Below are 70,983 nucleotides of genomic sequence, written 5' to 3' on the forward strand. Positions count from 1 at the left end.
CTTAAAGAAGGAGCAGAGCCTCCATTCGGCCCAGTTTCTGGTATGTTCCGTGAAGAACTCATCGTGCTTAGGAAATACATACAGGACAACCTTCGAAAAAGATTCATTCGGGCCAGCTCCTCACCTCCCGGTGCATCTGTCCTATTCGTCAAGAAAGCCGATGGAACATTTCACCTCTGCGTTGACTATCGGGGCCTCAACGAACTCACCATCAAGAATCGTTATCCTTTGCCGCTCATTCGGGAAACTCTCGACCTCCTCTCCAAAGCCAAATGGTACACCTAACTCGACCGTCATCAGGGATATAACCAAGTCCGAAAGGCCAAAGGATCAGAGTGAAAGACAGCCTTCCGCACACATTACGGTCATTTCAAATATAAGGTAATGCCCTTCGGCCTCACCAACTCACCGCCTACCTTCCAACACTTCATCAACGACTGCGTCAGGGAATACCTTGATATATTCTGTACAGCCTACCTCGATGACATTCTCATTTACAGTGACACCCTCGAGGAACATCAGGAACACGTTGAAAAAGTCCTCGAAGCCCTACAAAGGAATAGAGTACTACTGAAACCAGAGAAATGCGAATTCCACACCCAAAGCACCATATACCCCCGCTTGATTATCGAACCCAAGGGCATCAGGATGGACCCCAAGGAAGTTGATGCAGTTCAAAACTGTACGCCCCCCAAAACAATCAAAGACGTACAAGCATTCCTAGGGTTCGCAAACTTTTAATTCCAATTCATATATGGGTTCTCAAACTCTCCTCCCCCCTAACGATGCTGACATGTAAGGATATATCGTTTGAATGGACACCCGAAGCCCATGCCACCTTCAACGCCCTAAAAGACGCGTTTATGACCGCGCCCATTTTGGCCCACTTCGACCTTGAGATAGAAATCGCCGTCGAAACCGACACCTCCGACTATGTCTCCGCCGGTATCCTCTCACAATATGATGGTAATAACCTTCTCCGATCCGTCGCATAATTCTCGAAGAAGCACTCCCCCGCCGAATGCAATTATGAGATCTACGATAAGGAACTATTGGCAATTATACGATCATTCAAGGAATGGCGACCGGAACTGGTAGGGGCTGCACACCCAATCACCATCATATCCGATCATAAGAACCTCGAATACCCCATGAGCACCAAATAAGTCAAACGGAGACAGTCCTGCTGGGGAGAATACCTCTCACGGTTCAATTTCATCATCAAATACTGACCAGGGAAACAGGGAGGGAAACCGGATGCACTGACAAGGAGATCAGGAGGTCTCACTGGAGAAGGGGATGAAAGACAATTCCACCAAAATGAAAGAATATTAAAAAAGCAAAACTTGGAAGCAAAGCTAAGTTTGTTGACGGGCTCTTTATCAAATTAAGCCACTGAAAAGAATCCGTCACTGAATACACTATTTGATGAAGGATATGATGCTGACCCATTTCCCCAAAAAATACTGTACATACGGAACAAAGGTGAACGCCAATCAAAGAACATATCACTCGCCAAATGCACCGAGGTGGAGGGCCGATTACTCTGCCGAGGCAATATATATGTATCCGACTACGACGCTCTTAAACTCCAGAGCCTTAAACTTTACTACGACGCCCCCTCTGCCGGACACCCTGGATGCGAAAAAATGTTTGAACTTATCAGTCGGGACTACTACTGGCCCCTCATACTTGCCAACGGAGCAAACCTAACACCCATGGGAAACCCTGTGTACTTCGACCCTTACCGATATTTGAACAACCATGACAAGAAGTATCAGTGGACTTGGTGACTGCCCTGCCCAAGAGTGGAGGATATGATGCGATAATGGTAATCATGGACCAATTGATAAAGATGCGACACTTACTGCCTTGCAAGACCACTGTCAACTCCGAGGACGTTCCCCAACTATATTTGCAGAACGTATGGAAACTCCATGGACTACCCACACACATCACCTCCAATCGCGGCAAAAGATTCACAGCCCAATTCTGGAAAGCTCTCTGTAAGCACCTCGGCATCGAAGCCAGAATGTCCACTGCCTTCTATTTTCAAATCGATGGCCAAACCGAGAGACTAAACGCTGAAATGGAATAGTACCTACGTGTCTATGTCTCCTTCTAACAGAATGATTGAGTCAAACGGCTTCTTATGACAGAATTCGCCGCTAGCAATTAAGTTTGTGCATCCACAAAAGCCACACCATGCTTCGCAAACTGTGGCTGCCACCCTCGATTCAGAATGACAATTGAGCTACTCGACTGGATGCCAACCAGTTTTAACGCTAAAGATTTCGCCAGGGAAATGAGGGAACTCCACGAATACCTCCGCTCCAACATCTGCACCGTACAGGACTAGCAAGAACAAGCCGTTAATGCCATACGGACACTGGCTCCATGCTATGATATCGGCGACATGGTTTTCGTCTCAGCAATGAACATCCGAACCACCCGTAACTCCCGAAAACTAGATTGGAAGAAGCTTGGCCCTTTCCCCGTCAAGGAATTAATATCGCTCTATGTTTATTGAATCGACTCGCCTCGGAGTGTGAAGATGCATCCCGTCTTTCATGTATCGCTATTAGATTCCACTGCAAATGACCCCATTGGCGGGCAAGTACAACCACCGCCCCCACCCATCGTTATCTACCAGGAGGAAGAGTACGCAGTTGAGGAAGTTCTGGACACACGGGAAACCAAGAATACTGGCCTGCAATACTTTGTTAAATGGACAGGATACACCGACCTTACATCGGAACCTGACGCATACCATAATGACACTGCTGCAGTAGATAGCTTCCATACACGTTACCCCAACAAACCTGGGCCGTCGAGAGGCAAGGCTGAGGTTAAGGCTCGCAGGAGCTCGCGCTTGAAGGTGAGGGCTAATTTCATATATCGATTGGTTAACGCATTGGGCTATGAGGAGTTGGATTAGTCAGAAAAGTTCCATTGATTTCTATCGGGTTCTAGCAGTCGCGAGAATATGAGTCACAGTGGATTTGTCATCGTTGGGGTTTCTTTGGGTATATTAGGAGGCCTCGCCTCCACTTCTTGTTCTCTTTTCCTTTCTTTCTCTTTTACGCAACGTCTTCTGTATCTACACTGTTCTTTACTATATAAGAAATACTATATATTCCCTCTTAATGGAGACCATCGCGCTGTCGCTCCTCCACTTCTATTAACGTTCACCCATACGAAAGTCCCCTATACTTTACTAATGCCTAAGTCACTAGTTTCTACTATACCAATACATACACTGTGGAATACTCGTTACTCGCCCTCTTGAGGCATCATGACTGAGAGACTAAAATTGATCACCCATGATGCAAGCAAAGAATTTTAGTGATATATTAGATACAGAGATTGGACTGTTGCTAGGTGGAAAAGTCTGGTATACAGTGATGAGTACAGTGTTGAGAAATATGAAAATCTATATATCTCTTTGACTTTCAAAACTGCAAAGGAAAAATGACTTCCCGAATGTGTTACAAGTGGCAGAAAGTCAGGAAGAATATCAAAAATTATATGGGCATGCTTTGACAGGGGTTTGAAAGAATTTCAAGTTTAGGGAGTTATATTGAGGGAATGGGGGAGTCTGAGGACAAATGCAGAAGTGTATGCCAGTGTTAGAATACTTGAGCTCTATATCTTGGATTTTTTGGTAGAGCCATATAAGAAGGGTATTAGGCCGATCTTCATGTATAATAATGCTAGGCTACATACCTCCAGTTTTATTACTCAATGATTGGAGAAGCATGGAGTTGATGTTCTTGAGGAGTGGCCTGCCTATTCATCTCATTTAAACTCGATTAAGCATGTTTGGGTACACTTCAAGAAGCTCTACTATCGACACTACGCTCATTTGGTATATGATACTATATCACCCCAAGTAATTAAGTCCCTAATGGAGGAAGCTCTACTTCATTGCTGGGAACTATTACCTGATAATTTATTTGGTACGCTGTTTGAAAGTATGCCTAGGAGAATTGAGGCTGTTATAAAGGCAAGGGGTTGGTACACAACATATTAAATGTCAAATTATCTTTATTTACCTACTATTCAACAACTATACAAAAATTCAGCTCTCCAAAGGATCAATTCTGGTTGCTGTGCTGCTACCCGTGATGGTTCGGGTGGGTCGAAACTCATTGAGACACCGCCCCGTACGATGATATATTACATCGCGCTGTGCCTACACACGCGTCATAAATGTATAAAGCACACTTTGGGCTATGGCTAGCGCCCTCCCGGGGGAAGGGATCTGGAAAAGCACTGCGCAGGGATACAGACGATGGCCCCTCCGTCTCCAAGCTGCTCAACGCAAGATCAGAAGGGGTCCGTCCAGAACCGCGTAAAACATTTCTGCAAAGTACCGAACGGACAGATACTGATTTGTTGAACCACGCAGAAGAGGGGTTCGGGGTGTAGGGTGTGGGCCATTCGATGGGATTTATTTCGCGCCTAAAGCGTGAGATTCTAGTACCTCCCAATCCCGCCGATACCTCTTCAGATCCAAATATCAGAAACCATCCCTACGAAATCCCTTCGTGGCAGAGACAATCCTATCCCACCTAGGTGCAGTCAAGAATTAAAAACACCGAAAATCAAGCGACGAGTGCTATGATATCACATCTTGGCAACATCAGCTACCCTCCTATCAACGGGTTAACTGCCTAGTCATCTCCGCTTCTAGTTCCTTCTTTTGTTCATGTTTCATGGGAGCCAGTGTGATCGTGATCTTGTCTTGCTGAAAGATCTCAAACTCAGTCTCGAGGCAACCTGTCTTGTGCCCATCACTATTCGACACAGACGATGCTTTTACCGGCCTCCAGAAGCAATTTAGAAATACTGCTTCGATACCACCAAACTCTGTCCAATAGTCGAAATTCTGATATCTAGCAGTGATTCGAACCATCTCATTCTCCCAAAAGCAGATTGAGAACCTGGTAGCGTGTTTGGGACTTCGACACCTAAACACCAAAGCCATTTCCCAGCTCCAAATTTCATGAAGTGAACCGATCCAGCTCACACGACTCTCCGGGCCGGGAGTAGAGAAAATGCTCGAAGGTAAGTGTCTTGTCCTCTAGGCCTTTAGAATAAACTACCGCGGCTGCCTCAAATCTGAGACCTTTGACATCCGATCACGTCCGACTTTCCCAACCGATAGGATTAAAAACAAATACTCAACGAAAAGCCCGTCTTGTGGAGCTATATATATTGCCGGAGTTTTCATCATCGTGGTTTCCTTTACTGTTGTTGACCCGTTCTTCACTACATCTCCGGGGGGTGTATAATCCGGGTGACCGAGAGATCTGAGCTTCAATGAAAGCCGAGAACCCATAACTATAACACGGAACGATCATGCAGGTGGTGATATCTGAACTTAATATCTCGGCCCTCTAATAATCTTCCGATTAATGTGTTCAGTTCTTGACTAATATTAGTGGTTGGAACATCCAGGACACGATAACTGAGCTCGAGTTCTTTTGACTACTCCTAGCTTCATAGCGTTTCCGAACACGACCAATATTGCATGGTGTAGAAAAAGGTGGATTTGGTGCTTTTTTGTATGGCATGTAATAGCAGTTGTGCTTGGAAGCGTCATGAATATGAGTGGTAGAGCGGTGCATATTTGCCTAATAGAAAACAAGAGTGTGAGTGCACACACAGCAATGACACGCAGCAAGCTCAGATGAGGCCTAGAGAATATCAAAGGAGAATCCGTCTTTTATCTACTTTCCCATCGAGTCTGCCTCGTGAGGACGACGCAAGGCCGAATCGGACATGGCCTGAGACAAGCATACATACCCGCTCTTCGAGACGTGCTCACGGGCTGCAAAAACGGAGATAAGCTCCATACATTTGAGGAAAAAGTCGGCTAGATTTAAATAGACTCCAGATCGTTTAATGCTTGGCAAGCACCAAACTCATTCTCAAAGGTAAATTTATCGAAACTCAAGAGGTTTCCATGATTCCCAATGTCTTCGTCCAATTGATTCTCCGGGAAAGGGTTATTTCGGGAAATCACAATCCAAATTTGGACTCGAAGCTGACGGCAATATGGATAGCTATTCATTCTTAGTCTACACCCTCGATGCTATTTATTCAAGCATCTTTCAGCATCCTACAGGATTTGCTTTAGACGGGGTGTTCATACACGTTGCAGAAAGAGTCGCAACTTCATGGGGGACAGCCATTGAGCTGCTTCACTTTCCTAAGACTTCAGTGTCAGGAATCATTGACATCCGGACGAACCTGGGATTCTGGCGTCACCTGCATGGGGCGCTCTAACTACGCGGGGAGAGCTTGTTCAATCATCCGCCGAGTAGTAGATTAATCAAACGGGGTTGCTCCCTGCCGCATGTGTATAGCTGATCGACAAGAAACTTGCACATAGAGAAGAACTCTCCGCTTCAACGTCTATTGACGCACCGAACACCCAGCAACCGGGGATTCAGGATACGAAGATGCAGAGTAATGTGTGTATAGAGTTCTACCTCTCCCCAATGGTATAGCTGGTATCTGGGCCACGTTCGGAGGTGTCGATATGTCCGAGTTCAGCACAGATAGAGTAAGGACCTGTCTTTCCCGTCGATTCACCTGCGCCGAGCTCTCTGGGTATCCCGCATATGCACTGGACTTCACTGATGAATAATATCCTCACTGACACAATCCCTAGCAGACGCCTCACATCACCTCACATTCCTGTTGCAAGTCCAGTTGCGATTGCGATACCTATTGGGGTTCTCCATGCAGCGATCCCGGGTCCAGGCTCCTCTGACTCGCTCGTGCAGACATGACTTAGTGAAGACTTCCTCTACTCGTTAGTAGATAGCGCTCGCTACGAGTCTGCTACTGAGCGGAAGCCCCGCGTAGAAATTCCCGCGTATAAAGACCCACTCTGCCAGCGCTAATCCCTCGAAGGGCACCCCCCAGAATACTGTCACTCACAAAACTCATACTACCTCTTTTTTGATATTCTTCCAATTCCAAGAGATGGGGTCTCAAGTTTCATGTGTGGAGGATCTCACTCCCCACCTCACCACCTTCAATCTTCTCATATCACTACCATTACTGGTACGTGCCCTCCTCTCCACATTCCCTCCACGCAAGCACTGACTTCCCCCTCCCCCCTCTTCTCACAGGGGACGTGATATCTCGTCACTGAAGCCATCTATAACCGCTTCCTCAACCCAAACAAGCAGTACCCCGGACCACTTCTAGCTGCTCTCACCAAGGTAACCCCCTCTCCCTTACATATCCATCTTGCTCAAAACCCACCAATCTCTCTAGCACTACATCGACATCCCCTGGCTCACCGGCCGCTACCCCACGCACATACACGCCCTACACCAGCGCTACGGCCCCGTAGTCCGCATCAGCCCCGACGAGCTCTCCTACGCCTCTGCATCCTCCTGGAAAGATATATACGGCACCAGCAGCACACGCAAGCCCTTCCTGAAGTCTGCATTCTACGATGACGGAACCGCCCCCTCCATCGTGTCCGCCCGCGACCCTGCTACCCACCGCCGCATCCACCGTCTTCTCTCCCCCGGCTTCACGGCCCGCAGCATAGGAGAGCAGGAGCCACTCGTGCAGGGCCATGTCGACCTCTTTTTGTCACAGGTGGGTAGGTACGCGACGGGATCGGAGGGCGGGAATATGGTGGGCTGGTACACGTGGGTTGCGTTTAATATTATTGGGGGCCTCGCATTTGGGGAGCCGTTTGGGAGCCTAGATGATGGTGAGTATACTTGATCCTAGGGGTGACAGAGACGTGGGTTAATTGTGCGATGTAGGGAAGCCGCATTTTGGGTTGAGAACGTGTTTGGCGCGCTGGCCGCGACGGCGTGGATCTGGACGTTTAAGAAGAATAGGTTGCTGCAGCACCTGATCCCGTACCTGCTTCCAAAGAGCGTCAAGGAGGCGAGAGTAAAGCACCTCGGCTACTGCATGGACAAGATCTCGCAGTAACTTCCTGCAGCCATGTCTGTTTATACTGCGCTTTCTAATGCATCATCCATCCACCGAGACGCCTCCGGGGTAAGACAGCTAGAAAGGATCTCTTATCTGTCCTTGTTGCTCAGCACACCTCCGGCGACTCATTCACAACGGAAGAGATACGCGGGAACGCCGGAAACATCATGTACCCCCCTCCTCCTGCCTCCCCAAGCCAAAGGCACCGTACTAACCGCGCACCCCATCTACAGCGTTGCAGGCTCCGAAACAACTGCCAGCTTCCTCTGCGGTGTCACCTGGTACCTCGGGCGCGGCCCAGCCGCGTACAAGAAGCTCACCGACGAGATCCGCAGCGCCTTCTCCAGCTACGAGGACATTAATGGTCGCGCAACGGAGCACCTGGTTTACTTGAAGGCCGTGATCGAGGAGGGGCTGCGCCTGTACCCGCCCGTGGGATTGGGAGCGCCGCGTGTCAGCCCTGGTGAGACGGTAGATGAGTGTTGGGTGTCTAAGGGGGTAAGTATCCGCTCCTCTGGAAGTTACGTAGGGAGCTAATACACGGGGATCGATAGACAGTGGTCATGTCGTCCTTTTACGCCGCCGGGCGCTCAGAGGATAACTTTCATAGACCCGACGACTTTTTGCCGGAGCGGTGGATCGATCCGGAGTGTACGGATAAGAACAATGGCAGTCAACCTTTCCTGCTGGGATCGAGGGTATGTATTGGAAGAGCGTGAGTGTCCCCCTGCCCCCCCCCCCCCCCCCGGGCCCAAATCACCCAGATTTGAGTGAAATCGGGTATCGCTGACAGATGCATGATGGACTGGTTAGGCTGGTGCTGCTGGAGATACGACTCATCATGGCCAAGATGCTGTGGGCGTACAATATGGAGCTAGTCGATCCAGCCCAGGAGTGGTTGAGTGAGAATGGCTTTGCCGTGGTGTGGGAGAAGCCCGCCTTATATGTTCGGTACACGAGAAGGCAGGGAGTGGGTAGCTGAATGGGGGCAGGTTCAGTGGGAACAGTAGGGATGTCTGTCACATATATATATTGATAGGGTGCGGGAACAACACCGATTACAGTCGGCTCCCCATCATATCACCAAAACATCACCATCCTCCAGAACCACTACAGTAGGCTAACAACCTTGGCCACTCCACAAAATGTCACCTTCTCAGTAGCGAAAACAGAACTGATGCACTGACGAACACCAAGAGACAAATCCCCAATCTGCTCCACCCCAATCTTCCTAGATGGACAGGAGTTTCAACCCGGGCATCAAGTCAGATGGGTTGGCTTCTGGCTCTCCCCCTCATTCAACCCCAACATTCACATCCTAATGAGGCTAGGTTTGGCAAGGTCAGCCTTCGGACTTATGCAACGCTTCTCCTCAGCAGGCAAATGCCTCTCCTCCCGCAACTACCAGAAGGCGGCCACACTAGCAATAAGACTCATGCTCACCTATGGCACAAACGTCCTCACCTCCACCTCCGCCCTCAAACCCATGACAACCTTCTGGAACTCAACCCCGGTGGGCCACAGGATGCTTCAGAGCCATCAACTGCAAAGTCTTGTGGGCAGAGGCTGACCCACCCCCCCTTGACCTCTACCTCCACTACCTCAAATGCAAATACACGATACGAATCCTTCACGCATCCCTTCCCAGAAACCCTGTGACGGGTAGGACGAGCCCCTCCTTCCCAACCATCTCCAACCACAGAACTTATTCACATACACAACTCCTCAAAGGTCTTCCCAACCCCCCCAAAAAATGGAACTCGACTGCCATAAAAGTCGTCGCCCACCTACCCATCGAACTCCTCGCATCCCTTCTCTCCCCATGATAGCAGGAGGCATCGCCCCGATACGAATGAACCACCACGCAAAAATGCAACTCCTCACCAACTGGCGGCACTACTACCCACCTCCTGAGTACTACCCCCAGCCACCCATCACCACCCCACTACCCTTCAACGACCTCCACAAATTCATCGCAACGCGCATCCACCAGTTCAGGTCAGGAAAGAGCTACCTTCGAGCCCAAAAAACCTGTATGGCTGCGCACCTCCCCTCAAAATGCGAACGCTGCAATGCAATAGAAGAAACACCAGAACATGCCATCCTCCACTGCCCGGCACTCGCCCCAAACAGACACGGCCTGTTCCAGATCATCACATCACTAAATGACATCTGGAATGGCCAGAACCTCACTATAGCTTTAGGCACCTTCATAGCAACCACAAAAGTCGGATTCCCCAGAAGCGCCCCCCCCTCACCCCTCGCCACAAGCTCAACGACCATGTCGACCCTCACATCGATTCCCACCACATCCTCCTCATACTCGTTAACGGGCCCGATCCCCGCAATCTACGACTCATAAGAAAGACCCACATTGGGCACACGGGCTCAGCCCACAAACTTTTCCTTTGTCCTGCGCTGCATTGCTTTACTTTCCTTGTATATTTTTCAATGCGTTTTGTTTTGTTTTCTTTATGGGGACGTATTCAAGAAAGCCCGGGGTTAGGTCTCTTTACGCCATAGTTTATACTGCATGCGACCATTCTGTACCTAGAAACTAGAAATGAAATGACTTCACACACACACACACGCGGGAACAACACCGGTGTTCGCCGTGCAGCCAAGGTCTCCTCTAACGAGATAATGAGATAACGGGATAATTGTGGCAGTCACAAACCGTTGCAACCAAACGGGTCATGATTCCGGGTTGCAACCAAACGGACCCCTGTCATTTTACTCTTTGTATTTTATATAGGCCCTTTTCAAGCACATATTAAAAGGACGAGAGCTTTCAGGATCAAAATAGCACCCCGCTCATAATAAAGTCATACTCTCAATAAAGACCAAAAAACAGAAACAAACGTAAATCTAAACACAACGTTTGAACCGAACGCCGACCGAGCCATGGGGGTGCCAGCGAGCAACGCCAAATCAAAAGACAGTTTATGTGCCCAAACAAAAAAGGAAACGCCAATTACCGAAGCAATGTATCTACCGATAGCCGAGGACCCATAGGAAAGATACTGGCCATTACCTATGCACTCGTACAAGCTTATTTTTCTGGCAGTTGGAGCTGAGTTAGCTCTGATAAAAAAAAAGTGGAGCTTAATCTGCTTACTTGCATAACAGTAATTGCCGCCACCTCGGATACAATGTTCAACCTACATCATATTTTTGAGCATAGAGTTTTGCTTATCAGACGTGTGCCCATAGAGTACACTTCCTAGGATAACGCCTTCGGTGACTTTCATCTCTAAGTGGAGAGCTTCATCGAGTATGTTGATTTTTTCTTCGAGTTTGTTGATAGAAGCACGATTGTCTGCAACGAGGTACATACCAACAACAATAGTTGCAGCAGCACTCATTAGGCCTCCGAAGTGTGTGCGAACAAGAGCTAGGAAAGCAGACTAGTTAATCACCGTGTCGTAGTCACAGTGAAGACAGCAGGAAGTACGTACTGAAGCTCATCTTGAATCTTAATGTGTGAACCGGTTCCTCCGTTATGTGTAGAACTGCTATTGCTTAAGGATGATTCTGCTGGTTAACCTATTCAGTCAGCCTTCGATAAACTGCCCAGCTATAGAGAAACCACGGTATTGAATAGACTTACTACCTCTGTAGATGCGCTGTTGAGAACTAGAACGCTTTCTTGCTGTTCGAGATCACTGAATAAAAGACTACATATCCCTTCGTTCGTGCCCGCGATTCACATAGAATAGCCGAGTTGACACTCAAAATCCTAACTGCTACAAGGGATAGATACCCTCTAGGAGTAGAAAGATCTGTTGGAAAGGAGGTCACAAACTGTGACTTCGAGCCTAAAGAGGTTCGCGGAGTGTGGGTTAGGTGTGCTCGAGATAAAAGTCGCTGGAACAAACACCCCCAATAGCGTTTATGTCAAAACGAACGAAGGGATAAGTCTGAAGCGACCACTAGACCGTGTGCTAAAACAGTTTCACCAAAACTTTCCTGACTTGGCCATGAACTAACCCTGATGTCCACTCCAAAATTACCCTAACCCACCCCAGACCTCAATGTTTACTTTAACCAGTTTAAAACTGTCTGTTAGCAACTCAGTTCGAGACTTCCGGGTTCGTCACGGGCCCTTCCAAAAGATACTTCTTCTTTTGCCTAGTTAGCACAAGTCTGGACAGGTACTTGCTAACATTAAGCCATCGCCAAGCAATGTTCCCGGCACACGTGCTTTAAGGTAACGCGCCGAGGATGCGACACATCGTATATTTATTACCCGGCCTTAGATAAGAGGTCGCTTAAATAGAAAAGGGCTTGGGTCTTTTTCTCCATCTCCGTTACAACAACTCTGTTCAACGAACTCCACCGTCAGCTCCATCGTTTCTACAGCCACAAACACACCAAGCAATCAGCGACAACAGTAATCTCGGTCTCGAAGTGTTTGTTTTAAAGTGAGTTCTTACGGTTGCTTGCACGCAGTAGCAAAACCTTTGAAAGAACTAAGAGACTAACTTAATGACAGCGAGAACCACCAGCATTCAAAGATTTAAGTTCAATGGCTTTCCAACGTAATACACAGTCTCCGTCAAGAAATATCTTAGCTAAGCATGGATCCAGGTATTGCCATTTGGGCTGCAACCAACTCCGCCATCGTCACTCCTGGCACAGTCCTCCTCATGGGTTTAGTCACCATATGGGATAGTCACCGTGGACGAAATCATCAAGTCACCACTATCGAAGCTAATCTCGGCACAATGATTGGTGTAGTCGACAAGAAGGTTGATGTACTCGACAAGAAGGTTGATGTACTCGACAAGAAGGTTGATGTACTCGACACGGAAATCAAGCATACTCAAGCAATCGCCTTAGGAAGTGCATACGTAAGCTTCACTGGAAACCAAGGCATGAAGAACAAATGGGCGAGGGATATCGAGAAGTGTGTTATTTCCGACTATAAGGACTGCAGCGCAGTAAAGGGTATCACGAAGGTTGCGTCTGGAAAGTAAGGAGTTCTTTCTATAACAGTTAAAGGTAGGGTTCGGTATGGGGACAATCGGTCTTGGCTTGGGAGGAGTACGTTATTGCACCGGTCCTTCAAGTTACTGGCTTCTTTCGCTGACATATCTCTAGATGATGCTTAAGGTTTTTTACTACGATGCGTAAGTAAAGGCTGAAGTTCTTGTAACTATTGATATAGCTGTTGATAGAGCAGTTGCCAAAGCCATAATCCGGATGGAGAATGGCGATTTGAAGGACGTGGACGCTGGGAAAGCAGTCGCAGCGAAGAGTGCAGGAAAAGCGTGATGGAAATAAAAGTTTGTTCTTGTTCAGGTTTACATAGGAATGAGCTCGCCCCTCGTTTTTTTGTATACCATTTGTATAAATCGGGTATTAGAGGCTTTTAGTCGTACCCTGTTCTCATCCTCATTTTTGCAACGCTGCGCCGAGAATGCGCCGAGCCTGCAACCTGTAATGCAGTCAATGATTCTAGTACATATTTAGTTAGTTGCAGAAGAAAAGAATATCAAAATGACAGTTGTTCCATGGCCCGTTGATCCCATACCATCGTGAAGAATGAGTTCCTCTGCCCTCAAGATCATCAAACAAATAGGTGAGAAAACCCGAGAAAATTTTAAAAAAAGTCCCGGAGACATGTAGTCTTTCTTTATCTCAATGAGCAGTTTGTTTTCTATCATACCCGTATGTCAAGAATTGACTACTTCACCCTAAGCGATGATGATTTCCGCCACTTCACAAGGTTCAGCTCTGGGGATTTGGTACAGGTATGACTGTCATATCTAAAGGGCGAAATTGAGATTAAATTTGATTTTCAGATTGCGGCACTGCTTGAAATTCCGGCCTGTTTCCAGACTCCTTCAGGTGTACCTTTCACCAGAGAGGAAGGCCTCTTTCTACTTTGCGCCCGTCCGGCCTGGGCAACCCGCTTGGGAACCTTAGAGTTCATGTTCGGATATCACTATACCTCGATCTCGCAGTACACAAATTTGATTCTTGATACCAATTGGGATTTTCTGCTACGGGATTTCGAGTCAGGACACTTGGGACCAGATCGCCTAGCTGAGTTTGCTCGCAAAGTCCACAGCAAGGGCGCACCGTTGGATAAATGCTGGGGATTTATTGATTGCACTATTCGTCAAATATGTAGTCCGTCCAGGTGGCAAAGAGACTGCTATAACGGGTATAAACATATGCATGCGTTGAAATACTCGGCAGTTAAATGCCCAGATGGGTTGATATACCAGCTACATGGTCCTTGAGAAGATCGTAGAAACGATAATGCTCTTTTACACGACAGTGGTGTACTCGAGCGTTGCCATAGGTATGCAGATGGTCACTATATGTATGGCGATCCTGCATACCGATTGTCATCAGTCCTTTTATGCCCGTACTCACACCTGGCTGCTGAATTGTACAGAGAGCAGAGAATATTCAATGAATGTATGTCATCATGTAGGGAGGCCGTGGAGTGGGGATTTGCAGGCGTATTAAATTATGGACGTCTTTGGACTTTAAACTTACACAAAGATTATTTAGTTCCCCAATTGAGTCACAATATCGAGTAGCAGTTTTGCTAACCAATATGTACATATGTCTGTACGGGTCTGGTACTACTAAGTATTTTAACTGTTCGCCTCCCACTTTAAAATACTATTTAAAAAGAAATCTACATAATCGTATATAAGAAAGGTATCACGGGGGTGGTGTTGCTTCAACCTGTACAATAGAATCCACAGCAAGATAATCAATTGCAGAAACATGTCTTGTACAGCGGTGGGTAATAAGTGATCAGACAGAACGCCACCAAAATACGCATTTGCAGGCAACATTGTGGCTAGGCCGTCCGATAACTTAATACCCACCGCTATACGTTGGAAAAGACTTCTAATATCAGCAGAAATATCAACGAGTTCCTTCAAATAACTCTCTATCCGTTCTATCCTTGTTCTATTCAATTCGTGGATACTACCCATTCATCGGACGTCCATCGATTGGTTATCACGCCTGAAGGACACTCTGGATATTCCGGATGTCCGCTGGATGGGTATCCCATTCATTGGACTTTTGTTTAGTTGTGGAACCGATACCACCGGACCCGATGGAATAAACACTGAGATGGCGGAATAAAGGCCCCAGAGAGAACATGTCTGATAGGAGCTGATTAGCATCAAAAAGAGGTAATTGGTACCGGAAGGAATTAACAAAGGAGATCGAGAAGACGGCTTGGATTAAGAAACGATATGGGTATAAAGTACTACCAGAGCTTAAGTATAAATTCTTTCCTTATTCCCTCTGCCGGTCAAGAACTCGGCTTCAAGACTACGCGAGCATATAGTGGTGCTGACGCTTTGCCAGATAGACAATTTGTTAACCGCTGTCACTGTTCTTGTTTTGTTCTGTGGGCACGTTATAGTAAAATCTCCGATAAATGGGTAGCGCCGGCGAATGGGACAGAACATCCTCTGTTCCGTCATTTTCCCCTTCTCAATTAAGTTACTGACAGCTTGATTCATACGGTTTCATTGTTCTTCTTCTGCCCCGGTCTGAGCACGAGAGAGTTGTGTATAAAGGGGGGAAAGATGAGTAGCGGGTAGCTGAGTCTGTTGTCCAATACTATGAGAGTCGCTACCAATACCATCTGTGCCCGCAGTAAGAAAATGTACGCTCAAATTACCGGAGCTTGAAGAGTCTGCCATAAACTCCACCTCTCCATTCTCTTGGCGCCGGATTTTTGAGGGCCGCAGCGAGGAAGAGTGCATCCTCCGCTTTTGTGGACTGACAGATCTTGGTTCTTCGGTATCAATAACATTTGCAGGATCGAGTGATTCAACATCAATCAAGCCTTTACTAGCTGCTCGGCGTAATAGCGCTGCACTTTGTTGTTGCTCGTCTTCCTCTCTTTTCTTCTCCAGCGACCTGTTCTCTTTATCACTGGTAACCTTCTCCAAATCATGGGCGATACACCCCAACCCTGATGCTAAACCATCTGCTAACTATAAGATTTTACCGAGTTAGGACATGACGGTTGAATTCAGCGCGAAGAGTAGATCGTTATGATATAGCATACCTATTCGGCCGTAAAGGGAAAGCGGCGCGGCTTTGTTCTAGGCTTTTTCTTCGCACGCTCGCCAAATAGTTTTTCCACCTCAGCATCGCTCAACTGCTCCTTGAACTAAATCAAGTAACGCAAGTCCTTTCCCACCACTCCCCACTTCACTAAAACAACGGACTGGTAATATCCATCTTTCTGCAATAGCTACAGCACCTCTTGCCAGGCAGCGCTCTTCTACTTATTAGGAACAGCGTAAGATTTATGCTTCTATACCTCCCTTACCATCGCCTTCAACTGTCCCAAAGATGAACCCGCTGATTCTAACAAGTCTACAGGCCCTTCACCAAACCGTTCCGCATATATCTCGTCGTTTGGCTCGGCAAAATGTCGGAAGGTCATGAAACCAATTGATGGAATCTGAGAGCGAGTGGGTCTTGATTGAGCTGGAGGTACTGGAGATGAAGGAAGATCTGGAAGCCTTTGACTGCTAGCTGGAGATGAAAAACTAGCTGTAGATGAGACTGGATGGAATATGCGATGATTTGCCTGGGCCCGGGCCCAAGCCCCTTCTGACAGAGGGATAAAGGATACAGGTCTCCCAGACAACATCTGCTGCTGAAGGTTACTCTGCGCTCTTGAGAAGTTTTGTTCCATCATCTATACTTGTAATTAGAAAGGATCGTATACTTGTTGTTAAGAATGGAAAAGGTTGTGAACTTAGGATTTCCCCCGCTCCACACCCCTCACATACCGGATCCGCCCTGATCCTGCATATACATTGTCGTCCTTTTTTGCCTTATATGTCCTAGAACCCGCTTTGCCTGGACGAAAAATGATTTTTGCGCAACCGACTAAAAGCCTCTATTCTTAAGAATAACAGAATCGGAGTTTACTCAGAACGATCGATTCAACGGGAATAGATTCAATAAAAGGAGTTTCATTCAGAGTATTCACTCATTTAGAGCGCGGCCGGCAGCCACGAGTGTAGCGAGTGAATCTTAACTAACGAGCGTGGGCGAGTGGAGGAAAAGGAGTGACTGTAGGGGTCGCGGTGGAATAGCGTTTGGGAAGCACGGTCAAATTGCTGTACTTTATACGATACACCGATTAATTATGGTAAGGAGGGGGTATGATTCCCCCCCCTCCTGGCTGTCCATCAGTCCATCTGTCTGGATAGAGCCCCGCCCGCAAAAACAGAAGTACCTTTTTTGCTGTGTTTGCCACATGGACACTCGCCACTGTTTATAATCCCAAGTCCACCGGTCCGTACCGAGCACCCTTGTGGTTGGACAGGCGGGAGGTCGCAGTGGTGACCAGGTTGGCTGGGTGCGGGAGGGGGCAGATATTTCGAAGTTCACGCTCTGATTACTATTAGTCTACTGACGTAGTTCAATGGGGCCGGCGGTAGGGGGTAAGGTTTTTACACCTTGAGTAGACAAATGTCCCAATTATGACGCTTCATTTCCTCCAGAGAAGTAATACCGATACTTGCAGCGATATCCGCACTGCATGAAGTTGAAGTGGTGAAATGCATGCGCTGCAACCCTCGATAGAAGCGTGATGGTTTAGTGTGCAGTGATCGATAATGAGCCTCGAGGTATTACAGCTCTAGTCTGCTCGGCGGCGGCTGGTCGCGGGGATTTCGGTGTCCTGCGCAGACCCCCGGGGTTGGATAGGGGCTGGTCGGCGTGCGTGGCAGTGTCCACCGTTTCGCATGCATGATTAGTGCATTGCTGGTAGTAAAGATATGGGTTAAGAGAGCTTACGGTACCCTCCATACCTTAATACTAGATCGATATACATATACAGCTAGTACACGTAGTCAGACTTCAAGTAGAGCTTGTTTGGGTTGGTTTAGTGTGATCGATGAGCAGAAGGAAAGGCTTGACCTGACTCGTGATAGCCCCTGCAAGACTTGTCTCGACTTGTAAAAGCTCGAGTAGCTCGAGCTGAGCTCGCCTTTTCAGTGGCCCCAGATAGGAGTTCCAGAAGTCATTATAGCTCTCTCTATTCAAACTTATGTTGTCAAGATTAGGGTTCACTGCTTCGAGAGTTTATAAATAAAATGGCGGAAGGATAATATTGGCATATCTATTATGGATTTCAGGCAGGGATATTCAGAGATAACACCGAAAAGGCTCTAGCTTTTCGAGTCGAGCACCAGGAAAAGCTCGAACCAACACGACTCGTGAGGGTAGCTGCTCGTGGCTGCTCGAGCTTTGGGCTCAAGTTGAGGACTTGAGTTAATTCGTCTCGTTGACAACACTAGGTTGGTCCAAGGGATGTGGTCGCGGTCACACTGGAATATAGGTCGCTGAAGAATCACCGCGGAAGTGGAGGAATGTAGGTGAGAGTTAAGATCTGATGCCTTCTTTGAACGAGGCTTGTTACGAGTGATGGGAACACTGCCGGGGTGGGTTTTCTATCGTAGAAATCTCCAAATCTATATTGGAGTAGAGTGAAATTCGCCTTCTTCTTCTATTCTCAATAAATGTGTATTTCTCCACTTGCACCTTCCAGTAGGGCGTAGCTGCTGCGGCTGGATGCGACGCCACGGCAGATACGCCCTCAGGGCAGAGCAGGGACATTGAATATCACTCGCTTCCCGGCTACGAATGTACTTGAAATCTTTCGTTCGTTGTTGCCCCTGGTATATATTCTTGGGCGACCAACCCGGAGCCTCCCAACCAAGCCGGCGCAACGCTGCTAGCGTAGGGTGTATTAATAAGAAGCGAGTGATGTTTCATGACTACGCACCCACAGTCGCTACAGTGTGCTGACAGGGGATTCTCGGGCTGGTATTCAAGAAGATTCGAAAAAGGCACAGGCACCGCTGATAGTGGAAAACTGCTTTCAGTGATGATACAGGATTTGGACGTTTACGGGATGGATGACGGGGTGTATAAAGTGACTAGGATTACCAGGCTTGGCCGGGTTCGTGCCCGGCGGGGTGGGCTTGTGATTAGAATGGTCGAAATGCTCTCCTCCCCGAGCTCAAATGATAGACGAATGAATGTATTGCTGATACTACTGATTGAGACGTCGCACGGCGTTTATCTCCGGTCCACATCTTATATAATACGGGGGCTGAGATTGATCATCGAATCTCACTCGCTTCCCGGTTTCGAAATTTGTCAGATTAACTACGCTTTCGGTCGTTAGAGGGTTTCGTACATGTTAGGGAAATTAATTTAAACTTCCCAATCAGGCCCATTTTGCGCTGCCAGCGCACGTGGAGAGTATCAATGACCCGAGTGATATTCCATGATTAAGCACGCAAGGTCGTGTCCAAAGAGTCGCAGAAGCCTGTAACGGAGCCAAAGCTGCTCTAGATGGTGGTACGACACTTGACGGAAGGGTTTTGTGAGCTCCCAAGTGGGATATAACGTTGCCAGACCTGAAATGTTAAGCCGTCTTCTCATTGAGAAAGAGTTTAACCAGAAGACGAACTTGTACAGCGGTGGGTAATAAGTCATCAGACGGAACGCCACCAAAATACGCGTTTGCAGGCAAAATTGTGGCTAGGTCGTCCGATGACTTATTACCCACCGCTGTACTAGTCAGGGGGTCGAAGCTCATTCCATCGCGTTATAATATGATCTTCAACGAATTAAATTTATTGGTAATACAACTACTCAAGGCACGCGGTCCCCACATATATCTCCTACCCGTACCCTGCTAAAGTGGTGAGCGGGAATTAATCATCAGGCATCACTCAATTATCAGTGGTGTTACTTCACCCCATTGATTTGATGTTCGAAGTCTTTAACTACATGTGCTCCTACATATAGCTTGTCTGCGGCAAACTCATCGCGGAGAGATAATATATCACTCGATTCTATCGACAATCATTAGCTCTGGGAGCAATAGATGGTTTCACCAAGAATTATCGTCCTATCTTCTAAATGCAAAACAGTATTGACCAAAGACTTGGCACCTCGGTGGGTATACCCAGGTGCAACGGAGCAATCTCGATCGACCCAATCCGACCTGTTAATGTGAATTGAGGGACTAAACAAACTCCATTTAATATCAACCCATAGTTTCCTGCTTATTCTGTAGAAGTGGTAGGCGGCCGGGCGCCGAAGACTATGTGGGGGTCTGTGGGTTTAATCGGGGAGAGTGGTTGCCGGGGATCGTGGAGGGGCGGTCGGCGGTCTCCCTGGCCGGGTCCCGGTGCCGGCGGTGGATCGGTTGGTTGGTTTTCGGTGGTTTAGCAGTGTCTTTCTAGGTGGGTCGCCTTCGGTGCCGGGCGATGGTAAGTGTTCCGATCTATTATTCAGGATTTGCTGACATTTAGGTCTAGATTGCTATACTGGCGCGACTGGCAGCCTCACAGCTAGGCCTCCCTTTCTATAATTCTCAGATCGACCGGCGCTCTCCTGGGTGGGCTTCACTTTATGTCTCTTGGAATATCTGAATTTCCATTATTCACTCGACCGGCATCTTCGGGAGTCGGCTTCACGTTCTCCTCAGACCCTCTTAATCTATCAACTTGGCCGGTGCCCTTCTAGGGCTGTCTCCCCTTCCTACGAAATCTTTCTTAAAATATCAGCTCGACCGCAGGTGCTCTTTTAGAGTAGACCTCCCTTTCCTGATCTCGGGTGGCTGAATATATCTGATCGACCAGTACCTTAATAAGGTAGGCGCTCTTTTCGCCACTAATCCTTAAAAGATGTGCTCGACCGCGGCCGGCACCCTAAAATGCAGGCTTCAATTTCTACTCTCATATCTACTCTTCCTGCTCAACCGGCTCCCTTCTGGGAAGACTTTCCTTCTATTCCCCAATTACTACTTAATTATCTTTACCAAAAAAATATTAAGATAGGTTTTGTGTTCACTCTCATGTCTCAATATCCGTTCGGCCAGCATCTTGGCAGATAGGTTTCATTTATCCTCAGCTCGACCGTCGCATTAATCAGGTAGGTTTTAGTTCTTCCTGGAACTCTATACATGAAAAGGCTTGGGCTTTGTTTTGGCTTGGTATTGCCTAGCGCCTATACTCGCCCGGCACCCTAGGTAGTAAGTATTAGTTCCAGGGTAATCTATTGTAACGGAGCCATTTCAACTGTTTGGTATATGACTACACACAGGGCCTGGTTACATTGTGAGAGTTATTGTTAGAAGTGTAGAAATAGGGCATTGCGACATCGGTTATGTATGGAATTACTCATATATAAGGGATGACTCATAGAAGGAACAGGGGATTCAGACAAGGTTTAATGTCAGGGATTATGTAATTGGGAGATCACGTGGTATCAGAATATCTGTATATATAATATCTGTATATATAGAGCACTCAAACATCCATATAGTTGCTGGAACTTTAGCGGCGTAGTAGTATCTTCTTCGCACTACAAAATACATCCTCCCTGAAGGTCATGTGCTCAAATCACGCTCAAGTCATTTCCTCCCACACTCCAAACTTCAGGTTATGAGCCCGGGTTTTACCAAATAAAACCCGCACAACATTCACCACGTCGGTTAACTCAATTACACTTCATACAATATCATGTCTGACGTTGGTGAATCATCCAAAGCTGTGGAGGTTATATCCTCAAACAAATCGAGCTCCAGTAACATTCGCATCAAGTTTGATGGACTCCCAAAATTAAAGGGACAATCCAACTACCAAACTTGAGCATCTACCTGGAGGATTACATTCGATCCAGCAGACTGGTGGGAAGCGTTGAGCATCGAAAACCCCACAGAAGATGACACAGACCTCATCAAGATCAAACTCAAAAGAGCCTGAAAACAAATGCATAGTCTTCTCATCGGAGCTGTAGCCGAAGACAAACAACCAACAGTCGTCTCCACCGAAAATGCTTACCACGCATGGAAGGCGCTCAAAAACCTCTACGATCACGTATCACCAAATACGACGATCACCCTCCTCAGTCGTGCTCTAGACACAAAGATGCAAGATAACGGTAACCCAACCGAACATCTTGAGACATTCAATACGAACTGGAAAACTCTCAAGACCAGGTGTCAGAGCGGGGACCACAAATTCGCTCAGGCCCTACTACCCCTCACCAATTCCGACGAAGCGATGGCAGCATTCCTACTAACCTCACTGCTGAAGTCGATGGGCAACTTCATCGATAACATCCATATCAAACAGGATGTTACCTACGAAGATGTACGCCAACGGCTACAAAACATACAAGAGGAAACCCCTCTCACCGGCAACAACAGGGTACTTCACACCAGAAATACCCCCACACCAAACGGCAAGGAATGCACCTGGTGCAAGAAACGGAACCAACCGTATGTAACGGGGACAGTCTTTCCACGTATCGCTAGAATCCGATAGAAAGATTTGGCCGTGCAAGATAGAAATCAGGTTTAGATTATTCCCAAAGATTTATCGCTAATAACTCAATAATCTTTAAGGGCTCTACATCAGCAAACAATGGGATTCCTCAGGGCGCAAAGCCTACGGCTTGGGTGTCAAGAACGCCAGGTGTCGCCAGGGTAGGGTGCTCTTGCCAGGCGTCGCCAGGGTAGAGCTCCCGCGCCAGGCATCACCAGAGCATAATGCTCGTGCCAGACGATACATTCCCTCGCCCGACGCCTCCTGAACACTATTTTCCCTCTCTGGCAGCACCAGGGCACATAATCATGTATATACTCCACCAGAGACTCGCTCCAAGCAGAGCACTCGCTTCATGCAGAGCACTTGCCACAAGCAGAGCCCTCTGCCAGAGCACTCGCTGCTAGCAGAGCACTCGACCAAGCAGAGCACTCGCTCCAAACAGAGCACTCGCTCCAAGCAGTACCGAATAGTTCTCCTAATGAGCTTTTTTTTTACGCTCGCTAATGCTGCTGTCTACAGAGTGATCCTAGCGATATCACCTACATCTCCAGAGCACCCAGCAATGCTCTCTCCGCGATCTTCTCTAGGCGCATTGCGCACCCTCACGCGTCAGGAACGTCCAGGCAATGTGGTGCATGTCCTAAGAGCACCCGGCAATGCTCTCCCCGCCATGACATGCCTGGGGTATGCCTCCTGCGTCTGGATAACGATCAACGAATGAGTCTCTGCCCAGTGACTGGCAACGAATCACGGACGTGTCGGGGGTCGCCAGGAGACAGCGCCAGCGCCCTGACAGCACTCATCAGGGCTATCTGCGCCAGGAGGGCATTCTCACCGAGCTGCTCGCCAGACACCGCCGGAGCATATCGCTTAACCCAAGACAGTCTTCATCAACATGGTTTTCCAGGCGCTGCTGAGCCCACGTCTGGAGAGCATTGACCAATGCTCGTAGAGCTACCAAAACATCTTTGATAATACTATTCAAGGTGGGACATCCCCTACTTAGACCCATATGGATCGATACGCTTTCTTCAAAGGCAAGGTAGGCATCGCCAGTCTCTCAAACAATATCTCACGTGGGTATTCGTCACGCCGCTGAACGGTCAGTCGCGGAATACTGATACGAGCACTGTCGTGTATACTGGGGATGGCTACCAAACCTTTGATGAACGTGTATGTATCTGTTGATTCGTGAAAGGCATAAGCCTTGAGGTTGAGGCCATGGTACGGCTCGTCTGAAAAGCTCAATGTCCATGCCTAAGTGGCAACATGGACTGGAAAAAGATGCAGGATGACCTTACTGGTCGGAAGACCAATGCCTGCCTACCGCGTCCTCCTGGGGCGAGCTTGCAGGATAGCCAGACTCAGATACTGAGCGGCCGAAACTTACCTCCCTCTTCCAATCCGCATGCTTAGCAGAACGACACCTATTTGAATTAGATGGTCCTATTGGGTCTAACATTCCACTCGTAGAGCACTCGCCACTGCCCTCAGAGCATTCACTGAATAGCACCCGGTATTTCTCTCATATCACTGGATAGCACTCGGTAATCCTCTCACGTCACTAGTTAGCACTCGGTAATCCTCTCATATCACTGCATAGCACTCGGGAATGCTTTACAGCATTCAACTAAATTCATTCCACGTACGCAAATCTATCCTAGTATTTACCAGCCAATTGCCAGAATCCACCTCGAACAAATGGGCCATTCCTAATATACTCCGAATATTCACCACCCACATCCTCTTCCTCCTCCTCCTACAGACTTTCAGCAGCCCACGTGAGCTATCAGGGATACCACGATCCTTCGCCTCAAGCAGCTCAACTACACATAGTCTATGTGCGCGCCCTGTGCTATCCCGTACCTTGAACAAAGCCTCGTCCTGGTAAGCGTCCCCGAAACACTCCCCACTGCTCTGAGGAACCTACCGATACCCATGCCCAATCGTTTCTTATTTTCCCCTTCCTAAAAGATAATGTTCCTGTACACCTGATGTTGTGAACCTCGTATACGTCAGGTCTTTGGAATATTGGTATCGGAACCTGCAAGCATGTGAAAACCTCTACCCGACGCTCCAAAATGCTCTCAGAGCTTCCGGCAAAGCTCTGAGAGCATCCCGCATCCTCGGCATACTCCTTTATCAGGCGATACAGCGTGATATGGCTCAATTGAAGTCCATCTGCCACGTTGAAAAGTCTTTCCGATTTCGAGGAGGGATTGCAAAGACGCTTCAGGGGCAGTCCGCTTTCTACTATTGAGCGTTCATTCGGCGTTTTCCTGCGGTCCTCGATTTTGAAAATGTCGAGCAACTCCTTGAGGTTATCCCGATGGCTCCAGAGGATGTCGTCAGTGCTCTCAGGACCTCCGACGATATCTTTCAGATTTAGAATTCGGATCTCTAACGCCAATCGCCTCCCTCCATAGTCCAGTATCTGCGTCGCAGCATCAATTTTGTTAGACGCTCTGTAAGCTTCTTTTACCTGCCGTACATGGCCAAGTTCGCTGACGTCCGTGAAGTATTGAGGAATGCTCCCAAATCGCTCAACGTGCTCCCGGTAGTGCATTAAGACGTGCAATTTGATGAAGTTGAAGTGCGATCTTTCCCGGAACTCCCGGATCTCCTTCAAGCCTCGTTGGGTGCTCTGGGAGCGTTGCTTGGGTGCTCTGGGAGCTAGTTACTGCTTTCGTTCGATCTCTCGCATCTTTTAACGTCTTCTTGTACGCCCTGAATTCTAAAAAGATATCCTTGTGTTTATGGAAATCCTCGATCTAGTTCTCCATATAGTTCAGTGTGTGCATTGTATGACTCCCATATTGCACCATTAAGTGGATGTCTATTAGGCTTCGAACACATTTCAATGCTTTTGCGAAGTCGCTCCTGGCAGCCACTCCCGGGTTTCTCAGAGCAGCCGCGAGTGCTCCCAGAACGACCCGCCCCAGATTGCGCATCTCTTTCCCTTGCCATTGGGTGGTAGAACGATATGCTTTGTTTGGTACTTCCAGCCCAGGGTAAGGCGCAATCAAAGCCCAAGCGCTCTCAAACTCCTTCAATCGGTTATGCTTCTTCAAGAAGCCCTTAATCCACTCCATCATGTGCTTCAACATCCCCAGGTAGATATTGTGCAATATGTCCGGTTTATTGAGATCGTACGGATTAACCCTCGGCGTACCCCAGAAAGCATTGAAGAGTGTTTTGACTGATCTCGCCACAAGGTATTCTACCGGTTCCAGGTTGCCCAGATTCTCGCTAAATAGCTGTACTCTCTCCCTGTAGTCCTCGTGACTGCGCATAGAGCTTCAACGAGTGCTCCCAAGATTGTGAAACTCCACCTCGCATCTTGGGCAAGCACTATGGCTAATGTTTTGCAAGTTTGAATGCTCGGGTTGGTCAGCGATCCAGCCCGAGAGCACCGGAAAGCATAGTCGTTCGTAGCCATCGGCGCATTTGATTAACTCGCCCTCCTGAGAGCACTCGTGAATGCTTTGAAAGATCTCCCCAAGAGCGGGGTGCAGCGCCATTTGACTCTGACGTCGTAAAACGGAGTTAGCGAGTGTTGTATTCTTCCCGAGCTTCGGTGGCACAGGTAGAAGCCCTAGGAGAATGAATGAATGCCCTGTGGGCTTGTTGCGCACCGACGACTTGATGTTCCCGATGGTAAGATAGATTGGCCAGGCTTTCTTGTCCCCGCTAAAGTTTGTCAGATGTGTGCCATCCGACCCGCAGATAATTGGTACGACAGTGGACCCCTCCGGTAACGTATTCTATCGAGAAAGCATTAGCGACATCTCCTGGAGTACTCGGAGTTCAAGTTGAGAGGGCGAGGCCTGCAGACCTGTATCTCCCACCACCAATCTCCTGTATGTATTTCCCCGTACATTCGCTCACCGAATTCATTATGCTCCACCACCGGCGAGTACACCAATGACTCCCGGAAGGCACGTTGCCCCAAAAGATATCGGACGACTACCATTGGATCCCGGTAGTAGTAAGAGATCTTTTCCCCCCCAATATCCACCTCCGAATGATCCCAGCTCGACTTTCCCAATATGTCGTTCATTTCCTACAGCCTCTTGATAAAACCTCGCCCAGTGCTGTAGGAGCACTCGTCACTGCTTGGCGGAGCATGTAGAAAGAAGCTGTCGATGTTTCCCTGTGAGGCTTTGGACAGTACGAAATACCTTGCCATTCTGAACTCGTATGCTGACCTGAATTGGTGCCATGGGTATCGGAGAAGGCTCTGTGAGCATTCGTCGTAGTCCTCCGAGCGGTAAAGTGGTTCCCCAGCACCCTCATAAACTGTTCTAGATGCCTTATGCCGATTTAAATCACCGTCTGCCTCTTCCATCACGAAATATGATTCAGATTCTAGGTCCGAATTGTTACCGGAGTCTTGGTCAAAACTATCCGACTCCGAAGCGTAATGCGTGTCTGAATAGCAGTCGGGAATGCTCTCTGGGCTTTCATCAGTATCGTCGGGAGTCTCCGCAGGTTGATCGTGCTCCAGGAGCGAATATTGGTTTCCCAACCATTCATCTGCTTCCAGAGGATGGATCGTTCGAAGATGTCTGTCAAAGTTGGCGGAGGAGCTGTACTTCTTGCTGCAAAAAGGGTAAGACGATTTCATTGAATTCGAGAATTTGCAGTCTGCCAAGGCTGAGGAGGCTCTTTCCTGCAGGTTGTCCAGAGTGCTCTACAAGCGATTTGTCACCCCATGTGGAGTGCTCGCTACAGCGCGCTCGCCAAATGATTGTGAGCCTTGCGCTCATACCTCCACCATAGCGAGGCAGATTTTGACGTCATACATCTCCAACTGAATAATGCAAACACAAACCCCAACACAAATACAACAGGCAGAAACAACAATCACCACAATCAGGGCGCCAGTGATGCTACGTTCTACCCTCTGAGCACTCGCACACTCTCTGTGAGCACTCGCAGATGCTATTCAGATCGAGAGATTATTCTCAGCGCCAAATTTAACACCAATATCGACTACGATCTCAAAGGATAGATTGTCTCCGACTCAGCTTCCTAGCGCACAGAGCACCGATACCAACAAGAAAACAAACACCAACCCAACACCGGAATGCTGCCGACACCACTATCGATGCTACCATCAGAGCATCCTCGAGTACGCCTAGAGCATTCATCTACGTCATTTCAAATTGAATCGAATCACCATAGCACTTTCGAGTGCGCTTAGAGCATTCACCTACGTCATGTATGGGAGCAAATATTCAGCACGGTAGGAGCACCCGAGGGTGCTCTTACAGCACCCTCGAGTGCTCCTATAGCAATTTCGAGTGCTCGTATAGCATATGGTGGTGCTCTAGAAAGGACGATGATGAGCCTGGTAAAGCTGATTGTACTCGGTATAAGGACACCCTTCTCCTCCTTCCAGTTCGTGAGATATTCCTAACCATCTTGAATTTCAAGTCCAGCACTACCTGTCACTTCAAGCGCTCTGCTATCTAAGCTTTCAAGATTACCTCTTGAAAGCGCATTCAAGTCTCGTTTCAAGTTCAAGCTTTCAAGTTTCGTTTCAAGTTCAAGCTTTCAAGCTACACACTTTGCAATCATATATAAGATGGTATATCTTCCTTAACCAGATTGCTTTCTGAACCATATTCATCACACATTCACAATAGACTCCAAACTCCTCTCAGAGCACCCTCAAGCGCTCACAGAATATCGAAAAACCTCACAAAAGTCGAAAGGGCGCCATCGAGATCAAGATTCAGACGAATCCAGTACTGATAATAGTGGCAGTAGTAGCAGCAGTAGCCGTAGTAGCTAGAAATGCTCCAGCCGAAAACACAAGAAGCATAGATCTTCCCGTTCCTCATGTCGAAAGTCGCGGAAAACTCTAAAGGCTATCCCGGAAGAGATAGCAGAGACATCCTCGGAGCACTCGCCAGTGCTTTCAAGTCCCCCGCAGCTCACACCACCTCCCCCGCAGCTCCCACCACCGTCCTCACAGCGCCCGGCAGTGCCTTCAATACAGCATCAAGCACCTCATCCGCAGCGCCCACCACCTCCCCCTCAGCACTCGCAAGCGCCTCCTAGCGTTGCCCCCCTCAGCCAGAGCCCTAAAAACGCTGAAGGACTCTTCCCAAAGCAGTGGATATCATTGCAATCTGATTCTGACTCCAACGGCGAAGGCTCAGCAGCAGGCCCAGCAACACACTCAGCAAAGCGCCAAGCAGCATGCCCAGCAGCAGGCCCAGCAGGCCCAGCAGCACGCCCAGCAGCACGCTCAGCAACACGCCCAGCAGCAGGCCCAGCAGGCCTATCAGCAAGCCCAGCAGCAAGCTCGGCAGCACGCCCAGCACCCCGAAGAAGAAGAAGACGGGCACTTTTATGAGTCCCCAGTGATTCCCCAGAACTCGGCAGCTCACCGCCACCACCACCAGCCCCTGTCCGTAGAGCCGTGCTTGCAGTTCGTTCCACTGCTCCAGCAGCAACCGTCAGTGCTTCACAGAGAGCACCAAAGACAGCAACCCGACCCCCTCGCTGGCTACCAATACAGAGTTCAGTTGCTGGCCCCTCCAGAGCATTAGACACTCCTTCACCGGTAGAGCAGAGACGAAGCAGCAGAGCCCGTGCCCCAGAAACACCCCCGAGTGCTCAGGTAGCATACAGGAGTGCTCCGGAAGCATCTCCCACCGCTCAAGGTCAATTCAGAATGACTCAGGCGAATAAAGCAAAAATGACTTTAGGTTTGCTCAACCTACCTAAAGTGTACACTAACATCCACAACAGCCTCAAAGCGCAGATGCAGAACGTCGGTTGGGTTAATAAAAGCGTTTCCGGGGCAGCAGCGTTCGATGCTCTATGCCTGTATTTGATGAACTTACGCTCCCTCCGCGCTTTCCTGCCTATTTGGACAGGAGTCGATTCCGAAGCCCGTAGAGCACTCGCGGACGCTTTGAAGTGGCTGATTGGTGATGTTGGACAGAAGGAAAAGCTATCGAGAGGGCAGGGAAATCGCGAGTACAGAGAAGCTGCCGGCGATAATGATGATGATGACGACGGTGGACAGCCCGCCCAACGCTCTAGGAAGCGTAAACGGGATCCAGTGTCCGCAGATCTCGATAGACCTTCCATAATGGTCACGGTGGTAGACCCCGATGCTCTAGGAGCTTTCTTCAACGTTGTCCTGCCTCCTACCTATGACTGGAACGATCCACAAAATGAGCCTTTGTTCATTGGAATTCTGACAAAGATAACGTTTCCAGAGCTCTGCAATTTGATCCTGAAGCACACCGCACCCGGCAGAGCAATCAGGAGTATCTGGGGAGCACTGGATAACGTTCCACCAGCATCCAATCCACCTGTTCGGCCAATGGAGGTCCAAATCATTGATTCGGAAGAGGTCGAAGGTTGGTTGAAGAATAGCGTTGGCAGGCCTAGGAGAATACTGGCGGTGCTCCACAGAGCAGGCGCGGGTGCTAATTTGGGTGGCGCTGAATCACCCCCGCTGAACCGGGCACTCCCTCATATCGAAGAAGACGATTATACCATGATCGATATTCCGGCAGAGGACTCTGATTACGAGGAGGGAAGCCACCGCATCAATGCTAAAGGACTAAGGGTATATTTACCCAGAACTGATGCCAGTAATCAAAGGCTAATCCAGACTCTTGTTAGACGTCGAGATAGACAGCAGGTGTAACGGGGGTCTATGGGCGTGAGGACTATAGTGCCAAAGAATACAACCGAGGCGGGAACGTAGCAATAGGTATTCTTGGCTATGGACTATGGGGTGGCTATAACTGGTATGACAAACCAGTTGGGCCCTATGGCGAGACGTAGAACAAATGTAGTATTCGTGGAGTAGATACAAGAGGTTCTGTAAAGAGAAAAGGAAAGGAAAGAAAACATGAAAAGGCACGAGGCAACACCCCTTTATATATCCAGCTCCTAATCCGTTGATGACTCATACCTCGCGTAACGGAAACCAAAAGAACACAACAGAAAACCCATTACAAATCCTAGTCCAACTGCACAATGCTTTCTCTTCACGTTCCAATCGATCATCTTAGCCAACAAGTACCATTGCCGTTACAGATTACGCCCCTCCTCCAAGGCCTACCTCCTGGTAGGCTTAGGACTTCGTGGGTAGCGTTCATGGAATCGTCAAACCATATCAGGCGAGTGTTCAAGGTCCGATAGCGGTTGCCAAGAGGCATCGTCATATCCTGTATACCGTACTAGATACTCGAACTTTCCCTTGCGTTTCCTAGAATCCAAAATATCTTCGATTTCCCATTCTTCCTCCCCTTCGATCTCAACCGGGGGTGGTGGTGATGGTTGTTGTCCAGGTAATGAATTGCCTGCTTCGGGTGATAATAACGAAACGTGGAATACGGGATGGATCTTCATGGAGCGGGGAAGTTCTAGCTCGTAAGCATAGGGGTTGACGATTCGTTTGATACTATAAGGCCCAATCCGTTTCCAATCGAACTTTTTGGAGGGTCGCTTTGTCAGAACCTTGTGTGTCGATAAGAAAACTCTATCTCCTATGCGATAGCGAGGGGCAGGAGGACGGTTTAGATTAGCCAATTCTTCTTGTATCTTTTGCGACCGAAACATTTCGCTTTTCAGAAACTCCACCATATCCTTCATTTCTTTTGCAATACTATTGGCCTGAGCTTCCGCTGTGGTTTTACCGTGTTCCAAGGGGCCGAAAGTCATCCTGGGATTTCTTCCCGAATTGGCATGGAAAGGAGAGACCTTTCTTGTTTCCGAGACATGATTGTTTGCTGCAAACTCGGCCATTGCCAATAGTCGAGCCCAATCATCTTGTTGATAAGAGACATAACTCCGAAGATACTGTTCCATTACGGCATTGATCCTTTCAGTTTGTCCATCAGTTTGAGGGTGGAAGGCGGTGGAGAATCGTGGGGATATTTCTAGGCGTTTGCAAAGCGACTTCCAAAATTCCGCGACAAATTGTGTTCCTCTATCAGACACGACAGTATCAGATAGTCCATGTAGCTTCCACACATTATCGATATACAACCTCGCTACCTCCTTCGAGTCCACCTCTTTAGTCGTTGGTATCAGATGTCGCATTTTGGTTAGTCTATCAATGACAACTAGGATCGCAGTATATCCATCACTCTCAGGAAGGTCAGTAACAAAATCCATCGAAACATCCTTCCATGGTCCATCGGGTATTGGCATTGGACGAAGTACTCCATAAGGCGCATTGCGTGGTGCCTTGCTACGGGTACACACATTGCAGTTCCTAACATATCGATCGACGTACTTTCGCATTTGTGGCCAAAAATACTCCCGACTTAAGAGTTCCAATGTCTTTGTTCTACCTGGGTGGCCTGCTGATGGTTTATCGTGATGTTCTTGTAGGAGCCTCAGCCGGAGGTCATTATCATTTGGTACATAGAGTGCACCTCGATAAAGTAGCCGACCATTATTGTCTTCCGTACATTCGGCAAGTGAAATTTTATTTGAATGCCGAAGGTCACTCCGAAGCATGACGAGAACTTCGTTTGGGAAACTATCGATTTGGTAAGCTTTTGAAAATAACTCCTCCACAGTGGACATTCCTTCAGCGGATTCGTTTGATAAAGAACCCGCGAACAAACTTAGCTTTGTATCCAAATTTTTTTGCTTCAGGACCACTTGGCTCTGATGCGTTAACCGTTCATCCCCCTCTTTAGGTAGGTCACCTGACCTTCTAGTCAATGCATCTGGTTTTGCTCCTTGTTTTCCTGGTCGAAATTGTATGACGAAATCGAAGCGTGAGAGAAATTCAGACCAACGAGCTTGCCGGCGATTTAACAATTTTGTCGTCATAAAATATTCCAGGTTTCAGTGATCGCTAAGAACTTCGATAGGAAATTGTGCTCCTTCTAAATGATGTCGCCATTTTTAGAAACACCGCACAATTGCTAGAAGTTCTTTATCATAGATTTCATAGTTACATTCTGCAGGGGAATGTTTCTTGGAAAAGAAAGCCACCGGATGTAAAATTCCCTCATCATCCCGTTGTGATAGAATTCCTGCTGAAACATAGTCGGATGCATCGGTTTCCACCACAATCTTTTGATCCGGATCGAAATGAACCAGTATAGGCGCAGTTGTGAACATTTTTTTTAAAATCTGGAATGCTTCCTCCCTTTCATCTGTCCATTCGAATTTTACATTTTTCTTTGTTAAAGCTGTAAGCGGGGCGACAATCTTTGAATATCCTAAAATGAATCGTCGATAAAAATTCGCGAATCCCAAAAATACTTGAACATCATGAAGGTTCATGGGTGTAGACCATTCTAGAACATCGATAACCTTCTTTGGATCCATTCTATTGCCATTTGGGGTGAGGATTAAACCGAGATATTTCGTCTCTTGAACCATAAATTCACATTTTTCGGGTTTGAGATGAACATGATTCTCATCCAATACCTTTAGAACCTTTCGAACATGATCCTTGTGTTCTGCGAGGGATTCGGAATAGATGAGAATGTCGTCTAAATAGGCCCTCACAAATTGATCGAGATAGGGGCGTAGGATGTCATTAATCCAATGTTGGAATGTAGCCATAGCATTCGCTAATCCAAAGGGCATTACCGTATATTCAAAATGTCCATATCGAGTCCGGAATGCTGTTTTCCATTCATCTCCCTCCGCGATTCTTATTTGATTATATCCCCAGCGTAAATCCAACTTGGTATAATATTTTGCTTTTGACAATTTGGCCAGGGTTTCCTTCAACAACGTCAATGGGTAACGATTTTTGATCGTAATTGCATTGAGGCCCCGATAGTTGACACATAAACGAAGGGTTCCATCGGCTTTCTTGACGAATAGTATGGGCGCTCCCGCTGGTGATTCACTATGGCGGATAATTCCTTTGGGTAGATTTTCCTGAAGGTAATCCCATAGTGCCTTTAACTCAACTTGGGACAGAGCATAGATTGGTCCCCATGGTGGTTGTTTGCCTTCTTCTAACACTATTTTCATGTCATGGAACGGTCGATGTGGTGGGAGGGTTGGAGCATCATATTCTTCAAACATATGAATATAGCGATGGAACTCTCTCGGTATCAGTTGTTCAATATCGATGGTAGATTTTTCAGTCGCTGAAACGGTAACGGTATGGGTTTCCGGTAGAGGAATCGATATGCCATGAACTGTAATGGCAGTTCCACTAAGCGAACAATATTGGCAGCAACTTCGAGAGTCAAAGATAAGCAAATTTTCCTTTGGTCGAATCGTAACATCATGGCGTCGCATCCAAGGTATCCCCATCACAATTGGATATTGTCCCAACTTTGTCACAAAACATGATGCAGTCTCTCGATGGACATGAATGTCTAGCGAGACATCAACAATATGGGTGATCTTTCCTGACTTAATAGGTCTGCCATCTATGACATCCACATGGCGGGGTGTTTTGAGGGGGGTCATGGTGAGATTGTTGTGGCGTGCAAAAGATTCGTCAATAAAAGCATATCCTGATGCTCCGGTATCAATAAGGGCGTAGGTGGGTACGAAAGTATTTTTATTCTGTGAGATCAAACAAGTTACTACAAATTGGTTCCCATCCATTTCCTCCTCTGATACCGAAAAACCAGAAATACACATCTTGGAAAAATCCTTAAATGGTCCCTGGGCTAAGCCACTTAGTGCAGGGACAAATCTTTCGCTGACTCGTTATCGCTTCCTTCATTTTCCTCCATTCTCAATGCTGCTCCCCTCATCACCGGCCTCCTCGGTTGATTTCCCGTTGCCCTTGCTTGGGGGCAGTCTCTAACCATATGTCCGACTCCTCCGCAATAGAAACATCGGCCCTCAGCTAAGCGGGCGTTTCTTTCAGTAGGGGTAGGGCGACGACGTCCTCCAGACAAATCCATCGGTACATCGCCTCCCGGACGGAACGAGGGATGATTCTCAGGGTGGGTGCATTGACAGCTGGGGCGGCAGCACGAGGAGCAGGGGCAGGGTTTGCGGGTGGGGGACGAGGGTTCGGAGCAGCAGTAGCATTCCAAGGCTTTTTACTTCCTCGCTTAGCTTCTGCAGCTCGACGGCGATTATCCAACCGTTGCAAAAGTGTTGCACAGGCATCTACTGTTGCAGGAGTTTCGTGATTTATCATTGACTCGTCGAGTTCCGCATTGATGCCTTCCATCAAAGCCTCAATCCGAGAGACTTCATCCATCCCTGACTCGGCAGCATATCTTTGAAATTCGGCAAAGTAATCGGCGAAGGTTCGATTTCGTTGACGGATGTTCCTAAGGTTCCTTCTAGCCGTGCGCATTCGATCAGGGTCCCCGAACGCTGTATCTAGGATTTCATAAAACCGCAACATGGAAGGCAAAGCGATGCCTTCTTCTCCGACGTATTGTAAGAACTGATTAGCGGCAACACCCTCTAATCGACTGAATGCATAGGATAACTTGGACTGTAGTGTGGGAAAGCGGTCGGCGTTTCCCAATAACTTAATCCTCATTTGTTGTTTGAATAGGTGTAATCTCTCTCGATCGCGGTCTCCCCTAAACACCTCAGGATCTGGGAGCTTCTCTGACCGTTGAGTCGTAGCCACAATAGGTGGTATTGGAGGCGCAGGTGGGACATCATCACCACCAATCGGTTCTTCGTCAGGGGCCACGACCTCAACAGCGACCCGTTGAGCTCGAGCAGTAGCAAGGTCTCGTTCAAACATCTCCCTTGCATTCCCAGCCTCCCTCTCCACTTCCTGTAGGTCCGTTGCATACTGAGCAAGCCCATGTTGGGCACGTTGGAGAAGTGCATAAGCTTCTATCCCGACATTATTGTCTACATCTGGGTGTTCTTGGAAAAAGGCTTGAAGGGCCTCGCTTAGCTGTTGATAATCAATAGGGGCATGTCCCGACATCGTATGCTATGGTGTTGTATTGGTTGGCGATAGAGGACGGAACCTAGTGTAACGGGGGTCTATGGGCGTGAGGACTATAGTGCCAAAGAATACAACCGAGGCGGGAACGTAGCAATAGGTATTCTTGGCTATGGACTATGGGGTGGCTATATCTGGTATGACAAACCAGTTGGGCCCTATGGCGAGACGTAGAACAAACGTAGTATTCGTGGAGTAGATACAAGAGGTTCCGTAAAGAGAAAAGGAAAGGAAAGAAAACATGAAAAGGCACGAGGCAACACCCCTTTATATATCCAGCTCCTAATCCGTTGATGACTCATACCTCGCCTAATGGAAACCAAAAGAACACAACAGAAAACCCATTACAAATCCTAGTCCAACTGCACAATGCTTTCTCTTCACGTTCCAATCGATCATCTTAGCCAACAAGTACTATTGCCGTTACAGCAGGATGCTATCGACGACTTAGACCCCAAATACCTGAGGAAATATCCTTTGGGTGTTGGGGTTGCTGACCCGAACTTTGTACAGGGAGTAATCTGGACGCCTGCCGGGATAGCAGCCAAGAGAGCTGCTGACGTACTCGCGGCTGCTGGTGGTGGAGGCGGTGGTGGAGGCGGTGGTGGTGGTGGAGGCGGTGGTGGTGGTGAAGGCGGTGGGGGTGATGGCGCGCATCATTAGTTTTCTTTAGGATAATCTCGCGTCTGTCTTTCTGCTCAACGAATGCTTACCTCTGGATAGGGGTTTGTATTGTTTTCTGAGCACTTGCGAGTGCTATTGGCATCATTACTCTTCTTTGGTATAATCTCTCGTCTCTCTTTCTGCTCAACGATCGCTTACCTCTGAATAGCGGTATGTCTTGTTTTCTGAGCACTGGCCAGTGCTCCTGGGATTTGGTTCGGTGCTATTTGATGTCTAGATCTCTTTATATGAATAGATGGGTTTCATCGTTTTATATTTTCTTATATTAGATTAGATTAGATTAGATTTGATTACGTTCTTCCATTTCTTCTTAATTGAATTGCAATCGGCTCAAACTTCTACATTGCTCTCAGAGCACTCGTTATCGCTTTAGAAAGTGCAGTAAAACGAGTGATTAGAAAGGACTCGGATGCGGGTGAGCGGACCGGGATGCGGTGGAGCGGATCGATACCATAGGAGGTTAGCGGTGAAAATTCTTCTCGCTTGGCGACGAAAACTCTGTCGCCAAGCGTTGATTTTTAATCAAAACATGCAGAAGAATGCTCCTAGAGCATATTGGATACTCCTGCCAGCAAGCAGAATGCCTCTCAACAAGCGATCCGCAGGTTCTACACCTCTTTCCACAAAGCGACCACGACTCCCAGTACTACCCGAAGAGCATGATGATTCACAGACTGACGGGTCTGAAATACCATTCCGAGCATTGACCGCACTGTCAACTAACACTCGGAGTAGTCAATCGACCAGAACTCGGAGCGGTCAGTCGACCACCGCCCCAATAGCGCGTAAAGGGCTTCTCCGTTCTACCGACACATCGACTGGAAGAAGCAGCACTAGAAGGGTAGAATTCCATCTCCCCGATGGCAATACTGGCAGCGTTGAAGTGCAAGAGGTGGAGGAAACCGCCGATACCAGCCACTCGGAGTACGAAGACTCCTCAGAGAACGCCCAGGAGAGCTCTGAAGAGAATCTGGATGACGTGGAAGAAGAATCTCAAGCTTCCACCCAGCAGAGATCCCAGAGTACGGGGAAGAGGCCTCGTACAGTACAGCCGACTACTGCCAGAGCACTGGGCAATGCTCGGAGGAGACCAACCGGAGCGGTAGCGGAGGTTATTGCTTCCTCCGACGTGTCGGTGGATGTGGTACAGGTTCGACTCCATCCCACTCATTAATGTTAAGGTCAAAACGCTAACGTTTCAGAGGGGAGCACGTCCGGGTGCAAATGTAGTACGGAGAGTAGCTCCCACTTCGGCACCCAGACAGAACGCATCCCAGTGGGCGCCCACCGCATCCTACAAACCCACTCCGGCACCCAGCCAGGAAGCATCTCAAAAATCATCCCCGGCATCTCAGGGAGCATTCTCGGCATCTCAGAGAGCACATCCGATATCCTCACAGCCCATGCCTTCTTCTATACCTGTTTATTCTCGTGATATTGACTACAGCTCTTCTTCACGGCACATCGATCTTTCCTCGATTCGTTCGAGGTACGGCGATTCCTCACCCATTTACCGCCCTTATCGTGCTTCCCCGCCTCTTGAGGGCGTTGGCAAGAGCTCTATGAGCAGTCCCCGGATTCCCTCAAGCGCTCAGGTAGATTTACCAGAAGCGCAACCAAGAGTCTACGATATTGCACAGCTTTCGTCCTCAATTAGGGAAGGAAATGCTCCTATGCCAGAAAGCGAGGTTAGTAGTATTCCCGATAGCACTGACAACCGCTTTGAGAGCACAGTTAACATTCATGGGAGCAACCTATCTCAGAGATCCCTATTACCTAGCTCGAGGAGTGCAAACGTTCTCTCAGTGCAAGCCCAGAGGATTGAGAAGGAGTGCAGCAGGCTAATCGGGGACCACACCTTTCTACATGAGCCTTTTCCACCTGCAGCGAGGCTTTCGGTCCTGGTAGTAAACATGTGGGCAGCTGCCAGTCGCAGGGTGGGATATACGGCGGATCTCGACGAGGTTGTTGTCAAACAGGTGAATGCTCTCGTAACGTTGACGAGTGCTCTGGAAGCATAATTGACAAAGATAGGTCAGAAGTCTACACTCCTGAGTGCGTTCGCACTTGATGCACGAGGTTAAAGGGCGTCTGATGGATACGACCATCTATGGCCTTGGAAAGCTCTCGAGTCCTGAGGCGAAGGCTGCTCAAGTAGAGTATCTTTTGAAGAATGATCGCTTCTTGAGTTCTGCGCAGCATTATGAGGTATGATCAATCCCCAGAGAGCATCCGGGGGTACTAATAGAGCACTCGGGTGTTAATGCTCGGAGAGCACCCGGACACCAGGAATGCTTGGAGAGCACTCGCGAACGCTGCTAACAGATACTAGACCTACCGTCTACGGTTTCTTGCACCAGAGATTATCGACATATTGTACTAGAAATACTTTGATGCGGTCAGGATGCGAGGGGTGAAAGACCCCGAGTTCCTTGAGCGGATTACCCCTACCTTTATTTGCCTGATATCGACTGCTATTTCGCATGGCATTCGGGCATGGTCAGCCGGAACATACGTGAAGCCTGACCATTTCCAGTCACAGAATGAGAGTCTTGTTAGTAAGCATCCCCGATCCTCTCACATCCCCTTACAGCTATAGCTAGTGCTTTGAGAGCAGTGACGGGCGCTCCCAGAGCTATAGTGTATCTCCACGCTGACATTGAATACGAGTAGAAATGTTCAACAGGATGAGCAACACATGGAAGGGGAGGAATAGGCAGAAACAGGAGGCAACGTTGGAGGTGATCAAGGATAACCTTCAAGAAAAGGTGTGCTATAAGAATGGATGCTACAATGGTGGGGTGCTTTTCGAAATACGGAGGCTAACCTTTATAAATACGAGAGAAGAAGGGCATCACTATCGAGTTGATACCCGAAGATGGATTCAGCGAGGACGATGAAGCGTTAGCGGCGGATCTTGCAACATTCCGGAATGCTCGAAGAGCACCCCCGAGTGCTCCAGGGGATATCTCTTGTTCCGACAACGGTAACGGCCAGGAAGAGATGGTTCACGCTCAACTTCGGGGCATTGAAGTGGAAGATGAAGGGGAGGGGAGGGATGAAGAGGAGGATCGCGAGGAAGGCGAGGAGGAATATGATCTATAGCGTACCGGCGAGTGCTTTGGAGAGCAGCGGCGGGTGCTTTGGGGAGATTCCTATATACCTGTATTATATCCAATTGGCGATTTCTAGACGTTTGTAGTGTTAGTATTTAGTAATAGAATTACGGTTCTGGATGCTCTGCAAAGCAGTGCCTACTAAAGCAAACAGTAATATGTCTGATAAAAACAGGGCGCTGAAAGGTAAAATGCGGTGCCTCGGGCGTCGCGGGAGCAGTCGGGAGTGCTCCAGAAACATCAGCGATATGCGCAGGAGGCGTCAGAGAGCTCCAGGAGCGCCCAGGAGATAGGTAGTGATCTCAGGCGAGAAAGCATTCCATCGGGAGAGAGTCACGCAAGGGAGCCTTTAGTCGGGATAGCGTCAGGCGAGAGAGCATTCTGTCCGGATAGCGTCAGGAGTAAAAGCATTCCATCGCGAGAGCGTCCGGGAAGGAGTACACCTCCGGGATAGCGTCAGGCGCGAGCTCACCCCGTCAAGGTGAGCGTATTGCTCTCGGGACGCACTAGCTGCACTACTGCGCGCCTGGGTGCGCAGGGTAAACTGGTGCTCGCCAGGCCGGAACACTATGCGCCAGGTGGCGCCAGGAATGTTCCTTGATTCTCTGGAGAGGCAGTTTGTCTACCGAGTGCCCAGGGCGCCTAGAGCGTCCAGAGCGTCTGCCGGAGGTTACGGGTTTGCTGTTGTACTACCGAGTAGAATCTACTTGATCGTTCTCATTAAGACTTGAGAGAAACGGATAGTTGGGCGGGAAGGATCCTGAGTACCTATACTCCAAGGGATTCCGTTCCGCTGCTCCTACTTCCTTACTAAGTTCTGGTGGATACCTTCTAGTGGAAGGGAAGCAATACGACCACTACCCCGATTCTCTCTAAGCGTTAGCAGGTATTTCCAGTTCCGAAGGCAACCACCCTTAGTCAAAGCTTTTTGTAACACCTGCAGTCTTGGTTGTCGCACAACCGGGACCTGCATGAATGAGCTACTGCTCAGGTGTAAGCTTAATCGTTGCTTTAGAGCTCATCACTTATTGTAGACTTCCCAGGCATAGTCCCTGCCACTACCGGCGGACTTATCATGCTCGGAGGATATAGAGCATCGCCGAGCACTCAGAGCTTCACTCTGGCTGGCCTTCTAATCATTGGTGAGGCATAGACTCGTCAGTCATTACTTCCATGAATAGATTCTCTTCCTAGTGCTCAGAATGTAGTTGCTCTGACAGCTAGTAGCTAACCACACTGCCGGTACTTGCATGTCACTGTGCAACTGGTTTCTATCAATGACTCTCAGCATGTAACCGGTGAAGTTAAGGGACAACGCGGGTGTTGTGCGGAAGGACACAATAGTGGTTAAACTATTAAATCGTCAGCCTGATTTCGAGGCGGAGAGAATTCAAAGAATTTAGACAAGAAACGGGAGCAGAGAAAGCTAGATTCTAATGTCTATATTATATGTATCGCTTGATTGATTAAAGTCAGAAGAAAGAGAAAAACAGCCCGATATTTATACAAGAACCGTGTCCCTGCCGACCGAGAAAGAAAAGGAAACTAAACAGGTGGGAAAGCCATTTGACCCCAAGAAACTGCCAAGAAGTATGGAAACAGATAGCAGAGTGTCGGTTGCGTAAGCATCCGATCACATACATAAGTGTATGACTCAATATTCCAACATAGGAAAATAATACCCGAGATGACAACCCATATGTAAAGTAGAAACGTAATAGAAACCCAAAAAAAAATAGTTAACAGTATAAACCCTATATTCTTTATGAAATGACTCGTAATGAAATGTATGGAGATAAACAGATATCAACGAAGTAAATGAAAGAAACAAAGTTCACCGTAAATTCCAACAACTGGGCCCTGTGTGTACTCATACACCAGACAGTTGAGGTGGCTTCGTTACACCGTACCAGGGCTACGAGTACAAGGAGTGCAGAAAACTCAAAAAACAGAACAAGACAAGGGACAGAAACAGGAGGAGATCAGGCAGGGATAATTCAGCATTGGTAGTTATTAACGAATCATCCACAACAGTATGCATGTTACGCACCGAGACCTCACCTTCCCTGCCCATTACCTGGATTCTTGACTCTGGAGCTACTTCTCATATAACATATTTCAAAGATCAACTCTTCAACATCCGTCCTCACACCAGCACAGTTCGAACTGCTGACGGCACTACTTACGCTGTCCCCGGATTGGGAATACCTAGTTTTGAATGCTACTTTCCCAATGGATATAGATCCACCTTTGTCCTCACCGACATGCTGCTGGTCTCAAGTATGGTAAATGTGGGATTGGTCTCAGAAACCGTACTCGACAAAAATGGGTTTAGAACAGAGTCAGGAGGAGGAAACAAATTGGTCACGAAAGAAAAGAAAGGAATACTTTGGGAGAATTGCATAAGGGACTTTGGAATATACAAGTAGTTAGCAATACAGTTTGCTTGACCACTTACTCTGAATGGCATCAAGCTCTAAGCCATCCTGCGACACTAGAAAAAAAGACATCCATAAGCTACCCCTCAAACCAGAAACATTCCATTGCAGTCAATGCGAACTATCAAAGGGTGTACACAAGAAACCTGCACCAATTAGTACAAGATTCCAGCGAGTATTCAAACTAATCTACTCTGTCTTATCTGGAAGATTCGGTGCACAATCGCAAGGAAAAGCCCTGTACTACATGTCTCTGATTGACGACTATACCCGCTTCTCCTGCATATATCTGCTAAAACAAAAAGACGATGCGATAAAAACCATCAAAGACTACATCACAAAAATCGAGAAACAGTACAATACTATAATACTGAGATTCGGAACTGATGGTGGTGGCAAATACGACAACAAAGACACAATGAATTCCTTCAACACACAAGGAATAGTCCACGAACAAACTCCTCAATACATCCCTGAATCAAATGGAGTTGCACAATGATTCAATAGGACGATAACCAGAATGGTCAAGTGCATGATCATAGACCATCCAAAATCGTTATGGGGTGAAGCATACTCAACAGCTATCTAGCTCCAAAACAGGCTACCTCATAGTACGCCAAAGGGAAAGAACCCCTTCACAGTCCTAAAAGGTTCAAAGCCTAGTATCCAACACCTTCAACCATTCGGAAAGAAATGCTATGTCCACATGCCAGAAAACTCTAGGCCACTAGTAGCAGGAAGCAAACTAGAATCCCGGGCACAAGAAGGAATCATTGTCGGATACTCAGACAGTACCAAACACTACCGCACCTGGATAGGATCACAGAATAGGTTAGTTGTAAGTCGAGGCGTCGCATTCCCACCTCCCTAATCAGGGGAAGTCTCTGTGGAACTTGACTACACCCCTATTCTGAAACCAGAGGCGGCACCTGCAGCAACAGACGATGGATACGAATCAGAAGACAGGCCTGATCAAGAACCGGAATCGTTAGCCCTCGAAGAAAACCTTGAAAGAGACGCAAGTAGACTGGTGGCTGGGCTTACGAGGCCCACTCCTGGACATCACCTTGAAGAAAGCAAACAGGAAGCTAATCAGGAAAACACAGAAACACATTTCCTGGAACCACCAAGGAAAGCAAAACCCTGGATGCCAACCACCAAGAAAGAGAAAGAATCTGCAGTCCCACATCCTGTTACAACAACAAGATCAAATTGGATCCGTGAAAGAACGGAAAAACAAGCATCACTAGACATCAAAGAGAAAAGGAAAGAAATCCGACAGAAAATATCGGAATTAGGAACTACCTATGACAAAGAGGTATCAGAAATACTAGCCGACGAAGATATAGACGAACAAACCAAGTAACTAGCGAGAGAAGCAGCCAGTCTAGACCACAAAAAGGACAAAGTAAGACTTCAAAGCCAATACGACAACTTGGACCCTAGCATACATCGGGTACACCTAGTAACTGAAGCTACCACCTTCAATCAAGCAATGAAAAGCGATGATCAACACCTATAGGGGAAGGCAATACAGATGGAACAAGATGCTCTTGACAAGGCCTACACCTGGGACATTGTCGACAGACCAACCAACCGAGCAGTCGTCAGAGGAAAATCGGTATTCAAGGTAAAACACAAAGCGGACAGAACAATCGAAAGATACAAAGCTAGGTACATCGCCAAAGGCTTCACCCAAGTACAGTATACAGACTATGATGAGACATTCACCCCCGTTGCCCGATACGATTCCCTACGACTCCTACTAGCACTAGCTGCACACAATGGCTGGATACCACAACAAATGGACATCAAGTCAGCCTTCCTATATGATATACTTAAGGAGGAAATCTACATGGAACTACCTGAAGGCCACGGGCATGACCATAAGGTTTGTAAACTTCGCATATGGATATATGGACTAAAACAATCACTCCGTGAATGGTATACTTACCTAGCAGACTCCCTTCAAAGGAAAGGATTTGTCCCAGCCAAATTCGACCCATGTGTCTTCATAAATAAGAAACACCAACTATACATATCGGTGTATGTTGACGACATCATGATATTCGGACCCGACTCCCCATTCAGAAACGAAATCAGACAACTACTCAGGACAGATTTCGAATGTACCGATCTCGGTAATGCGAAATTCCTACTGCGAAGAGAAATAACGGTAACAAGAAATGGCATCACGTTACCCCAACTAGCATACATCAACAAAATCCTAGACAATTTTGGAATGAATAACTGCAAACCAGTCGGCACACCACTCGAATCAAACCTGAGTCTCCATAAAGGGGAACTGGAAAACCAAATCGAGAAACCAACTGAGTATCTCTCCATAATTGGATCACTGATGTACGCCAGCATAGCAACCAGACCTGATATTACCCACACCGTTACCGCCCTCTCTCAGTACTACTCATGTCCAACTGAGGACTACCTACGAGCAGCCAAACCAACACTCTGGTACTTTAACGGAACCAAAGACTGGAACCTGTTCTATCCAAAAGGAAACACTAGAACACTCGGTGGTTTCTCAGAGAACACCTACGCCCCAGACCTAGATGACAGAAAATCGTTCTCAGAATATGTGTTCAGACTAGGAAAATCAGCCATCAGCTGGAGAAGCTGGAAGCAGAAATCAGTCGCAGTCTCAACAACAGAAGCCGAATACATGGCTCTGTCACTCACAGCTCGACAACTGGCATGGATTTGTAATGCCTTATGCGAACTCCAACAACAATACCAATACAACATTCACGCCGACAACACAGGGTCTATTGAACTCTGTCGGAACCCACGTATCCATGACCGGTCCAAACACATCGACGTTCAGTATCACTACACATGTGAACAACTCGAAGCCGGAACTTTCAAACTCCTCTATTTCCCAACCGAAGACAATGTTGTAGACATAATGTAACAGGGACAGTCTTTCCTCGTATCGCTAGAATCCGATAGAAAGATATGGCCGTGCAAGATAGAAATCAGGTTTAGATTATTCAAAGATTCCTTCGCTTAAAACTCAATAATCTTTAAGGGCTCTGCTATCGAGTAGAAAATACTTAATAACTCTGATGAAGACTGAGGAATCAGATAGTTGGGCGAGAAGGACCCTGAGTACTTATACTCCAAAGGATTCCGTTCCCTGCTCCTACTCTCTTACTAAGTTCCAGTGATACCTTCCAGCGGAAGGGAAGCAATACCACCGCTACCCCGCTTCTTTCTAAGCATTAGCGGGTATTTCCAGTTCCGAAGGCACCCAACCTTAGTCAAAGCCTTTGTAACACCTGCAGTCTTGGTTGTCACACAACAGGGACATGCATGAATGAGCTGCCACTCAGATGCAAGCTTAATCGTCACTGTAGAGCTCTTCGCTTATTGTAGACTTCCCAGGGAAGTTCCCTGACACTACCGGCGGACTTCTCATGCTCAAAGGATGTAGAGGATCGCCGAGCACTCAGAGCCTCACTCTGGCTGGCTTTCTAGGCATTGGCAGTTGAAATGGTTCTGTTACATCCACCGTGTTTAGCTTGTCCGTTCGATAGACCATGGCGTCCTCAAGGCCATCCGACAGTTCTTCCGCCAATGCGTTGATCTTGGTTCCTTCATTGTAGGCAAGGTAGGTCAAAATATGGAGGAACTGCAAGTAGTAGGTGGCAAATTCTCCTTTGCCTTGGTTTAGGGCAACAAGTTGGCAGCGGGCTGTACCTCGGGGGTCGGAATCTCTGAATGGTGCTTCCAGTTGGGCGACGAAGGTTGTGATGGAGGAGAAGGGGGCAGCGGGGTTGACGTTGACAAGTAGGACGATCTGATCGAGGGCCATTCATTCCAGTCGACTGACGGCGTAGATTACCTTTGCTCCTTTTTTATTTTTTGTTTAATTCAATAATTGCATTACCTTGGCTCCCTTGTTGCAGAACTGATCATCATTGACTTCCAGTTTGATTTGAAGTTCAGTGATGAATCCGGGGAGTTTGGAATATGTGCCATCGAATTTCTCAGGATCTGGAAACTTCTCAAACCTGAAGATAGAGACGGTAGTAGGTGGGGGGGCAGTGACTGTAACGGGGACAGCCTCTTCTATGTATCGCTAGAATCCAATAGAATAGATGCGGCCGTGCAAGATAGAAATCAGGTGCAGATTATTTCAAAGATACTATCGCTAGAACTTAATAATCTTTAAGGGCTCTGCTACCGATAATGGGCAACTTCAAGATGAGGATCCGGACAGTTGGGCGGGAATGATCCTGAGTACTTATACTCCAAAGGATTCTATTCCCTGCTCCTACTTCATTACTAAGTTCCGGTGCTGCCTTCTAGCGGAATGGAAGCAATACCATCGCTACCCCCGCTTCTCTCTAAGCGTCAGCGAGTGCTTCCGATTCCGAAGGCAACCACCCTTAGTCAAAGCCTTGGTAACATCTGCAGCCTTGGTTGCCACACAACTGGGGCCTGCATGAATGAGCTGCCGCTCAGGTGTAAGCTTAATCATTGCTGTAGAGCTTTCGCTTATTGTAGACTTCCCAGGCATAGTCCCTTCCGCTACCGGCGGACTTCCAATGCTCAGAGGATGTAGAGGATCGCCGAGCACTCAGAGCTTCACTCTGGCCAGCCTTCTACTCATTGGCGAGGCATAGACTCGTAAGTCATTGCTCCCATGCGTAGATCCTCTTCCTAGCGCTCAGAATGTAGTTACTCTGACAGCTGATAGCTAACCACACTGCCGGTACTTGCATGTCACTGTGCAACTGGCTTCTAACAATAACTCTCAGCATGTAATCGGGCCCTGTGTGTGCTCATACACCAGACAGTTAAGATGGCTCCGTTACACTACTCCCCTCTTCTAGGGTCTTGGTCTCCGAGATCTGAAATCTATATCTATTGCCAGTCCATATAACAAAGAAACTCCTTTGGTGGGGGAGGGGACTAGATCGGAGGGAAATGCTACTGGCCTACAGTCCTTTTGTCTCTTGGCTTCCTAGGATACCTCCTGTGAAAATCCTGAAGGGCTTCTTCAGCACTCTTTCTGAGATGTCCCCAGGGTTCCCATGTAGCGTCCTCATTCTCATATCCTTCCCATAGCACCAGGTATTCTACCCTTCTCCACTTCTTATTGACTTGGCTATCAGCTACTTCCTGGACGATCCAGTTCTGTTCTCCTGCAATTTCCTCAGGTTCCGGTGGGGGAACTCTTCTCTCAGGGTCTACTGGCACTCTATAGGGCTCTACGAGAGAAACATGGAAGACAGGGTGGATTCCCATTTGCGGGGGAAGAGAGAGCTTGTAGGCACGCGTACCAATAGCTTCTAAGACCTTAAAGGGTCCCATCTTCTTCTGATCCAATTTTCCCAATGGCCGCTTTGTTTGCACATTGCGCCGGTCTAACATAACTTCATCTCCAGGCTTGATTTCAGGCGGTGCCAGGGCATGTGCATCATACCACCGGGCCATCCTTAGTTTAGCCTTTCCCAAGCTTACATTCATAACCTGCCAGATAGATTCCCATTGAGACACCATGACCTCGCTTGCTGGATTGTTCCATTCAACACCTTCCTTTGGGGCTGGCCAGTTGGTCCTGGGTTCATATCCATAGTTGGCATAAAAAGCCGATACTTTGGTAGACTCAGAGACCGCCGAGTTGTATACATACTCTGCCAAAGGCAAGAGGTCTGCTCAGTCATCCTGTTGATATGAACAATAACTCCGCAAGTAATGCTCCAGGGTCTGGTTAACTCCCTCTGTCTGGCCGTCCGTTTGTGGATGGAAAGAAGTGGACATCTTCAGCTTCACATTGAGGAGGCTCATGAGAGATTGCCAAAAGTGAGAGATGAACCTGCTATCTCTGTCCGAGACTATGTGATCAGGTAACCCATGGAGTCTCCAAACTTCCTTCAAGAACAACTTAGCCAAATGTTCCGTTTTATTGAGTGTAGGAAATGGGATGTAATGTGCCATCTTTGAGAAGTGATCCACTATTACCCAGATCTTTGTAAACCCATTTGACACCGGTAATCCCACAATAAAGTCCATAGAGATGGAAGTCCATGGCCGATAAGGTATCTCCAGTGGTTGGAGCATACCGAACTTCTTATATCTCGAGGTTTTATTCCTCTGGCAGCTGTCACAGCTCCGGACATATTCCTCAACATCCTTATCCATGTTGGGCCAAAAGAAATTGTTTTTCACCCGCTGTAATGTCTTGAACTGGCCGAAATGGCCCGCCACTCTAGAGTCATGGGTATCGGTCAGGATATCCAACTGGAGCTTCTTGTGTTTGGGAATGTACCATCGATTCTTGTAGAAGATGAAGCCGTCCTTGACAGACAAGTTCTGGTCCAAGTTTGGTTTTCTTTCAACCAGGGAGTGGTGCAGTTCCTGCCAGATTCCATCCTCTTTAGCTGCCGCACATAGACGCTCAAGGAATGTATTCTGCAATTGATTCACCCTGACAGCCGCTAGCGTAACAGGATCCAAAACCAATTGACCTGGCCTAAAAAACGTCTGGGGCTCTGGCCGCAAGGTTTCACTCCCCTCTTCAGGGCGGTGGTCCCAACGCCTTGATAGCACATCTGGTTTGCCATTTCTTTCTCTCGGTCTGTAGACAACTGTGAAATTGTAGCTTGCTAGGTCCTCAGACAATCTAGCTTGCCGCCTAGTGAGAACTTTGCTAGAATTGAAGTACTCTAAGTTCTTGTGGTCTGTGAAAACCGTGATCTCATGCTCGCAACTTTTGAGCATATGCTCCCATTCCCGGAAAGAGGCTACAATAGCTCACATTTCCTTATCATGAATGTCATAGTTGATCCCAGCCGGGGAGAATTTCTTAGAATAGAAAGCTACCGGGTGTAGTTTCCCATCTTCCCCATACTGAGAGAGCACCGCTCCTTTGGCAAAGTCACTTGCATCAGTTTCAACCACAGTTCTTCTGCTAGGGTCAAAATGGAGAAGGATTGGAGCGCTTGTGAATAGCCTCTTGAGTTCCTCAAATGCTTGTTCACAGGCAGCGGTCCAATACCATTTCTTGTCATTTTGCAAGAGGTCGGTCAATGGTTTGCAAACTTTACTGAAGCCTTCAATGAAGCGGCGATAGAAGTTTGCAAATCCCAGGAAACCTTGCACTCCCTTAATGTTTTGGGGTACTGGCCATTCCTGAACCGCCTCTACCTTATCCTCTGACATAGATACTCCCCTTTCCGAGATGTGATAGCCAAGATATTCTACTTCTCGGACATGGAAGGATGTCTTGCTGATGGAGGCACACAGTTTTGCTTCTCTGAGCTTCTGTAGAACCTTCTCAACCAGCCTTTCATGCTCTTCCTCAGTCTCTGAGTAGATGAGGATGTCGTCGATATAGACAACCACTCCTTCATCCAGTAGTTCTTTTAGCACATAATTGATCATGGCCTGGAAGGCGGAAGGGCCGTTGCATAGACCAAATGGCATCACATTATACTGATACAGTCCATAGCGGGTCCTGAAAGCGGTTTTCCACTCATGTCCCTCTGCTATCCTGATCAAATTGAAGCCGTTCTTCAGGTCTATCTTTGTGAAGATCTTGGCTTTGAACAACCTATCCCTGAGCTCGCTCATGATAGGCAATGGGTACTTGTCTTTGACGGTGACCTTGTTCAGCCCTCTGTACTAATCAACACAAATTCGCCATGTGCTATCCTTCTTAGGTATGAACAATATGGGTGCCGCTGCTGGGCTGCTAGATCTGGAGATCTTTCCCAAAGACAATTCTTTGTCTAAGTACTCTCGGAGGGCTTTTTACTCTGGAGCAGAACATGTGTATAGCGGGCCAAATGGGGGAGCGGTACCAGGCAAGAGGTTGATCCTCAGCTCATTTCAGGAGTGCGGAGGCAACTCCTGTATCTTCTCTTGACTGAATACATCAGCCCATTCCCTATAGCGGAGAGGTATCCTTTCAGCGATATCTCCTCCATCCTCATCATGCCATACTGAAGCGGCCAGTTGATATACTACAACTTCTGCTTCCATCATTTGATATGAAGAGATGAGTTCAAACTTGATCGCTACTGGGAGATAGTTCTGCTTGCAGTAGTCACTTCGCCAGCTTATGGTATCGAGTTCCCAATTGATATCCGGGTTATGCTTCCTTGCCCATGCAATTGGCAGGTAACCGGATATTCCTTCTTCCAAAGTGGCTACCTCCCATCGGAGCGTCTCCCTATGATCTCCCATGCTCATGTGGACTGGGTGGATGTAATACTCTCCTCCGCCCATCATGACATCTCCTTGAGCATCATACATTGTCAGAGGTTGATCTCGCTGCACTAAGGGAACTCCATGCTTCCTGACAAAACTCTGGCTGAGGATTGCTCCTGTACAACCGGTGTCAAAGAGGAATGTCCTTGGGCGTTTTCAACTTTATTCTTGACCGTCCATGACAGTCCTGCCTTCAGTATTGGCCTCTTGCCATGTACTGGTAAGGATGGGAGCTTCTCTTCCAACCTTCTTCGCTTCTGTGCGGGTTCTGGGCTTGATTCTCTTTGTCTTTTCTCCATTGCTAACAGCTGCGGGCACTACTAAGATCAAAAGATCCTTTGGTTCTATTCCCAAGCGATGATATAGCAAGTTTATTGTGTGGTAGACTGGTAGCAGTCAGAAGTTTCTTGTGGCAAATGTAACTTTGACAGAGCACTTACAGACCAGCTGTTTCGGGTCATAAACCCATCCTCAGAGTGCTTGGAAACAATCAAATAGGCGGAAACACAATCATAATTTATTGAAGAGAAACAAGGAAATCAAGACCCAAAAGAAAACTAGTAAATATAGACTCTAAACAGACACACTTTCTACCAGATGACTTCATTGTCCGAGTCTTGCTCAAGTTGAAAGACGAAATCTCCTGTAACCTCCGGGAGTACAACAAGTGGTTCCTCTGCTACAACAGCAGCCACTTTCGCTTTCTTCTGAGGATTGGGCTTGCCATTTCCTCGTTTCCTCTTTTGTAACCTCACTGCTGCCACTCGGACTACATTAGGTTCCCTGGACCAACAATCGGTCCATTTGTGTCTGGACTTGATGCACTTTGCACAAGTCAGTCTATGCACTCTACCAATAGGGAGTACTGGAAGGTTATACCTTCAACCATACTTCTGCTTTTCTTCTTTCTTCTAGAATATCCCCCGGGATACCCTTCAGTTCCACCGTTTTATCTTTGGAACTTGCTTCCTTCTGGGGTTTTGAGGAGCTTGCAGCTTCTCTCTTCCTCTTGGGGTGCCATTCCTTCTCAGCGGGAGGTTCTTTCTTGGTCCTGGCGGGTGCTTTTTCAGCTACTACCGTCTGGTAACTCTCATGGGTGTGTCCTAGCTCTCTTAGGTCAGCTATCCGCTCCATCAAAGACTTTGGCGTGGGGGTAAAGAGAGCCCAACTCATGCCTAGGTCCGGAAGGAGGGAACTAAGGATCTTATCATCCACTAACTGACACTCATAGCCAGTCTTCCACATCAGCTGAATAATGCTATTCAGGAAGGAGTCTATTCCTCCCTTGACTGTGTGGGTAAGGGTATTCCATTGGGCTACAGCATCATCCCTAGAGATGGCTTCGCCAAACACTGCTCTGAGAGCATCCACAAAGGAATCCCAACACCTCCATCTCTCATCCAACACCGCAGGCATCCCAGCTATCCGGTTGGCAGAAGCTTGGTCAATGGAGTTGTGATAAGCTTCATACCATTTGACCGGAGCATCTCCTTCCATCAGGTTGGCAGCATAACGGATCCTGACCTCTTCAGAGGTAAAGGACTGGCTTTCAATGGAGAAGACGTTCTCACATTGCCGGATGAAGGTCTCCACATTGTCTGCTTTGCCATTGAACTTGGCCGGATGGGGTGCCTTGGGTTCTCGGGCCCTAGAGGCAGCCGAGGAGTGCGAGGGGGCCGGAGGTCTCATGAACTGGGCCATGGAGGCCAGGAGTTCTTTCTGTTGCTTTTCTAACTTCTTCCTAAGGTACCTCCGCCATCCTCTTCTGTCACCATCCTCAGGTTTCGAGTCTGAGCTATCTGAGTCTCCTCCTGGGTTGGGAGCGCCACCAACCGGGGGGACAATTCCATCTCCTCCACCATTACCCACTGGTTCTGGGTTCTGGTCTTCTTCACCAGGGTTTCCTTCTGGCTGGAGGTTTCTCCTAGGTGACTCTGGGGGTGGTGAGCCTCTGTGGGATTCTGGGGATAACCCCTGGCGAACCCAGGCTGGATAAAGCCCAGAGGGACCACTCCTGACCGGTGTCTGGGAGTAGTAGTCATCGTCTCCTATAGGTTGTCAGGGGGGCCTAGCTAGGCCACCTGCCAAAGGGCTTCCTGGAGCTCTTTGAGGAGGCAGGGGTGAGCCTCCAATAGTCATTGGCATTATCAGGGGAAGAGTTCTCTGCCTGATAGACCTGACCGGAAACACTGTAAAGGGGTTTACCCTCTGGTGGAAGGTTCTCAGTGCCGCTCTGGACGAGGCCCTTGAGTTCTGCGGAGGTGCGGGGTTGGGGACAGTTGCTGGTGTGGGCATTCTGGCGATGGAGAGCCTTCCTTCATTGATAGCTCTCTGGATATCCTCCAGGAAGTTAGGGGGCATCGCGGGGCTTGTCCACTCAATGTCCTCCATCTCATCCGCTCCTAAGTCATCTCTTTTAGCATAACTCTGGAGTTGTGCCTGGACTGAGAAGACTTGTTCTTGCATGTAGCCAAAGGCATTCCTGAGCAGGACTCCCTCAGCTTCTTGTCTTTCTTGCACCAAGGCTAGCGCATTACCGGCCTTGATGACTTCCTGTTGCAGGCTGTGCTTAAGGTAGCTCTGCAACTCTGCAAAGAAGTCCTGTAGGGTGACTTCGTCGGCATCTTGCCAGGTGGGCTCACAGCGGGGAATGTAGAACTGGAGCGCCGTTCTGGGCCTGTGGATCAACTGTGTCTGACCCTCTTGGAACTCTAAGGCTGCCGGTTGCCATTCAATCTGAAGAGGCACTTGGTGGGCCGGGAGGGCGGACATGTTGTAGAAGGAAGAATAATCTGAAGGTGATTTGAGCACTAAAGATTATCTATAACGGGGACAGCCTCTTCTATGTATCGCTAGAATCGAATAGAATAGATGCGGCCGTGCAAGATAGAAATCAGGTCCAGATTTATTCAAAGATACTATCGCTAGAACTCAATAATCTTTAAGGGCTCTGCTACCGATTATTCTAGGTCAAGATGAAGATGAGGATCCGGACAGTTGGGCGGGAAATGATCCTGAGTACTTATACTCCAAAGGATTCTATTCTCTGCTCCTACTTCCTTACTAAGTTCCAGTGCTGCCTTCTAGCGGAAGGGAAGCAATACCATCGCTACCCCGCTTCTCTCTAAGCGTCAGCGAGTGCTTCCAGTTCCGCAGGCAACCACCCTTAGTCAAAGCCTTTCTAACACCTGCAGCCTTTGTTGCCACACAACTGGGGCCTACATGAATGAGTTGCCGCTCAGGTGTAAGCTTAATCATTGCTGTAGAGCTTCGCTTATTGTAGACTTCCCAGGCATAACCCCTTCCGTTACCGGCAGACTTCCAATGCCCAGAGGATATAGAAGATCGCCGAGCACTCAGAGCTTCCCTCTGGCTGGCCTTCTAATCATTGGTGAGGCATAGACTCGTCAGTCATCGCTCCCATTAGTAGATCCTTTTCCTAGCGCTCAGAATGTAGTTACTCTGACAGCTGGTAGCTAACCACACTGCCGGTACTTACATGTCACTGTGCAACTAGCTTCTAACAATAACTCTCAGCATGTAACCGGGCCCTGTGTGTACTCATACACCAGGCAGTTGAAATGGCTCCGTTACACCAACAGAACCTCCTACTCAAACGAACTACATGAACCACCCCAGACAGACCATCCCTCCTCACAAACCATATTCAAGGAGCCTTCAACTGCGTTGACCACATCCTACTAGCAGAAATCATGACCCAACAAAAATTTCCGACTTACCTAACCAATTGGTGAAAGGAATTCAAAACCAACCGAACACTCCAATTCCAGTTCAACCACTAACTAGAATTCACACAACTATACAACTCGGGACTACCACAAGGATCCCCGCTATCCCCAGTTCTATTCATGATATACGCAGGAGTCATAACAGACACCAGCAACTCCAACAAAGAACTCAACACCACCTACATAGGCGACGCCGAGCTCGTCCAAATTGCGAAAACAACCCTCTTCGCCACCAAAAGACTCAAGGAAAGGATGACTAAAAGGGACAAAAAGGCAACACCGCTCATCATCAAATATGAACCACAGAAGTCCGACCTTATCTTCTTCAAACCTACAACATCGAACACCCCCACACCAAGACACTCAGTCACAATCGCAAATGAGGAAATCTACCCCAAAGACAGACTCAAATACGTCCGAATCTGGCTTGACTCAAACCTCTTTTTCCGACCACACATCGAAGAAACCATCGCCAAAGGCCTCCGTATACTAGGGCAAATCAGGAACATAGCATACCTCCCTGGAACAACAGTAAAATCCACACACCATCTTGTCATCCAAGGCCTTCTCCCCACAATCCTATGGGGATTGGAAGCGTGGTATACAGGAGCAGACCATGCTCTCAGATCACTCTCTGTAACTGGGACAGTCTATACACGTATCGCTAGAATCCGATAGAAAGATGTGGCCGTGCGAGATAGAAATCAGGTTTAGATTATTCAAAGATTCTTTCGCAAAAACTCAATAACCTTTAAGGACTCTGCTACCGAGTAGAAAATACTTAATAGCACCGATGGAGACTTGGGAGAAAATAGATAGTTGGGCGGGAAGGATCCTGAGTACTTATACTCCAAAAGATTCCGTTCCGCTGCTCCTACCTCCTTACTAAGTTCCGGTGACTCCTTCTAGCGGAGAGGCAACAATACCACCGCTACCCCGATTCTCTCTAAGCGTTAGCGGGTGTTTCCAGTTCCGAAGGCAACCACCCTTAGTCAAAGCTTTTTGTAACACCTGCAGTCTTGGTTGTCGCACAACCGGGACCTGCATGAATGAGCTACTGCTCAGGTGTAATCTTAATCGTTGCTGTAGAGCTCATCACTTATTGTAGACTTCCCAGGCATAGTCCCTGCCACTACCGGCGGACTTATCATGCTCGGAGGATATAGAGCATCGCCGAGCACTCAGAGCTTCACTCTGGCTGGCCTTCTAATCATTGGTGAGGCATAGACTCGTCAGTCATTACTTCCATGAATAGATCCTCCTCCTAGCGCTCAAAATGTAGTTGCTCTCACAGCTGGTAGCAAACTACACTGCCGGTACTTGCATTTCACTATGCAACTGGCTTCTATCAATCACTCTCAGCATGTAACCGGGCCCTATATGTACTCATACACCAGACAGTTGAAATGGTTCCGTTACCCAAGCCACAATTAAGGCCAACATCCAGCTCTTTCAAGACATGTTCTTAGCCATGCTCCATCATGGAGTGCACCCAGACCGATGGAAAGTGGCAAAATGCAAAATGATCCCCAAATCAACAAAATCTGACTACTCCTTAGCCAAAATATACCGGCCCATCTTTCTTCTCCAATGCTTCAGTAAAGTACTGGAGAAAATAGTGGCGACAAGACTATGCACTGCCGGGTCCACCCTAGAGACCCTCACCAAAGACCAAATCGGAGTCAGGCCAACAATCTCAGCGGTCGATGCCCTACTTCGCACCCTCACCCCGATCCAGCAAAATCTCCTCCTCAGACAGATGATTGGAGTCACCACAGAGAGACCAGCTCTCCTCATGAATGACATACAAGGAGCCTTCAACCGCGTCAACCATCACTCACTCGCAGAAATCATGATCCAACAGAAATTTCCGCATTACCTAATTAATTGGTGCAAGGAATTCAACACAAACCGAACCCTTCAATTCCAGTTCAAACACGAACTAGAACCACCACAACCATACAATTCAAGGCTACCCCAAGGATCCCTTCTATCCCCAGTGTTGTTTATGATCTACGCTGGAGTAGGAACAGACCCAATCACCTTCCCCAAGGAAATCAAGACCACCTATATGGATAATGACGCGCTCGTTCAACTCGCGAAAACACCTCTCCTCATTACTAAAAGTCTGAATGAGAGGATGGCAGAAAGAGTAGAAAAAGCAGCGCCCCTCAACATCAAATACGAACCACAAAAATCAGATCTCGTCTTCTTCAAACCCACGACATCATGTAACGCCACACCAAAGAACTCAGTGGTCTTCGCTACAGAAGAGGTCCACCCCAAAGACATGCTCAAATATGTTGACGTCTGGCTAGATCCCAACCTCTACTTCCAACCTCACATTGAAGAAATCATCGCCAAAGGTCTTAAAGCCCTAGGCAAAATAAGAAACATAGCTTACCTTCCAGGAACAACCGTGAAAGCTATCCATAACCTTGTCGTCCAAGGCTTTCTCCCCACGATACTGTGGGATCAGAAGCATGATGGACAGGAGCTGACCACATTCTGTGACCAGTCTCCCCACTCTATAATAAAGCAGCCCGAATAATCACCGGCCTACCCCGATGGACGAAAACCGAAAGACTGCTAAAACAGGCAGCACTCCCCCCCCTCGAACACCTCCTCACCCACAAATCACAAAAGTACGCAACACATATCCTCTGTCACCCCGCTCAACACTCACTAAATGAAGAACTCATGCAACTCCTCCCCACCAAAACATAACAAACCAAAGGAACTGGCGTCCATCGAATTGCATCACTCATGTTACCTTTCCAGGAACCAGGCAACTGCAGAGAATGATTGATTCAAAATGACCTCCTCATTAGGTGGATGGTGCCAGTATCTTCTGTTCCTACTGTTCCAGGTTACACACCGACCGATATGGGTACGCTTTCACGGAGCTCAAAGTACCGATGGCTACTACCGAGGTAGGAGTTCCGCAATATTCTCAGTGCGCGACAGGTATGGTTCACTCTCATCCAGGATGGCCTTCGCGAATTATGAGTTCAATGGCATTCAGCCTGGTTCGACGAATGATTCAGGTAGAGTACAGAGTCACCGATTTAAAGATGTTCAAAGTAAAAATAGTTTTTGGAAAAAGCGTACCAAAGAGTTATGCTCGCGTATGCAGATGGTTTATATTGTTAAGATGCTTATATTGCCGATGATGATTCAGGCTAGTCAGGGAATGACACAGGATTTATATCCCTCGCTTATATCTCGAGGACTGACTTTCTAAATCTATCACAAAAACTCGGGGCGCCCGAAAGACCCTCAAAAGATGTCAAGTAAATCCATTCCGCCCCTTCTAATAGTATCCCTCCATCCATCACTTTCCATGTATGCGCCTTGCCTCTTCGCTTCTCGATACCGATCACTGGTATTTGTCAGTTCCTTCCTCATTGGTACTTGGAGGTGTGTTATTTATGCTTAACCCTTCCCATATCGCTTTCCCCGCATAGTGGAGATACTCAATGCCTATAGGTACTGCCGATTGGTACAGGGTTAGCGGACAGTGCTCCTCGTTTCCTCGATATTGGTCCGAACCTCTATCCGATTGCTTTGCCTCTTCCCTCAAAGTTTCTGTGGTACCACAAGTGAGTGTTCCGGCGGTTTGACTTTCCGGGTGTTAAATGAGGGATCGAAAACGTTGTTTTTTCAGGTGGGAAACTGAAACTCCGCAATATGAGCGCATACTGGCCACACCGTGCCTCGAAGGTGCGGCCAGAGGTCAATGGTGCATTGTACAAGTCATTCCAACTGTTCCTACTCTGATTACCTCTCAATACACCCCTAACACCTACACTGTCTAAATACAGTTACTATTACTTCTCCTCCTATAAGAGGACCGCTGCGCTGCGATCCACCCACTCCATTGACTCCCACTAACACCCAGGTTTCTCAGGATCCTCGAGTTGCACTAATCCATCGGCTTTTACCACTACCATAATACTTTGTGGAATAGTCGCTACACGCTCCCTTGAGATTACGTGGCGTCGTCATCCGCACCGTACGCTATGTTCACCCCGAGCCACCTGGATGGGTCCTCCCCACCAATGTCAAGGAATTCAAACAACAGTATCAGCGCGATATTTCTGTCCTCTTCAACCACCTCACTGTCTTAGTCCAGCGGATCTGCCATGAAAGGGACACCGCTCGTACACAACTTGGCGCCGCCCACGAAATCATTGATAACTTGGAAGAGCAAGTAATGGAGCTTAACCTTGACCTCAATGTCGCTCGCACTACCCCAGCCACCACCACTCCTGTCTGCGTTGTCACTGTAACGGAGCCATCTTAACTGTCTGGTGTATGAGTACACACATGGCCCGATTACATGCTGAGAGTTATTGTTAGAAGCCAGTTGCACAGTGACATGCAAGTACCAGCAGTGTGGTTAGCTACAAGCTGTCAGAGTAACTACATTCTGAGTGCTAGGAAGAGGATCTACGCATGAGAGCAATGACTGACGAGTCTATGCCTCGCCAATGAGTGAAAGGCCGGCCAGAGTGAAGCTCTGAGTGCTCGGCGATCCTCTACATCTTCTGAGCATTGGAAGTCCGCCGGTAGCGGAAGGGACTATGCCTGGGAAGTCTACAATAAGCGAAAGCTGTACAGCAATAATTAAGCTTACACCTGAGCGGCAGCTCATTCATGCAGGCCCCAGTTGTGTGGCAACCAAGGCTGCAGGTGTTACCAAGGCTTTGACTAAGGGTGGTTGCCTTCGGAATCGGAAGCACTTGCTGACGCTTAGAGAGAAGCGGGGTAGCGATGGTATTGGTTCCCTTCCGCTAGAAGGCAGCACTGTAACTTAGTAAGGAAGTAGGAGCAGGGAATAGAATCCTTTGGAGTATAAGTACTCAGGATCATTCCCACCTAACTATCCAGATCCTCATCTTGAAGTTGACCATTATCGGTAGCAGAGCCCTTAAAGATTATTAAGTTCTAGCGAAAGTATCTTTGAAATAATCTGGACCTGATTTCTATCTTGCACGGCCGCATCTATTCTATTCGATTCTAGCGATACATAGAAGAGGCTGTCCCCGTTACAGATAATCTTTAGTGCTCAAATCACCTTCAGATTATTCTTCCTTCTACAACATGTCCGACCTTCCGGATCCCCAAGTGCCTCTTCAGATTGAATGGCAACCGGCAGCCTTAGAATTCCAAGAGGGTCAGACACAGTTGATCCACAAGCCCATGACGGCGCTGCAGTCCTACATCCCTGGATGTGAGCCCACCTGGCAAGATACTGATGAAGTCACCCTACAGGACTTCTTTTCAGAGTTGCAGCGCTACCTTAAGCACAGCCTGCAACAGGAAGTCATCAAGGCCGGTAATGCGCTAGCCTTGGTGCAAGAAAGACAAGAAGCTGAGGGAGTCCTGCTCAGGAATGCCTTTGGCTACATGCAAGAACAAGTCTTCTCAGTCCAGGCACAACTCCAGAGTTATGCTAAAAGAGATGACTTAGGAGCGGATGAGATGGAGGACATTGAGTGGACAAGCCCCGCGATGCCCCCTAACTTCCTGGAGGATATCCAGAGAGCTATCAATGAAGGAAGGCTCTCCATCGCCAGAATGCCCACACCAGCAACTGTCCCCAACCCCGCACCTCCGCAGAACTCAAGGGCCTCGTCCAGAGCGGCACTGAGAACCTTCCACCAGAGGGTAAACCCCTTTACAGTGTTTCCGGTCAGGTCTATCAGGCAGAGAACTCTTCCCCTGATAATGCCAATGACTATTGGAGGCTCACCCCTGCCTCCTCAAAGAGCTCCAGGAAGCCCTTTGGCAGGTGGCCTAGCTAGGCCCCCCTGACAACCTATAGGAGACGATGACTACTACTCCCAGACACCGGTCAGGAGTGGTCCCTCTGGGCTTTATCCAGCCTGGGTTCGCCAGGGGTTATCCCCAGAATCCCACAGAGGCTCACCACCCCCAGAGTCACCTAGGAGAAACCTCCAGCCAGAAGGAAACCCTGGTGAAGAAGACCAGAACCCAGAACCAGTGGGTAATGGTGGAGGAGATGGAATTGTCCCCCCGGTTGGTGGCGCTCCCAACCCAGGAGGAGACTCAGATAGCTCAGACTCGAAACCTGAGGATGGTGACAGAAGAGGATGGCGGAGGTACCTTAGGAAGAAGTTAGAAAAGCAACAGAAAGAACTCCTGGCCTCCATGGCCCAGTTCATGAGACCTCCGGCCCCCTCGCACTCCTCGGCTGCCTCTAGGGCCCGAGAACCCAAGGCACCCCATCCGGCCAAGTTCAATGGCAAAGCAGACAATGTGGAGACCTTCATCCGGCAATGTGAGAACGTCTTCTCCATTGAAAGCCAGTCCTTTACCTCTGAAGAGGTCAGGATCCGTTATGCTGCCAACCTGATGGAAGGAGATGCTCCGGTCAAATGGTATGAAGCTTATCACAACTCCATTGACCAAGCTTCTGCCAACCGGATAGCTGGGATGCCTGCGGTGTTGGATGAGAGATGGAGGTGTTGGGATTCCTTTGTGGATGCTCTCAGAGCAGTGTTTGGCGAAGCCATCTCTAGGGATGATGCTGTAGCCCAATGGAATACCCTTACCCACACAGTCAAGGGAGGAATAGACTCCTTCCTGAATAGCATTATTCAGCTGATGTGGAAGACTGGCTATGAGTGTCAGTTAGTGGATGATAAGATCCTTAGTTCCCTCCTTCCGGACCTAGGCATGAGTTGGGCTCTCTTTACCCCCACGCCAAAGTCTTTGATGGAGCGGATAGCTGACCTAAGAGAGCTAGGACACACCCATGAGAGTTACCAGACGGTAGTAGCTGAAAAAGCACCCGCCAGGACCAAGAAAGAACCTCCCGCTGAGAAGGAATGGCACCCCAAGAGGAAGAGAGAAGCTGCAAGCTCCTCAAAACCCCAGAAGGAAGCAAGTTCCAAAGATAAAACGGTGGAACTGAAGGGTATCCCGGGGGATATTCTAGAAGAAAGAAGAAAAGCAGAAGTATGGTTGAAGGTATAACCTTCCAGTACTCCCTATTGGTAGAGTGCATAGACTGACTTGTGCAAAGTGCATCAAGTCCAGACACAAATGGACCGATTGTTGGTCCAGGGAACCTAATGTAGTCCGAGTGGCAGCAGTGAGGTTACAAAAGAGGAAACGAGGAAATGGCAAGCCCAATCCTCAGAAGAAAGCGAAAGTGGCTGCTGTTGTAGCAGAGGAACCACTTGTTGTACTCCCGGAGGTTACAGGAGATTTCGTCTTTCAACTTGAGCAAGACTCGGACAATGAAGTCATCTGGTAGAAAGTGTGTCTGTTTAGAGTCTATATTTACTAGTTTTCTTTTGGGTCTTGATTTCCTTGTTTCTCTTCAATAAATTATGATTGTGTTTCCGCCTATTTGATTGTTTCCAAGCACTCTGAGGATGGGTTTATGACCCGAAACAGCTGGTCTGTAAGTGCTCTGTCAAAGTTACATTTGCCACAAGAAACTTCTGACTGCTACCAGTCTACCACACAATAAACTTGCTATATCATCGCTTGGGAATAGAACCAAAGGATCTTTTGATCTTAGTAGTGCCCGCAGCTGTTAGCAATGGAGAAAAGACAAAGAGAATCAAGCCCAGAACCCGCACAGAAGCGAAGAAGGTTGGAAGAGAAGCTCCCATCCTTACCAGTACATGGCAAGAGGCCAATACTGAAGGCAGGACTGTCATGGACGGTCAAGAATAAAGTTGAAAACGCCCAAGGGACATTCCTCTTTGACACCGGTTGTACAGGAGCAATCCTCAGCCAGAGTTTTGTCAGGAAGCATGGAGTTCCCTTAGTGCAGCGAGATCAACCTCTGACAATGTATGATGCTCAAGGAGATGTCATGATGGGCGGAGGAGAGTATTACATCCACCCAGTCCACATGAGCATGGGAGATCATAGGGAGACGCTCCGATGGGAGGTAGCCACTTTGGAAGAAGGAATATCCGGTTACCTGCCAATTGCATGGGCAAGGAAGCATAACCCGGATATCAATTGGGAACTCGATACCATAAGCTGGCGAAGTGACTACTGCAAGCAGAACTATCTCCCAGTAGCGATCAAGTTTGAACTCATCTCTTCATATCAAATGATGGAAGCAGAAGTTGTAGTATATCAACTGGCCGCTTCAGTATGGCATGATGAGGATGGAGGAGATATCGCTGAAAGGATACCTCTCCGCTATAGGGAATGGGCTGATGTATTCAGTCAAGAGAAGATACAGGAGTTGCCTCCGCACTCCTGAAATGAGCTGAGGATCAACCTCTTGCCTGGTACCGCTCCCCCATTTGGCCCGCTATACACATGTTCTGCTCCAGAGTAAAAAGCCCTCCGAGAGTACTTAGACAAAGAATTGTCTTTGGGAAAGATCTCCAGATCTAGCAGCCCAGCAGCGGCACCCATATTGTTCATACCTAAGAAGGATAGCACATGGCGAATTTGTGTTGATTAGTACAGAGGGCTGAACAAGGTCACCGTCAAAGACAAGTACCCATTGCCTATCATGAGCGAGCTCAGGGATAGGTTGTTCAAAGCCAAGATCTTCACAAAGATAGACCTGAAGAACGGCTTCAATTTGATCAGGATAGCAGAGGGACATGAGTGGAAAACCGCTTTCAGGACCCGCTATGGACTGTATCAGTATAATGTGATGCCATTTGGTCTATGCAACGGCCCTTCCGCCTTCCAGGCCATGATCAATTATGTGCTAAAAGAACTACTGGATGAAGGAGTGGTTGTCTATATCGACGACATCCTCATCTACTCAGAGACTGAGGAAGAGCATGAAAGGCTGGTTGAGAAGGTTCTACAGAAGCTCAGAGAAGCAAAACTGTGTGCCTCCATCAGCAAGACATCCTTCCATGTCCGAGAAGTAGAATATCTTGGCTATCACATCTCGGAAAGGGGAGTATCTATGTCAGAGGATAAGGTAGAGGCGGTTCAGGAATGGCCAGTACCCCAAAACATTAAGGGAGTGCAAGGTTTCCTGGGATTTGCAAACTTCTATCGCCGCTTCATTGAAGGCTTCAGTAAAGTTTGCAAACCATTGACCGACCTCTTGCAAAATGACAAGAAATGGTATTGGACCGCTGCCTGTGAACAAGCATTTGAGGAACTCAAGAGGCTATTCACAAGCGCTCCAATCCTTCTCCATTTTGACCCTAGCAGAAGAACTGTGGTTGAAACTGATGCAAGTGACTTTGCCAAAGGAGCGGTGCTCTCTCAGTATGGGGAAGATGGGAAACTACACCCGGTAGCTTTCTATTCTAAGAAATTCTCCCCGGCTGGGATCAACTATGACATTCATGATAAGGAAATGTGAGCTATTGTAGCCTCTTTCCGGGAATGGGAGCATATGCTCAAAAGTTGCGAGCATGAGATCACGGTTTTCACAGACCACAAGAACTTAGAGTACTTCAATTCTAGCAAAGTTCTCACTAGGCGGCAAGCTAGATTGTCTGAGGACCTAGCAAGCTACAATTTCACAGTTGTCTACAGACCGAGAGAAAGAAATGGCAAACCAGATGTGCTATCAAGGCGTTGGGACCACCGCCCTGAAGAGGGGAGTGAAACCTTGCGGCCAGAGCCCCAGACGTTTTTTAGGCCAGGTCAATTGGTTTTGGATCCTGTTACGCTAGCGGCTGTCAGGGTGAATCAATTGCAGAATACATTCCTTGAGCGTCTATGTGCGGCAGCTAAAGAGGATGGAATCTGGCAGGAACTGCACCACTCCCTGGTTGAAAGAAAACCAAACTTGGACCAGAACTTGTCTGTCAAGGACGGCTTCATCTTCTACAAGAATCGATGGTACATTCCCAAACACAAGAAGCTCCAGTTGGATATCCTGACCGATACCCATGACTCTAGAGTGGCGGGCCATTTCGGCCAGTTCAAGACATTACAGCGGGTGAAAAACAATTTCTTTTGGCCCAACATGGATAAGGATGTTGAGGAATATGTCCGGAGCTGTGACAGCTGCCAGAGGAATAAAACCTCGAGATATAAGAAGTTCGGTATGCTCCAACCACTGGAGATACCTTATCGGCCATGGACTTCCATCTCTATGGACTTTATTGTGGGATTACCGGTGTCAAATGGGTTTACAAAGATCTGGGTAATAGTGGATCACTTCTCAAAGATGGCACATTACATCCCATTTCCTACACTCAATAAAACGGAACATTTGGCTAAGTTGTTCTTGAAGGAAGTTTGGAGACTCCATGGGTTACCTGATCACATAGTCTCGGACAGAGATAGCAGGTTCATCTCTCACTTTTGGCAATCTCTCATGAGCCTCCTCAATGTGAAGCTGAAGATGTCCACTTCTTTCCATCCACAAACGGACGGCCAGACAGAGGGAGTTAACCAGACCCTGGAGCATTACTTGCGGAGTTATTGTTCATATCAACAGGATGACTGAGCAGACCTCTTGCCTTTGGCAGAGTATGTATACAACTCGGCGGTCTCTGAGTCTACCAAAGTATCGGCTTTTTATGCCAACTATGGATATGAACCCAGGACCAACTGGCCAGCCCCAAAGGAAGGTGTTGAATGGAACAATCCAGCAAGCGAGGTCATGGTGTCTCAATGGGAATCTATCTGGCAGGTTATGAATGTAAGCTTGGGAAAGGCTAAACTAAGGATGGCCCGGTGGTATGATGCACATGCCCTGGCACCGCCTGAAATCAAGCCTGGAGATGAAGTTATGTTAGACCGGCGCAATGTGCAAACAAAGCGGCCATTGGGAAAATTGGATCAGAAGAAGATGGGACCCTTTAAGGTCTTAGAAGCTATTGGTACGCGTGCCTACAAGCTCTCTCTTCCCCCGCAAATGGGAATCCACCCTGTCTTCCATGTTTCTCTCGTAGAGCCCTATAGAGTGCCAGTAGACCCTGAGAGAAGAGTTCCCCCACCGGAACCTGAGGAAATTGCAGGAGAACAGAACTGGATCGTCCAGGAAGTAGCTGATAGCCAAGTCAATAAGAAGTGGAGAAGGGTAGAATACCTGGTGCTATGGGAAGGATATGAGAATGAGGACGCTACATGGGAACCCTGGGGACATCTCAGAAAGAGTGCTGAAGAAGCCCTTCAGGATTTTCACAGGAGGTATCCTAGGAAGCCAAGAGACAAAAGGACTGTAGGCCAGTAGCATTTCCCTCCGATCTAGTCCCCTCCCCCACCAAAGGAGTTTCTTTGTTATATAGACTAGCAATAGATATAGATTTCAGATCTCGGAGACCAAGACCCTAGAAGAGGGGAGTAGTGTAACGGAGACATCTTAACTGTCTGGTGTATGAGCACACACAGGGCCCGATTACATGCTGAGAGTTATTGTTAGAAGCCAGTTGCACAGTGACATGCAAGTACCGGCAGTGTGGTTAGCTACCAGCTGTCAGAGTAACTACATCCTGAGCGCTAGGAAGAGGATCTACGCATGGGAGCAATGACTGACGAGTCTATGCCTCGCCAATGAGTAGAAGGCTGGCCAGAGTGAAGCTCTGAGTGCTCGGTAATCCTCTACATCCTCTGAGCATGATAAGTCGGCCAGTAATGGCAGGAACCTTGCCTGGGAAAGTCTACAATAAGCGAAGAGCTCTACAGCAATGATTAAGCTTACGCTTGAGCGGGAGCTCATTCATGCAGGTCCCGGTTGTGCGACAACCAAGACTGCAGGTGTCACAAAGGCTTCGACTAGGGGTGGTTGCCTTCAGAACCGGAAGCACCCGCTAACGCTTAGAGAGAAGCGGGGTAGCGGTGGTTTTGCTTCCCTTCCGCCAGGAGACATCACCGGAACTGAGTAATGAATTAGGAGCAGGGAATGGAATCCTTTGGAGTATAAGTACTCAGGATCCTTCCCGCCCAACTATCCGACTTCTCCAGTCTTCATGAGAACTATCAAGTACCTTCTACTCAGTAGCAGAGCCCTTAAAGATTATTGAGTTATTAGCGATATTTCTTTGGGAATAATCTAAACCTGATTTCTATCTTGCACGGCCACATCTTTCTATCGGATTCTAGCGATACGTACAAAGACTGTCCCCGTTACACCTGATTTCTATCTTGCACGGCCGCATCTATTCTATTGGATTCTAGCGATACATCGATAGGCTGCCCCGTTACAGTTGGATAGGTGTGAGGGTGTGGAGTACGGCATCGATCGCTGAGATTGTTGGTCTGCCTCCGAATTGGTCTTTGGTGAGCATCTACAGGATGGATCCGGCTGTGCATAGTCTTGTTGCCACTATTTTTTCCAATACTTTGCTGAAGCATTGCAATAGGGAGATTGGTCGGTAGGCTTTGGCTAATGAATAGTCGGATTTTCCTGGTTTTGGGATTGGTATACATCTTGCCACTTTCCATAGGTCTGGTTGGACTCCATGGCGGAGCATGTCTGAGAAAATGTCTTAGAATAGTTGGGTGTTTGCTTTGATCGTGGCCTGGATAAATGGATATGGGATGCCATCGGGGCCGGTGGCCGAGTGAGTTGGGTAGAAGAGGGGGGATTCCGGTGAGTGTCCGTCCTTATTATTCCATGGTTCTTGTAACAAAAGAAAAAGTATGTTGTGGTCCTGTTCTGCTTCCTCCACTACTGACTTTGTTGTAAGCTCGTTTTTCGCGCAGTTCGGTTGCTGTGCTATAGCCGTGGTCCTTTTGATGTGGCTCATTGGGTGTTATCCATGGCTGCATCTTCTTGTGGGGGGTCTTGGGCAGGGATGACAATGGGTAATGGTAGCGGGCTTGGGTTTGTGTCTGGTACAAGTTTGTTTGTGATGCGGATTTTGGTGTTTCCTGGGCAGTTGGCGTCTGTTGCTTTATGGGGGGCCTTGCAGTGGTAGCATCGGATGGGTGTGTGGATACATCTCGTACCTCCTGGACAATCGGAACATTGGTGTTCCTTTGTTTGATGGTCCTCTGCGCAGTGTCCATATCTCCCGGTTTGGTGGGAGCATCTTTCATGTCGGTGGCTATATTCCAAGCATTTGGAGCATTGGGTTTCTGGGCTGGCTGGGAGATAGTTGTCGATTTTGCATGGTCTGTTGAATAAGATGAGGTATTTTTGTCCGAGGTTGTCCTTTGTGTATTGTCCTGCGAGTAAGATAGTCATTCACCAGTGTGTTTTCCCTACTCTGGCCTCGGGTCTGCTGAGCCATCTGGGGATTTGCGCCATTTCGAATGTGGTTCCATAGTTGCCTCTGACTTCTGAGGCCATGACCTGTCCTGCTTCATAACCGTCTCCGATTGTTGTAGGGATTCCATGTACGATGAATTTAGCCCATCTGGAGTTAACCCTGATGTCAACAAATGGGACCTTGAGTTCTTTCAGGGCTGCTTCGATTTCTTGTTTGTATTCGAAGACTTTCGAGCCGGGTGTGGCGAATTTGGTTTCCATTACGATGTTGTTTTTTGAGGTTTTCCTGGCGGCGATGAGCTGGCATTCCGGGTTTTCGATTTTAGAGTTGATTCTTGTCCTGATATCGGAGGGGGTGACCGGTGATTCCTTGTTTGTTTCGATGACGATCTCTCTATTGATTTGGTGACTTCTGGCTTGAATAGGGGATCCGCTTTGGGTTTGGGTTTCCTCTTATTCGTAACCATGGTGTATTCGGGGTTGGCGTTTCCTGCTGCGATGGAGGCATCAGATTTTGGTGCTGGTGGGGTTGATGCTTCTTTGCCTTTTCCCTTTGCTTGTTGAGCATTGTTCAGGTTATTGGGGGGTGCAGTGATGGGGACGCTGATGGCGGCAGCGACGGCGGCGATGGCAGCAGGTTTTTCTTCATTGACTACTTTGCCACTGGGCCTGGAGAGATGAGTGAGTTGTCGTTGTAGGCGGTGGAGTTTTTCAGATGTTCTGTCTTGATTTTTTGTCATTTCGAACATTTGTTTGGCCAAGGTGTCGATGGTGTGCTTGAGGGATTCATTTTGAGTAGAGAGGATTGCGATGGTGGCTTTCAAATCCTTATTGGTTTGTTCGGTTGTCTGGTTGAGGGGTTCGAGCGCCACGGTGAGGGTATTTCTGATTACCCATGAGATATAATTGAGGTCCATCCTGGCATGGGTTCCTTGGGGGACAATTCTAGGGTGGATGTAGTCGTATTTTGGGGCGTACGGTTCATTGTATTGAGTGTGTTCAGCAAAGATAGAAAAGGGTTCGCCTCTGAGCTGGGTTTGTTCAATCGTGATAGACTGTGTTTGTTGGGTGGATTGAGTGTCAGGGAATCGTGGGGGGGCCGGGGTTCCTGGTGGACGGGCTCCTGCGAACCAGGAGCTCAGGGAGGCTTGCTGGGACATCACTGATGTTCCACATCGAGTTGGGTTGGGAAAGACTTCTGATAGAGTTCTCTTCCTGCCCGTGAAATTTGGGGGATTAGGTGTGTTTGGTGAGGCCAGGTTGGTTGTTGTTGTTCGCTGTGGTCTCGAGGCTTAAGCGACGGTTGAGGGGTAGAGGGTTCACAACTCAGGAACTAGAGCGTGGATAACTTCGCGTACGAACAAATGTGCGATAAGATACCAATAGATTACGCGGTCTATTAACATACAGGATCGTGTTCGAGTAAAAGTTTTATCGGGAGTGCAGGCCAAAAGTATTGTTGTTCGAAGGTTTTGGTATTGCGAGGGTAGGGTACAGATGGTTGCGTGAAGGGAAGAGGAAAGGAAAGGAAACAAGAAATAGCACAAAACAACACCCCTTTATATATCCAATACCCTTGTCCGATGATTACTCATACTCCTGCGCAACAGAAACTGAAAGAACATAATAGAAATCAACATTACAAATTCTAAACGCCCTGCGCAATACCTTCTCTTCTCATTCCAATATATTGCCTAGCCAAACTACATAGCTGCCGTTACAGGAAACGGAGTTAGACTTCAAAAGACGAATTTGCTTTCGCGACAGCGTCTTTTGGCAAAGAGGTTCACTGGTTCCGTTTCGGTACAGCCCGGTATCGATCTACAGGTAAGCAAAAGTCTTCAAGCATCTGGGGCATCTGGGGCATTTCTGATGCCTGTGTGCACCAAGATGATATTCACTTTTTTGCTGATTTTGTGAGAAGCTCAAGAGGCACGCAGAAATGTCTAAGAAGTCTTTTTGAAGACTCGAGAAGGCTGATTAAAGAGGAAGTGAGAGAGAACTAAAAGAAGAAATTGAGCAAGAGAGTTCTCCAAAGATTACTAGTTTTCTCTGGGGTTTCAAAGAATTAGGCTAGGTGGTAAGGAAACATGAGAGGAGTAAGGAGACTAGCTGTCTTGTCATCAACCTCTGGGGAGAGGGACAATCTCCTGTAGTCACATGCTAGTTTGCTGATATGGTCTTCTAATTATCGGACAGGCATAGATATGTCAGTCATTGCTCCTATGATTTCTCAAGGGGCGGTGATAGCGCGTATTCCGCAAGGTACGATAGGCGACAGCAGAGGCCGTCGATTTAGTCAAGCGAGGTCAAGCGAGGTGCGAAGGTCTTCGTGAAGAAGAGAAGTAGTAGCGTATGTATTGATAACCAGCGTAGATATAGAAGTGGTCCTACCTGGTATACTATGCCAAGTACGGACAATGGTGGTGGTAGAGAAATACAGAAGATAGATAGATAGATAGTTTTATATTGCTTTGAAGTACAGGACTTATCGCACGCCGGATCCACCGCCATAAACATAGGAAAAAACAAAGGAGACAGAGAAAGAGAAGAAGACGGAAAGCAACGAATATCAAGGAAGGTACAGAAACGGAAAAGAAAACACAAAGAAACCTTTCATCATTCCTCCTGGTCCTCCTAGTCCATTTCGTACCAGTCGAGTAGGTTGGTTTTTCATGCGAATTGTAGAATCAGGTCTACGTTGAGATTGGTGAATAGCCAGTTTTCCCAGGTGTGCGGTCCTGGGATTTTATCCATAAGTGGCCTTCGTATTTGAGCCCATCGCGGGCAGTCGATCATGGTGTGTTTGGAGGATTGTTCCGAGCCACATTGGCAGGGTTCGGGTTCCGTGAATGCTGCGTGTCTGTCTATTCTGGTGACTTGGCATCGTATGCGATGTATGAGTTTCGCTTTGGATTGGGGGAGTTTTGCTCGTTTGGGGTGAATTTTAAGGGTTCCTGGCTCGTGGTAATTGGTGCATGGGATGGAGTTTCATTCTTCCAGCATGCGTTTGGTGAGGGTGTCGTTTTGGATCCATCGCTCTCTGCGGTTGCCTGGTTCTTGGAAGGGTAGCATGAGTGATGCTATCCGGTGTAGGCCTGTGCCTTTTATGTTTTTTATTTTGGTGGGGAGGAGCTGTATAAGTCCTTTGTTGAGTGGGTGGTCGGCAGGGTGGCAAAGGATGCGCGTCCCGTATTTTCGTGATTTGTGGTTGAGGAGGTGTTCGAGTGGGGGGAGTGCTGCCTCTTTCAGCAGTCTTTCGGTTTTTGTCCAGCGGGGTAGGCCTGTTACTATCCTGGCAGCTTCGTTATAGAGTGGGGATAGTGATCGGAGGATGTGGTCGGCTCCCGTCCACCATGCCTCTGATCCCCATAGGATGGTGGGGAGGAAGCCTTGGACGATGAGGTGGTGGATGGATTTCACTGTTGTCCCGGGGAGGTATCCGATGTTTCTGATTCTGCTTAGGGCTTTAAGGCCTTTGGCGCTGGTTTCTTCGATGTGGGGTCGGAAGGGGAGGTTTGAGTCCGACCAGACTCCAACGTATTTGAGTCTATCTTTGGGTTGGATTTCTTCTCTTGCGATTGTTACCGAGTTTCTGGGAGTTGGAGTGTTCGATGATGTGGGTTTGAAAAAGACCAGGTCGGATTTCTGAGGTTCGTATTTGATATTGAGGGTTGCTGCTTTCTTGACCCTTTCCGCCATTCTTTCGTTGAGTCTTTTGGTGATGTAGAGGGGGGACTTTGCGAGTTGTACGAGTGCATCGTCGTCGATATAGGTGGTGTTGGTTTCTTTGAGGGAGTTGCTGGGATCTGTTATCACCCCGGCGTATATCATAAATAATACTGGGGAGAGGGGTGAGCCTTGGGGTAGTCCTGAGGCATATGGTTGTGGTGGTTCCAATTCGTGGTTAAATTGCAATTGGAGTGTTCGGTTGGTGTTGAATTCCTTGCACCAGTTGGTTAGGTATGTTGGGAATTTTTGTTTTGTCATGATTTCTGCGAGTAGGAGGTGGTTGACGCAGTTGGAGGCTCCCTGTATATCATTTGTAAGAAGGGCTGGTCTGTCTGGGGTGGTTCCTGTGGTTCGTTTGATTAGGAGGTTTTGTTGTATGGGCGTGAGGGTCCGGAGTAGGGCATCAATCGCTGAGATTGTTGGTCTTCCTCCAAACTGGTCTTTGCTGAGGGTCTCCAGGATGGATCCGGCGGTGCATAGTCTTGTTGCCACTATCTTTTCCAGTACTTTGCTGAAGCATTGTAATAGGGAGATGGGTCGGTAGGCTTTGGCTGACGAATAGTCGGATTTTCCTGGTTTTGGGATTGGTATGCATTTTGCCGCTTTCCATCGATCCGGCTGGACTCCATGTCGGA

At 48.0% G+C, this 70,983-nt stretch overlaps 10 protein-coding genes across 10 annotated transcripts; 9 read left to right on the forward strand and 1 right to left on the reverse strand.

The window, feature by feature from the left end:
* Positions 1-7,016: 7,016 nt before the first annotated feature.
* LAJ45_07736 (uncharacterized protein) lies at positions 7,017-8,962 on the forward strand (the record flags this gene model as incomplete). The annotated part of the gene is made up of 9 exons (XM_046117291.1): positions 7,017-7,080; positions 7,149-7,153; positions 7,209-7,241; positions 7,297-7,747; positions 7,803-7,880; positions 8,056-8,149; positions 8,214-8,478; positions 8,535-8,695; positions 8,794-8,962. 9 exons carry the CDS (start codon positions 7,017-7,019, stop codon positions 8,960-8,962), a joined length of 1,320 nt encoding a protein of 439 aa, XP_045969587.1.
* Positions 8,963-11,010: 2,048 nt separating this feature from the next.
* Positions 11,011-11,962, reverse strand: LAJ45_07737 (uncharacterized protein; the record flags this gene model as incomplete). Its single annotated transcript, XM_046117292.1, has 6 exons — positions 11,011-11,040; positions 11,099-11,141; positions 11,318-11,374; positions 11,439-11,517; positions 11,594-11,616; positions 11,940-11,962. 6 exons carry the CDS (start codon positions 11,960-11,962, stop codon positions 11,011-11,013), a joined length of 255 nt encoding a protein of 84 aa, XP_045969588.1.
* A 52-nt stretch (positions 11,963-12,014) lies between these two features.
* Positions 12,015-13,358, forward strand: LAJ45_07738 (uncharacterized protein; the record flags this gene model as incomplete). Its single annotated transcript, XM_046117293.1, has 8 exons — positions 12,015-12,040; positions 12,392-12,404; positions 12,476-12,521; positions 12,571-12,731; positions 12,774-12,930; positions 12,989-13,026; positions 13,084-13,112; positions 13,175-13,358. 8 exons carry the CDS (start codon positions 12,015-12,017, stop codon positions 13,356-13,358), a joined length of 654 nt encoding a protein of 217 aa, XP_045969589.1.
* Positions 13,359-21,785: 8,427 nt separating this feature from the next.
* On the forward strand, positions 21,786-22,611 carry LAJ45_07739 (uncharacterized protein; the record flags this gene model as incomplete). Its single annotated transcript, XM_046117294.1, has 2 exons — positions 21,786-22,297; positions 22,437-22,611. The coding sequence occupies 2 exons, from the start codon at positions 21,786-21,788 to the stop codon at positions 22,609-22,611; spliced, it is 687 nt and encodes a 228-aa protein (XP_045969590.1).
* Positions 22,612-28,193: 5,582 nt separating this feature from the next.
* Positions 28,194-30,024, forward strand: LAJ45_07740 (uncharacterized protein; the record flags this gene model as incomplete). Its single annotated transcript, XM_046117295.1, has 2 exons — positions 28,194-28,338; positions 28,733-30,024. 2 exons carry the CDS (start codon positions 28,194-28,196, stop codon positions 30,022-30,024), a joined length of 1,437 nt encoding a protein of 478 aa, XP_045969591.1.
* A 6,436-nt stretch (positions 30,025-36,460) lies between these two features.
* On the forward strand, positions 36,461-37,105 carry LAJ45_07741 (uncharacterized protein; the record flags this gene model as incomplete). Its single annotated transcript, XM_046117296.1, has 1 exon — positions 36,461-37,105. The coding sequence occupies one exon, from the start codon at positions 36,461-36,463 to the stop codon at positions 37,103-37,105; it is 645 nt and encodes a 214-aa protein (XP_045969592.1).
* Positions 37,106-38,335: 1,230 nt separating this feature from the next.
* On the forward strand, positions 38,336-39,036 carry LAJ45_07742 (uncharacterized protein; the record flags this gene model as incomplete). Its single annotated transcript, XM_046117297.1, has 3 exons — positions 38,336-38,489; positions 38,605-38,699; positions 38,776-39,036. 3 exons carry the CDS (start codon positions 38,336-38,338, stop codon positions 39,034-39,036), a joined length of 510 nt encoding a protein of 169 aa, XP_045969593.1.
* A 14,556-nt stretch (positions 39,037-53,592) lies between these two features.
* Positions 53,593-54,150, forward strand: LAJ45_07743 (uncharacterized protein; the record flags this gene model as incomplete). Its single annotated transcript, XM_046117298.1, has 1 exon — positions 53,593-54,150. One exon carries the CDS (start codon positions 53,593-53,595, stop codon positions 54,148-54,150), a length of 558 nt encoding a protein of 185 aa, XP_045969594.1.
* Positions 54,151-54,994: 844 nt separating this feature from the next.
* Positions 54,995-56,023, forward strand: LAJ45_07744 (uncharacterized protein; the record flags this gene model as incomplete). Its single annotated transcript, XM_046117299.1, has 1 exon — positions 54,995-56,023. The coding sequence occupies one exon, from the start codon at positions 54,995-54,997 to the stop codon at positions 56,021-56,023; it is 1,029 nt and encodes a 342-aa protein (XP_045969595.1).
* Positions 56,024-57,162: 1,139 nt separating this feature from the next.
* Positions 57,163-57,778, forward strand: LAJ45_07745 (uncharacterized protein; the record flags this gene model as incomplete). The annotated part of the gene is made up of 2 exons (XM_046117300.1): positions 57,163-57,207; positions 57,443-57,778. The coding sequence occupies 2 exons, from the start codon at positions 57,163-57,165 to the stop codon at positions 57,776-57,778; spliced, it is 381 nt and encodes a 126-aa protein (XP_045969596.1).
* Between the last annotated feature and the right edge of the window lie 13,205 nt (positions 57,779-70,983).

Source organism: Morchella importuna (genome assembly GCF_003444635.1).
Source record: "Morchella importuna strain M04M26 chromosome Unknown Morimp01GS025, whole genome shotgun sequence".
Taxonomy (NCBI): domain Eukaryota; kingdom Fungi; phylum Ascomycota; class Pezizomycetes; order Pezizales; family Morchellaceae; genus Morchella; species Morchella importuna.